This window comes from Musa acuminata, chromosome BXJ1-10 (assembly GCF_036884655.1).
Source record: "Musa acuminata AAA Group cultivar baxijiao chromosome BXJ1-10, Cavendish_Baxijiao_AAA, whole genome shotgun sequence".
Classification (NCBI taxonomy): domain Eukaryota; kingdom Viridiplantae; phylum Streptophyta; class Magnoliopsida; order Zingiberales; family Musaceae; genus Musa; species Musa acuminata.
Genome location: NC_088336.1, coordinates 15,357,337 through 15,426,320, shown reverse-complemented (window position 1 = coordinate 15,426,320; position 68,984 = coordinate 15,357,337). Strand labels below are relative to the sequence as shown.

Genomic DNA, 68,984 nt, shown 5'->3' with positions numbered 1-68,984 from the left:
TTATGAGAAAAAGCTATTTAATCTATTTTATTATAAAAAATAATTATTTATTCTTTGTTACAAAACTTGCTTTCAGTACCATCGTGTCAAACCAATCAACAAGTGCGACAGAAACAGGGCGGGTGGTGTGCAGGAGGCTGACAACTCCCTGTTTCCCATCGGAACCAAAGCGATCGCCATCATCATCATCGGCCTCAAAAGTCAGAGTGGGTGCATTTGATTGGTGCAGGACATACCAAGGAACAGCTGTGAGCAAGAGAACAAGACATGGTGTTGCCAAGAATAAAGCGGCTGCACCGTGACATGCTTGCGGTCCTAAACGACGCAGCGGGCACATCAGAAAACCCCAAGTGTGGTGGAGTGGAACAAAGCCCTCGCTTTCTTGCACAAAAGACCGCGGCATCTCCGCCAAAAGGAAGTGGATGGGTGTGTCAATCATCTCCCTCGCAAAAAAAGGCTTGCTTGATCAGACAATACACTCGCGCATCGTTGTCTTAATCCATTTTTCTCGATTCGGCTATCAACTAACTATTTGGCTCTTTTAATTTATTTTAATAATGTGTAATTATTCTTTCATTTTTTTATTTTTTTTTCATTTGATATGAGTATTTTTTTAATAATTATGATCATCGAATCAAATATCAACAACAACTACTTCTTCTTCTTCTTCTTCGACAATAATAATAACAACAACAATACTCGAAGAATCGATTCGACAACATGGAGGAATCATTTAGTTGTAGTAGTAGACTGTAGGCCATTTGCCTGCTTCTCCATTGTTAATTTAGGTTACTTATGTTCTTCGTATCGACTTGACTCCATAAAGAGGTGGAGCAAATCCATTCTTCGTATGGAGCAGTCACCAGGGCTGATTGTTACTCTATCGTTCTTCTTCTTTTTGAGATTCCAAATTGAAGTTAATGCAGGAAACTGACTCCAACTTAAAATCTATGTATGATGACAAAGACGACTTTTGTCTGAATCCGATAAACGAAGCATCTGTCCTTACATAGTCAACCTACAAAGTAGACCAGGAAGAGAACCTACAAAAGAAGAGAGGAGAGGGGATGGTGGAATGCAGACTCAGCCCCAACCAACCACAGTCAAGTGGCAGAGATGAGACACGAACAGGCAATAAGGGACTCTCAATAAGAGTTAAGTAATGAAAGATGATGACCGCAGCAGAATCAAAGTTGCAGAATGAATTAATGCCCTGTGACTCAGCCACATTAATGTTAAGAGATATAGTTGAATCTTCTGCGTTGGCTTTGCATGAATCAATCAACAATAATATCATGTAGCGATTTCTCACCACACTCTCCCATCCTCTTCACTTTACACCAGCCTCGATTCATCAGCAATTGAAAAGCCATGCTGTTTATTGCAATCGGATTACTCCCCTATTAATTTGAACAAACAACCTCGTATTACTAGTACATGTAGCTCTGATACAATCTCTCCTTCATGTCTGATTTGGTCGATGGAAGGATCTTGAATCCATGCCTGCTTCTTGACCTTTGTGCTGTTCTGATCGTTTGGTAGTTTCTTTGGAGCAGGGGAAAACAAAGAAAGGATTCATCCGTGCTTCTCGCCGTGCGGACCTCATGAGAATTAAAGCGCATAACCTTGGGACGAATGCCTCGTTGCAGGTGCGACTACTATTTCTAAGATAGTAGAAGCAGACGAAGAAGATGGTTTGACCGACAGAATCTCATCCATGAGGGTGATGATGACTTGCTTGCATCTGAAACAGCAAGTTGCGGTCGCGAAACATAGGATCATGAGCTTCTAGCTTCGGCCCATAAGCTGTCACTCCATGGCGTGGTTGCACGAATTGGCTCCCCTGTGCTAATGAGCTTGGCAGTGCGGTTGCTTCGTTGGGTCGATTTGAATCGAGGATCGACGAGAACGAGACCGACGGAGGAGGAGCTGAAGCCGAGCTTGATGACCGAGACGGCAAGGGAGGCTCGTTTTCCGGCAAATTGGCGGTGGTGATGTCATGGATGCTGGACCTCCTCTTATCTTTGCCACCTGAATTGAGTCTGATGAAGTACTTCTGTGCATGACTGGCCACCTGAGTGGGGTTTCTGGTGATCACAAAGTTCCGAGATATGTTTCTCCAGTCTCCTTTGCCATGCTTTTGGAGCCCAAGCAGAAATCTCCTGCGAAAATGATACAAACGACAGGCTAAGATGCACGGCAACCACCACCAAGATCAGATTTTTAGCAGGTAGAATTCACAGATGAACGAAGGACTTGGATGTTCCGGCAGTCGATTCCAACGTCGATTGTGTAAAAGATGGCGAGGAGGATGCGCACGGATGACTTACTTGTGCTCGTCTTCGGTCCACGGGACTCCCTTCTTCCTCTCTTGATCCGGTGCTCGCGGCCCTGACCTCTTACCGGCGACGCAGTAAGGGTGCTTCAACGCTTCGAGGCCGTAGTTGCTCTCCCACTCCACTGTAAAGGGAGGGTCGTAGCCAGGGCACGGGATTCTTCCGGCTTCTATCTCGCTCACGTCGTCCAGTAGATCCCGGTAATGGCTCTCCACGTCGCTCGGGGTCTTGCCGGGAATAGACGCCGCCACCTTTAGCCAGCGGTCAGGGGTGTCCTTGTCGAACGTCGCCAGGGCGTACTCGAAGCGCTTGTTCTCTTCGGGGGTCCAGCGGCCGGTTCCCACGCCGCCCCCGCTCCACCACTCGCCAGGGAACGACCTCGAGCTGGGGTAACACGGCATCGTCGCCGGAGGTAGGACTTCCATCGACGATCTTGCCATGATCCCGTAAATGTCGCCCGCCCTTCCCGCGAACTCAAGCTACTGAAACCTGAGCTCGATTCTACTGGAGACAGAATAGAGTAGAATCGGAGCGATCTCGATGACGGAAATCGATCGACAGAGCGTGGAGATTCCGGGTAAGATTGGCAAGCCCATCTATAAGTGTGGAACTCGAAACCTCGTGCAGGTCAATTGAGTAAGAATCGGAGCAAGAGGAAGCCAATACGAGGAAGAAAAGAATAAGATGGAGAGGCAAAGATGGGGCCTTTCATCGCTTTCGCTGCCGTCGGGTGGGAGGAAGAGCTGAAGGAGGAAGAAGAGAGGGGAGGAGGGAGAAATGGATCTATAAGCGGATCGATTCCTTCTTCCGACGTCTCGAATTGGTTTCCTTTAGGCACTGTCGCGTGAGATCTGAAAGCGAGGTGGGAAAACCACCCACGGTTGGGGGTGTGATTGGCTTTTGGTGGACTTTGTGGTCGCTCGACGCGTTCAGGTCTCTTCTGTTTCTCTGGTGAGATTCGATTGGGTAATATATTACTTAATAAAATGATATAGATCTTATGTTATTTAATATAATAAAAAAATATCTTTATTTTTATTTTTATTTTTTTAAAAAAAATCTCATTTGTTTCTAAACACAACAACACAGCAATCTTCGCATCCAACATTAATATCTCTTTTTTTATTCTTTTTCAAGAAACGTTTTCATTTTTAAAATTTTCAAATGACATCCTCTTTTTTTCTAATACCTAAAATATTCCTAATAATCTATCTTTTTTTCTTTTTTTTTTCTATGGATCGATCCATAGATACCATTTTTTAATATTTTGATCAATACTATTTCATCTAAAAGTTTAAATCAATTGACATGATATGATATATTGACTTTTTAGAATATGCTCTATAGTTTTGGGCCTTAAACAAAGGTGGGCCGAACTAAGCCCATCCATCCCTCCATTCGTCTGATGAATTGGGAGACCCAAAAACTTAGGAGACAAAAGACTTAATTTTGAGCCATTTATAATTAGTTCCAAAATGCAGTTTTTATTTAAGCTAAAGTTTAGATGAAAATAAATCATTTATAACAAAATAAATCCTTTTCATAATAAAATAAGAAAACCCTTAAGAAATAATTGTGACGAATAAACATTAGAAGAACAAATTTAAATGACTCCGAAAAGGACCACGAGACATTAAGTAGTAGATCTTGGGGCAGGGTCTCGGACCTTGTCGATCGCCCAATGACCCCTTCCAGGCCAATAAGAAACGACGAAAGGAAGACCTCTCTTTTAAGCACCTCCAAAGCCTTCCCTCTCCCCGAATCTACTCAATGTGGGACTAAAGCCTCGTCAATTCTTTTACCGGCTCAGCTGTGGTAAGAAACATGGGATATCATTGTTGTTGGTGAACTAATGTGTCGTGGTCGATGAGTCAGCATGGCTTGGTCCACAGGTCAATGTGGGGAGTTTACGATCGATTGGGCAAGGCGCCGAGGGTGGCTTCGTCCGCAAATCGGGATGTCGACGCCGTCTGAGGGGAAGAGCTTCACGATCGGGGTACTAGGGTCGTCTTCGGGGAAGGCGTCTCTCGATCAAGGTAGTTGCACTTCCGGGGGCGACAGCACTCCTGCATAGAAGGCCCTTGTCAAAGAGTTTCTAATTTTGGCCCCTCGATGACTAAGTTAGTGGTTGATTCTCCTTTTTCTTTTTTCTTTTTTCCTCTCCTGGTCAGATGTTGGTTAGAGACTTTTATACTACTATGCAAGGATCGATCGTACGCATGTTTGGAGCGGTGACCGATCCCCGAGGTGTGAGGTGGTACCTTTGTGCAGTCGCCGTCCCGGAATGTGCAGAACGGCACTAGGCGACGCCGTCTCGAGCTTCAAAATATACCTTATAACTTCTCCCCCCCCCCCTCCCCCACCGAGGCATGCCATAGGGTCCTTGCAGGAGGGTGAGGGGCACACCTAGTTGTAGGAGTGTTGCGTATGTATCACTCGCTTACGAGGGACGACCGGGCTGATTTGCTGTGGGGCTGCTTGGCGGGCCGTGCTTCACAATTCAGGCGGAGACTGAACCTGCTGGCCAAGCGACCAACCTTGTGCCCAGGTTTGGGACTGACAAATCACTGGTCGGGAGACTGAAATGCGCGACTCGGGCAAAGACTGAACCTGTCGGCCGAGCGATTGACCTCGAGCCCAAGTTTGGGACTGACGAGTTGCTGGTCAGGGGACCGAACCATGCAACTTGGGCAAAGACTAAACCTATTGGCCGGGCGACTAACCTCAGGCTCAGGTTTGGGACTGACGAGTCGCTGGCCAGGGGACCGAACTGCGTGACTCAGACAAAGATTGAACCTGTTGGCCGAGCGATTGACCTCGGGCCCAGGTTTGGGACTGACGAGTCGCTGGTCGGGGGATCAAACTATGTGACTCGGGTAAAGACTGAATATGTTGGTAGAGTGATTGACCTCGAGCTCAGGTTTGGGATTGACGAATCGCTGGCCGAGGGATCGAACTGCGCGACTCGAGCAAAGACTGAACCTGTTGGCCAAGCGATTAACCTCAGGCCCAGGTTTGGGACTAACGAGTTGCTGGTCGGGGGACCGAACCATGCGACTCGAGCAAAGACTGAACCTATTGGTCGGGCGACTGACCTCGGGCTCAGGTTTGGGACTGACGAATCGCTAGCCGGGGGATCGAACTGCGTGACTTGGGTAAAGACTGAACCTGTTGGTCAAGCAATTGACCTCGGGCCTAGGTTTGGGACTGAAGAGTCACTGGTCGGGGGACTGAACTGTGCGACTTGGGCAAAGATTGAACCTGTTGGCCAAGTGATTGACCTCGGGCCCAGGTTTGGGACTGACAAGTCACTAGCCGGGGGACCGAACTACGTAACTCAGGTTAAGACTAAACCCGTTGGCCAAGCGATTGACTTTGGGCCTAGGTTTGGGACTGACGAGTCATTGGTCGGGGGATTGAACTACACGACTCGGGCAAAGTCTGAACCTATTGGTCGAGCGATTGACCTTGGGCCCAAGTTTGGGACTGACGAGTCACTGGTCGGGGATCGAACTGCGTAAATCGGGCAACGATTGAACCTGTTGGTCGAGCGATTGACATTGGGCCCAAGTTTGGGACTAACGAGTCGTTGGTCAGGGGACTAAACTGTGCGACTTGGGTTAAGACTGAACCCATTGGCCGATCGATTGACCTTGGGCCCAGGTTTGGGACTGATGAGTTGCTGGTCGGGGGATCAAACTATACGACTTGGGCAAAGACTGAACCTGTTGGCCGAGCGATTGACCTTGGGCCCTGGTTTGGGACTAACGAGTCGCTAGTCGAGGGACTGAACTGCACGACTAGAGTAAAGACTGAACTTGTTGGCCTAGTGATTGACCTTGGGCCTAGGTTTAGGACTGACGAGTCGTTGGTTGGGGGATCGTACTGCATGACTCGGGTTAAGACTGAACCCGTTGGCTGATCGATTTACCTTGGGCCCAGGTTTGGGACTGATGAGTCGCTGGTCGGGGGATCGAACTATGCGACTCGGGTAAAGACTGAATATGTTGGCCAAGCGATTAACCTCGGGCCTAGGTTTGGGAATAATGAGTCACTGGTCTGGGGATGGAATGCGCGACTCGGGCAAAGATCAAACCTGTTGGCCGAGCAATTGACCTCGGGCCCAGGTTTGGGACTAATAAGTCATTGGTCGGGGGACTGAACCACGTGACTCGGGCAAAGACTAAACCTATTGGGCAAGCGATTCACCTTGGGCCTAGGTTTAGGACTGATGAGTCACTAGTCGAGGGACCGAACTATGTGACTCGGGCAAAGACTGAACTTGTTGGCCGAGTAATTGACCTTAGGCCCAGGTTTAGGACTAACGAGTCATTGGCCGGGGGACCAAACTACGTAACTCGGGTTAAGACTGAACTTGTTGGCCAAGCGATTGACCTCAGTCCCAGGTTTGGGATTGACGAATCATTGGTCACGGGACCGAACTGCACGACTCAGGCAAAGACTGAACCTATTGGCCGAGTGATTGACCTTGGGCCTAGGTTTGGGACTGACAAGTTGCTGGTCGAGGACCGAACTGCACACCTCAGGCAAAGACTGAAGCGTCGTATCGAAACACGCGTGTGATAGCATGCATGTGTGTCCAGGTGAGTGATGCAGGTATTGGCGGGAAACTTCCTGTCTTGGTGGGAAACTTCCTATCACGAGCGGCTTTCGATGGGAGATTTCTTGTCACGAGTGGATTCTGGCGGGAGATTTCTTATCATGAGTAGATTCTGGCAGGGGCTTTCAAGACTGGGGAATCTAAGGGTATCCAAGGAGTTATGGTGCCACGTCTTTAAATGCTATGATCATCTCTTCCCTCGGGGAGCCCAAATGTCGCCTCAAGGTGGATTCGTCCCTCCTTTATAAGTTCCCCCTAGAGTAGTCGCCGCGACATTGTGTAGTCTTATGTTCCTTGCCTCGGCTTCTTCCTCCTAACCTTGAGGTCGGGATGTCTCCGTTTTCCTCTTCTTCTTTATCGTCTTCTTCTTCTTCTTCTTCAAGTCGATCGAATCGGTTGGTTGCCGGGGCATGTGAGTCATCCTCTAGGAGCCCAAGGGTAGAGGTTATTAGTTTGTCCTTGGGCTATGTGCCCTTGGGAGTCATGAAGGCCTCTACTGCCCTTGAATTAATGCAGTCATGGCATGACGTGGACTCGGTGGTGACTGAGGAACTTTTGGGTCTGATTCGGGATCGCTACTGCATCCCGAGTGGTTATGGGCTTTATGCCCATGACTTGATCAGCGATCGTATGATCCATTTCCTGACAGGTTTGGGTTGACCGTGGATGCCCTCAAGGTGGGACTACGGTTTTCGTTGAATCCTGTTATCGAGGAATGCCTTCGTAAGTAGGGGATTTCACCGTCTCAGATGGCGCCGAACTCTTGGCGCTATATGGTAGCTTTTCTCGGGGAGTGTCGGGATTGTCGGGGAACAGGAATTGAGCCGACCCGGACACTCTTCTTGGCATGCTTCCGTTTGTGCAAGGGGCGAGGAGGGTATCACCTGACCGCCCATGGCGGGTTCAAAATCAACGGTGCTCCTTCCAACAACAAGGGTTGGAAAAGTCACTATTTTTTTATGAGTTACAGTCGGGGGTGAGGTTTCAACATTTGATGGACTTCCCAAACCATCAATAATATTTCTCCATTTCTTTCTGATGGAGAGACTGCGGTCGTGAATCGTTTGAGGTGGATTTTGTCCTTCTCTCGGGCAATTAAGGGAATGACCGAGGAGTGGCTGGTCAAGGCAGGGCTAAGCCCAACCATTAGGGGTATGGTCATTCTTATGTCATGGATAGTTTACTTTGTCGCGGGTGTAGCCACTGATTTGCCCCCTTTTTTTTTGTAGAGATGGTGAACCTCTAGTCGCCAAAAGGGATACCTCGCACCAAGGTTGTCATGCCACCGTCTCGGGATGGTGAGGGTTTCGGCCCTAGAGATGCCTCGAAGAAGGGCACGCCAAGGAAGAAGTCGGGATCTCTGGAGGCAGGTCACCCAAAGAAGAGGGTGAAAATGGGGATTCAAAAGGTGTATGATAGCTCAGTGACTCGTGAAAGGGCTGCCCCGGGGTCGTCCGAAGCGGGTCGACAAGCACGAGGGGAAAAGAGGTGGTCGGTTCGTCCGGCGGTGGCTCCTCGAGGAAACCCTCGACCCACCCGAAGGTGAGCCATTCTTATGTGGGACTTGTGTCACGTCCGACCTCATGCCAAAGGCGAGCCATTCCAGGCCCTAAGCATGGCCGACCTCCCGATGGGGGAGCCGTGGGCTCCCTACGCCTCGCGGTGGGCGACCCTCAAGGCCGATAGTCGGATCTGGGCCAATGGATCAGTCACTCAAGAGTTCAGTCGGGGGGCGCTCCATCCAGTGCTAGTGAAGGAGCTCTAATATTCCTCCTCTATGGTGCTAATAGACCGGGCAGCCAGATCCCTTGTCTGGGTAAGTAGAGGTGTTCCTCTCTCGTTTGGCTTTCCCTTTTGCTCACGGATCCTAATGCTATCTTCATGCAGGGCCAACACTACACTATGGCGCTGATCGACCGCGTGTACGACACCGGCAGGGTGATTGAGCATCTATCGGATGCCAATTCCGATCTTCATTGATAGGTCGAAGAACTGAAGAGCGGACCTGGCCCAGAAGCCATCCCTGTGGCCGAGCTATGTGCCTCAGACCTGGAGGAAGAGGTGAACCGTTTGAAGGCCGAGCTGAAGGAAAACCGAGCCCGCATTCGGACGCTTGATGATGAGCTACTGACCCTCTCTCGAGACGTCGAGTCTGCCCGGTCTGCCTCTTGGGTCGCTGAGGAGGCTCTGAAGGAGGAGCGCCTCGGGTTGCCAGGAAGGATCGAAGGAGCGATCGCCGAGTATAAGAAGTCTCTTAGGTTCAAGCGCGGTCTGCAGAGGTCGGGGCGGGTGACTATGAGTTCGGATATCAGGTCGCCTTCGCTCACTTCCATGCGAGGTATTCGGACCTGGAGCTGGAGCCGGACCCGTTCACCAACCTATTGGAGGATCAAAGCATCTTGACTCTTTACTTTCATGGGTAAAATCTTTTCAAGTTTGCTGCATTCCAAGTCCTTGGCAGGGGACTCCCCCCCATGGTCTCGAAGTAGTAAGTTCCTTCTCGGACCATGTCATAGACTTGGTAGGGGCCTTCCCAGTTCAGTGCAAGCTTCCCTCTTGCTCGGGTTGGGTCGCTCACTTCAGTCTTTCGAAGGACGAGGTCTCTGACCTTGATCAATCAAGGGCGAACCTTACGGTTGTAAAGTCGGGTTGTAGCTTTCTTGTAGACCAGGGTGCGTAGGTGCGCCTCGGCCCTTTTCTCTTCAAGGAGGTTTAGGTTAGCCCTGAGGCCCTCCTCGAAGTTGTTTTGCTCGAAGGTGGCGGTGCACAAGGTCAGGAATACCACCTCGGGTGGAAGGACTGCTTCGGTTCCGAACGCCAGGCTGAGCGGGGATTCCCCCGAGGCGGACTTGGGGGTCGTTCGTAGCACCCACAGGACACTAGAGAGTTTGTCCACCCTGGACCCAAGCGCGCTCGAGACCCTCTTCTTGAGTCCTTCTAGGATTGCCCGATTCATCACTTCAGCCTGGTCGTTGGTTTGGGGGTGTGAGACCAAGCTGAACTTTAATTATATTCCGTATGATTGGCAGTAGGCCTTGAACTTTAGTGTTATTGAACTGAGTTCCATTATTGGTGATGATAGCCCTTGGGATCCTGAACCAGGTGATGATGTTCCTCTATGTGAAACCCTGAACTTGTTTCTCCGTAATGGATGCTAGAGGTTCGGTTCGACCGACTTCGTGAAATAGTCAACCCCAACTATGAGGAAGCGTCGATGTCCCAAAGCTGGAGGAAAGGGCACGCGGAGGTCAAGACCCCATTGGGCGTAGGGCTAGAGCGCATCCATCGGGGTGAGAGGGAATGCTGGCTGGTGATGCAATCGGGCGTGCTTTTGGCACTGTTGGCACCACTGTACATATGATTGGGCGTCTTGGCGCATGGTCGGCCAATAATATCCATGTATGAGGATCTTGAAGGCCAATGTCTGGCCGCCGTTGTGCTCCCTGCAGATTCCCTCGTGGAGCTCGGCGAGAACCGTCTCGGCCTCAGGCAGCGCGAGGCAGCGTAGGAGGGGTTGAGAGAAAGCTCTTTAGTACAACTTTCTGCTAATCTCACAGTACCAAGCATGGGTTTGCCTTAATCGATGTGAGGCCGTCGGGTCATCAACTTGTGTCCCGTCCTTCTTGAACCGGAGGATTTCCTCCATCTAGCTTGGCGAGACCTCGGTCCCGGCGATGTCGTGGGTCGGCACTATCGGGGCCATGAGGAATTCGGGTGCCGGGGCTCCTCCCAGGTCATTAGTAGAGGCCAGTCTAGCCAAGGCATCGGCTCGCACATTCTGCACCCGAGGTATCCTTTTAACCGAGAGGTGATTGAAGCGGTGAGCAAGTCGTCTTACTTCCGCCCGTTACAATGCCATGGTTGGGTCTCGGGCTTTGTAGCTTCCGTTGACATGTCCTGCCACCAGCTGAGAGTCGCTGAAGGCCTCGAGGTCATCCACATGCATTTCCAGGGTGAGGCGCAGTCCGTGGAGTAACGCCTCATACTCGGCTTCGTTATTAGTGGCCTTGAATCGTAGCTGAAGCGATCATTCGTTGGTTTCTCTGGTCGGGCTCCTGAGGATGCGTCCGGCCCCTGCTCCCTCAGTGATCGTCGACCTGTCCACATGCAGGGTCCGCGTGCACTCACCGTGTCCCTGTCCAACGGCATGATCCATGGGGGTTAGTTCGGAGATGAAGTCGGCCAATACTTGAGCTTTTATGGCCGTCCTGGGGGCATATTGGATATCGAACTCGCTTAGCTTGACTGACCACTATAGCATCCAACCTGATACATCGAACTTCGAGAGGATTTGTTGCAGGGGTTGGTCGGTTATCACCTTGATTGTGTGGGCTTAGAAGTACGGTCACATCTTTCATGCCGTCTTTATCAGTGCGAGGATTAGTCTCTCGATCGGGGGGTATCGTACCTTGGGTCTGATGAGAATGTGGCTGACATAATGGACGGGTTGCTGTGCCGATGATGCCTCTCGGGTTAACACCGAGCTGACCGCCCATTCCGAGGTCACCAAGTAGAGACTGAGGACTTCGCCCAGCTCTAGTGACGCAAGTCGGGGCAGTTGAGCGAGATGCACCTTGAGTTTCTGGAAGGCCCCCTCGCATTCCTAGTTCCATGTAAAGGTGTTGGTTTGTCGGAGCGCTCGAAATAAGGGGAGGTACTTGTCTCCTGATCATGATACAAATCTATTGAGTGCTGCCAGCCTCCTGGCGAGGCGTTATACTTCCTTGATAGAGCGTGGAGGCTGCATCTCTATTATGGCCCGAACCTTCTCTGGATTTGCATCTATTCCTCTCTAGTGGATGACGAACCCAAGGAATTTTCTCAAACGAACCCCGAAGACACACTTTGATGGATTTAAGCGCATGCTGAACCTCTTGAGTGTCCGGAAAGTCTCCACTAGATCGGCCAGGTTTGTGCTTGCCGACTTGCTTTTTACGATCATATCATCGATGTACACCTCCATGTTTCTCCCGAGTTGTTGTTTGAATAACTCATTGACCATTCTTTGATATGTTGCCCTGGCATTCTTCAGATCGAAGGGCATTACTTTATAGCAATATACTCCCATGTTGGTATTGAAGGCGGTGTGCTCCTGGTCTTGCAATGTCATTCGGATCTAGTTATATCCCAAGAACGTATCCATGAACGTTAGAAGTTCGTACCTGCTGTGGCATCCACCAGTTGATCTACTATCGAGAGTGGATAGCAATCTTTGGGGTATGCTTGGTTGAGATCGGTGTAGTCAACACACATCCTCCAGCTCTCATTGTGTTTCTTAACAAGGACTACATTTGACAACCACCGGGGGTATTTCACCTTGGTTATGAATCCAGCCTCTCTAAGGTGATCTACCTCATCGCTGATTGCCTTCTGTCGATCGGGGGCGAACTTCCTTGGATTCTGCTTCACCGTTCGAGCCTCGGGGTGGATGTTCAAGTGGTGCTAGGTCACTCTCGGGTCGATCCCTGGCATGTCTTTTGAGGACCATGCGAACATATCAACATTTCTCTTCAGGAAGTCGATGAGCTGGAGCTGGTTTGCTTCTAGGAGTGTCATCTCAACTTTCACGATCATGTCGGGTTTGTCCCTCTTCAAGTGTACCTTGGCGAGTTATTCAGGGCGCTCTAGGTGCGTCGGTGTCCTAGCTTCCTCACGGGGATCCGAGGCTTGATGAGGGCATGACTTCTCCGAAAGAGTGACCGCTGTAAGGTAGCACCGCCTTGATTCTCTTGGATCGCTTCGGGATTCCCCGACCCTTGCTGAAGTCAAAAATTTGATGGCCTAGTGGTAAGTGGAAACCACTGCTTTCAGTTTGTTGAGTGTCGGGCGGCCGAGGATGACGTTGTAGGCCGAGGGCAGGTCGACTACCATGAAGGTAGTCATTGTCATCTTGGCTCTCGGTTCTTCCCCGATGGTAATGGGGAGGATGGTGGTTTCGAGTGGGGAGATAGAATCTCTCGTGAATCCGGTGAGCGCCAACGCCATGGGAGTGAGGTCCTCATTAGTTAGGCTGAGCTTCTTGAAGGCATCGAGGTACAGCATGTCGACAGAGCTCCCGGTGTTGACCATCACTCTCTTTACCCGAGTGTTGGCGATCCGGATGGAGATCACCAAAGTGTTGTTGTGGTGGGAGCGTTTGACCTCCTTGGTTCCAAAGGTGATTTTGGTCTCGAACTCGGGTCTGGGGTGTTTTCCCACCATGCTGCAGGCGTAGGCCTTCCTTGTCGTCGAGCTACTACCGCCAGTCGTCGGTCCATCGGCAATGACATTGATTTGTTTCTCGATTGGACCCCTGAGACGCTGTCATGGACAAAGTTCTAAACAGGATATTTAATGCAATACTTATGTATATCTGTGCCTTTCTGTTTATTCATGCTTTGCACAACATGTAGAGGAACGGTCGAAGGCTTAACAGCCCCATATTAGTTAGGTTTGGTAGCCTTCTTAGGCTTGTAAATAAATGTTATGTCATATGGACACTTGTAAGAGATATTTGGTCTGTAGTGGACCATTTTGACCCTTTGTCGTGCAACCGTTCAGAGTTTGTAAAGTCTGTTTGTAAGTTGCAATGTCTATGAAGTGTTTTCGAAATGTTTGCTTATGGATCCCGAGTGAAGCACTTTCTCTAACCCATTTTCTCTTTTATAGGTCCTAAGAGACCATGAGAGGTTTCGGGGAAGCTGACCTTTACGGACGGACACGCAAGGGTATCGCACGACTTGGGCAAAACTAGTTATGTTCATGACAGATGGTATCAAAGTGGGACAAGCACTCATAGAAACACTTGACATACAAATGTGGGGGACTTAGCGGGGCTGCGTTGAGGGCAGTCAGCACATGCGTGACTGTTTGGGGGAAAACGAGCATAGAGATATAGGGAAAATGAGTCACTCGGAGGAGCGGGCATCTAAGATTGGCATTCAGAAGAATGGCCAACCCTTCGTGCAAGAGGCACCACGAGAACAAGCAAGCTTGGAAGAATGCGAAGCGCACAAAGGTTGGGATGGCTGAGTTCGAGCTACGGCTCGACGTTGACAACTATACTTAATGGTACTCAAGGCAAGCGAGGTGCTTAGTAAAGGATGAGACCATGCAAGGTAAAATGAGTTACTCAACGACTGAAAGAGTTGTGCAAAGCTCACGGAAGTGAGGGGAATTGCTAACTCAAAGAATTCGATACTCATGCAATGGCTTGTATGCGAATGATGGAGTGTTCGTGGCTATCCCAAGGCGACTGAAACTTGGTGCCATGGAGTATTGAAACCTTCTCTTCAGCATAAGAAGGATATGTCCATAGGAGGTTGAAGTGTGCAGTGAGTTCAGCATGTTGCTAGGCCTTGAGGGGTGCAGCGCGGGCTATATTGACGTAGAGTCACAATCTAGTAAGTGCATTTGCAGGAGGCAGAACAATGTATAGTTTGTTCAGCAAGGTGAAGTAGTCCAAGGGGATGGTGGTCTCCGAAACTTTCAAAGAGAAGGAAACGAAGAGAGATGTTGCTCCAACGAGATAGATATCTAGGAGAGATAAGTATCGACTCTATAGAGGGAGAATCGTGTGCAACAAACCACACATGTTGAGGAGTAGTACCTAAAATACAATAACTCCACGAAGCTCAATGGATCGAGCAAGCGGCAAGGAGTCGTCGCATGATCTCGCTTGAGAGAATGCATTGGTGGATGCATTGCGAGATCAAGTCGGGGAGCAAGCCAAAGCAACACAAATGAAGGCATACTTGGAGTCGATATGGAGATCATACTCAAGGGAGGACTGACCCATGGAATGGTGGGCGCGAGGGCCACCATCAACTCAATGCAAAACGAGGAGCGGAGCAACTTGGGTGTAACTTGGCGAAGTACCCAAGCCGCATGAAGTGAGCTGGCATAGAAGACGAAACATGGAGCGGAGGCATAGAGCTTTCCTTGAACAGAGGTCAAGGACATGAACTCTTGTAGAGGCAAGAGCAGGATCATGTTGTTCCATGGGTCCTTCATTCTGATGGAGCGGACTCATCTTGTATGGTGCCAAAGATAAAGGGAGCTTTTGGGCACATGCACCTTATCTCGGAGAAGCATTTGATTGATGAAATAAGACAACTCAATTTGCGGAGGCGAAGTTCGGTTTAGAAGGCCTTGGCACGGGGCAAGAGGATGCAGAGGCAAGTACTCTTGAATCTGATTTTCGAGGTCATGGCAGTCTTCTGTATCATGGTCGTAGTCCCGATAGAACCTGCAATATTTAGATCGGTCTTTGTGAGTAGCCTTCAAGGGGTTGGGTTGTCGCAAGAGGCCTTTCTCCTTGATCTAGAGAAAGATCTTGGTACGAGAAGTGTTCAGAGTCAGAGGCGGGGGCCTCGGGAGTAGCTGCTCGGGTCAGTCGGGCTTCCTGCGGGGCTGCACCGGTGGCGTCGACGTCATTCCTCGGGCTGGCTCCACTCTTGGCCTCTTGTGATCCTCACGCCTTCTTGCCATTAGGGCTTCGGAGGCAATATACTGATTGGCACGTTGAAGTATCTCGGGGATGGTTGCGGGCAGATTCTCAATCAATGACTAGAAGAACCTCGAGGGTCTCAGGCCCATCAAAAACACCTACATGATCAAAGAGGGACGGGCGTCCGGGAACCCCCGGATTTCGACAACAAAGCACACCATAAATTGTGAAAGTGATTCGTCTTCGCGTTGGGATAACATGAGTAGCGTGGCCATGGAAGGCCGGGGTCGTACGCTAGCCATGAAGTTTTGCTCGAACTCTCTTGCGAGCTGATCAAAGGAAAAGATCAAGGACGACCATAATCGGCTGAACCATGCTCGTGCCGACCCTCTGAAGGTGGTTGGGAATGCCCGACACATCAGGGCATTGGAGGTGTCGTAAAGGACCATTTGTGCTCGAAACACGATGACATGTTCCATAGGTTTGGAGCCGCCGTCATATGTTTCCAATGCTGGGAGTCTGAAGTTGAGTGGCACAGGTTTGTCCTGGATTTCCTAAGCAAATGGGGATCCACCCGAGTTGCCTTCGCCCGACTTGCTGCGCGACTTCTGGAACTTGTGCTAGAACTCGTCTAGGCGTCAGTTAACCATGGACAGCTGGACCCTGAATGAGCCATCCGCCGAGTCCGATGATAAGGTATCGGGATCGGGGGGCGTGGAGCGACTCGGAAAGGTGTGGGCACGCTCTGCTCGGGGAGGCTTCTTAGGTTTACTGTCTGCTCTTAGGATTCTCCTATCTCGACTTGTTCCCTATTCGGCCTTTGTTATGTCGGGTCGGTCGAGGGAGCTGCTAGCTGCATAATCTGCGGGATGAGCAACACAATTGTTTGCATCATTCATGCCAAGGTTTGTACCTACTTGGCTAGGACAAGGAATGCCTCGGGCGAAACAATCGAGGGTCCTGCAGCATATCTGAGGGGAGAGAGCCCTGGATCGTTAAACAGACGCCAGTAGCGATCCGACATCAGAGTCGGAATCCCCCCGTCCCTAAGGATAGGGAGGGGCTGATCGCCGAGTCCGAAATGGGGGCAATCATGTGGTAGCTCTCCCTTGGGGGGGAACTCTTGCGAAGTGCTCCTGCGACATCGACCCTCCTTCTAGCGTGAAAAATATTGGTGAACTAATGCGTCGTGGCCGATGAGTCAGCACGGCTTGGTCCACAGTCGATGTCGAGAGTTCTCGATCAGTTGGGCGAGGCGCCGAGGGTGGCTTCATCCGCAAGTCGGGATGCCGACGTCGTCTGAGGAAAAGCGCTTCACGGTCGGGGCACTAGCGTCGTCTTCGGGGAAGGCGTCTCTCGGTCAGGGTAGTCGCACTTCCGGGGGCGATAGCGCTCCTGCATAGAAGGCCCTCGTTGGGGAGTTCCCGATTTTGATCCCTCGATGACTAAGTTAGTGGTTGATTCTCCTTTTTCCTTTTCTTTATTCTTCTCCTGGTCAGATGTCGGTCAGGGGCTTTTATACTACTATGCAAGGTTCGACCGTACGCAAGTTTGGTGCGATGACCGATCCCCGAGGAGCGAGGTGATACTTTTGTGCGGTTGCCATCTCGGAATGCGCGGAACGATGCCAGGCAGCGCCGTCCCAAGCCTTCCGGGACGAGACGTACCGAGGAGCATGACTTCTGACTCGACGCGTGGGGAACCCCCCTCGTGCCGAAGTGGCAGAGGCGCGAGTGATGACATGGCTGGAGTCCAAAATAAATCTTATCACTTATTAAGCATCAAAAAGAGAAGTCGGGGATGATAGTTACAATGGTGTATGAAACCGGAACAACAGCATCAAACTTCAGGGTAGAACTAATGTGAGAATCCGTGGAGAGATTCGCCGGAAAACCGTGCTGTGAGACTCGTTTTAAGCTTTTCCGCTTTGAAGATATTATGTAACATTACCATTAAGCTTAAAACAATTTACAAGCAACATAAAATTTGAAATTTCTTTGGGTGGGGGCCGCGCGAATGCGTACCGAGCCTTCCCTCTCCCCGAATCTACTCGATGCGGGACGAAAGCCTCGTCAATTCATTTACCGGTAGCTATGGAAAGAAACGTGGGATCAGTGATCCTTGTTAAGCGTCAAGAAGAGAAGTCGGGGTGAAAAAGAGTGCCGTAAAACCGTGCTGTTAGACTGGTTTTATGCTTTTCCGCTTTGACGTTATTATATATAATATTAAGCTTAAAATTTGAAATTTTTTTGGGTGGGGGCCGCGCGAACGCGTACCCCCGCTGCCACAAATTTCGACGTCCACTCTCCCGCTTGGGGAGATGGTAGACCAGCGCCCCTCCCACGTGCAATGGAGGTCGCGGGCCCAGACTATGAGCCTTCTTGATCGCCCATCAACCCCGTCCAGGTAAGTATGGAAAAAAAGTGGGCGAAGACTCTCTTTTAAGCACCGCTCACCTCTCTCCTCTTCGTGTTCCAATCGATGTGGGACTAATCCTCCCTGTTTACGTAGGGGCAGTGAGTTATTACGGCTTTTTTTTCTTTTGTGATGGAATGCATAGTTGTCATTTCTCGATACAGTCCAAATCTCTGGGACGGAGAGTTGAGAGCCACAAAGGACGGGCTGACGATCCGAGCATTACCGTCCTCACATCCTGCAACTATCCTATCCACACTTCTGCGGTCACGCAAACCCTATCAATGGCCAACCAATCCGAAGAAGAAGAAGAAGAGGAAGAAGCAAAGCAGCAGGGAGGAACACCGGAGAGCCACTGACATGGCGTCGGCCACATTAATCCCGGCCGCCTCTAAGCTTATCCTCTCCAGTTCTTCAACCACCCGTTCCTTTCCCCGCCTCTCACCCTTCAGCAATGTAAGCTTACCTGGCCGCCACCGCAGTGTCCTTTTCGCAGCCAAAAGAGCCGCGGGCGACGGCGGCAATAGGTCGAGCGCTTCGTGCGCCGCCGTCGGCACCGCGGCTTCCGAGGTCGAGACCAAGAGGAAGAGTAGCTTCGAGCTCCAAACGCTGACCACCTGGTTGCTGAAGCAAGAGCAAGCTGGGGGCATCGACGCCGAGCTTACCATTGTGCTCTCCAGCATCTCCATGGCCTGCAAGCAGATCGCCTCCCTGGTGCAGCGAGCCGGCATCTCCAACCTGACCGGAGTCCAGGGCGCCGTCAATGTCCAGGGCGAGGACCAGAAGAAGCTCGACGTCGTCTCCAACGAGGTCAGTCCATCATCACCTATTCAACCGTGGCTTCTTTGCTCCGACGGTGAGACCACTTACGGACCATGCATGTAACAGGTGTTCTCCAATTGCCTGAGGTCGAGTGGCCGAACGGGCATCATAGCGTCAGAGGAAGAAGACGTACCCGTGGCCGTGGAAGAGAGCTACTCCGGCAACTACATCGTCGTCTTCGACCCGCTCGACGGGTCGTCCAACATCGACGCCGCCGTCTCTACCGGTTCCATCTTCGGAATCTACAGCCCCAACGACGAGTGCCTCGCCGACATCGGCGACGACGAGACAGTATGACCACCGATTGATTCCCCAGCTCATCTCACTCGACACCGTTCTAACCCTTGGACTTGGCAATGGCAGCTGGGCCAAGTGGAGCAGAAGTGCGTGGTGAACGTGTGCCAGCCGGGGAACAACCTTCTGGCCGCCGGCTACTGCATGTACTCCAGCTCCGTCATCTTCGTGCTGACGGTGGGCAAGGGCGTGTACGTGTTCACGCTCGACCCCATGTACGGGGAGTTCGTGCTGACGCAGGAGGACGTGAAGATCCCGCCGGCGGGGAAGATCTACGCCTTCAACGAGGGCAACTACCTGCTGTGGGACGACAAGTTGCGGGCGTACATGGACTCCCTCAAGGATCCCGGGCCCAACGGGAAGCCCTACTCCGCGCGCTACATCGGGAGCTTGGTGGGCGACTTCCACCGCACGCTGCTCTACGGGGGCATATACGGGTACCCCCGGGACAAGAAGAGCAAGAACGGGAAGCTACGGCTGCTGTACGAGTGCGCACCCATGAGCTTCATCGTCGAGCAGGCCGGCGGCAAGGGTTCCGATGGCTACCAGAGGATCCTCGACATCGAACCTCAAGAAGTAAGTACACACGAATGCTGCACGTCCATCATCATCATCATCATCATCATCATCATGCTCTGCTGATGCTCTATGCTATCATGTGGCAGATCCATCAAAGAGTTCCTCTGTTCATTGGGAGCGTCGAAGAAGTGGAGAAGTTGGAGAAGTTCTTGGCGTGATGACTGCGAACTCAAACAAGAATCATCCGCCATTGTTGTTGTTGTTGTTGTTGTTGTTGTTGGTCCGAAGGACTTTGTTCTGAGAAAGGAGAACCTGTAACACCTACCATTGTTGGAAGTTGCACTGTGAAGCACAAATTGTTGGATGGATATACAGCTTCAATTTCTTGTTTTTGTCCTCGAATCTCTAATTACAATTTGGTCTTGTATCTCTAAATCTGGCTCAAGCACTCCTCCTACATAGGATTCGAATCCAAGAAGGATTGGCTAGCTAATCCGGGCAGCATCTGACAAGGACAGAAACAAAGAATCCATCTCCTTCCACAGAAAAGCAAAGAGAGAGGTCCACCCGAGCAGCACGATGTTGAGGTGACTACTGCAGAACTTAGATTGCACTCGCGAGAGACGATTGGTGGCGGCCGATGTTGCTGGAGCTGATTTGAAATGATCGATTCAGAGCAGCAACGAAACCAAAAAAGAAGATGAAATCGATTGATGAAGAATGCTGCAGACAGATTAATGTTGATTTGATGGTGCAAGGAACCAAAACTGTATTATGATAGCTACTATATCTCTATGCCAACTGCTAGCATTTGCAGGAGGTAAAAAGAAGCAATATGGATATGTGTATCATGGGCTGCAAGATAACCACAAGAAAACACCAGATTGTGAATGAAGTGCAGCACCTGCAGTTTCAAGTTGCAATATCTCAGGTACTGACTTAGAACTGACATCATTTCAAGAGTAATACAACATGCAAATCTAGTGAAGAAACACACTTTTGGCAGAATTTATACTTGTGATTCAGAGTTACAAATCTGAGATATGAACTTTTGTTACAGTCTGTGCTTCTTTTTTTCCTTGTGGTCAAATGGAAGTTGTTTCCTTTGTATTGCCCTTCCAACACCTTTTGTCAAATATAACTTGGTTCTTGCAGACATGACATACTACAAAGGAATCAAACTCCTTCCACCCTTGAAGACTATCGTTAACGAGAGAAAGGTAGAAAAGCAAACCTGATTGTAAAAAAAATAAAAAAAAGGGAAATAGGTACAGAATACGATAAAAAGAAATCATATGAAATTTATGTATATTAGTTTCTGCTTTTCCTCTTGGATTCTAGCTTAGTACCATTTTTAATCATTTCTTCGGCATCACTATCCATTCCAAGACTGAGAAGGGCGACGGCTTGAAGGTAGTAAGCAGTAGGCCACTCTGGTGAGACTACCTGTGCCTGCATAGCATCTCCAAGAGCTTCTTGCAGCATATTATTCATGAGGTATGATACACAACGTCGTGCCAAGACAGTTGGAGAAATCATTGACCCACCGTCCATAAACTGCAAGACCACAAAACAATAGAGCATTTTCAGCAAAAGTCCGTATTATCAAAATGAAAAAATATATATAAAAAATCACAAAAATTTCCTACCAAAATAGCATAAAATATTAATCATTCATGGAAAATTCGAGAGGAGAAAGACATCAAGACATAGATACTTGGGAAAACACCACCCTGTACCATCATTTGATTATATCCTATCAGAGTTTGACTGCTCTTCATTCCCCAGATATGAACTGAACCTTCAACATCATACACTTACTATCAATTTAAACCTATTCTCATTATTGCTAGTCGGCTCTTTAACTGAAACTCCTACCGGCTCCAAACCTTCAAGTAGATCTACAAAGTTGAATAGTTTACTGACAAAACCATTATAACAAGCACAGATATGTATCGGATATTGGAGTATAATGACCAGGAAGGAATCATATTTTATCAATGAGCCATAACAGTATTTGTTGATCTAGTAGTCATTTTTACCATAAAATCATGATCAATATTTTTTTAACCAGTCTTGCTGACAACATAATAATTGTTCACTTAAACAAAGCCAATTAACAAAAGAAAAAAAAAATTAACTAGCATTCACATCTTGGCTCAATAACTAGGACCTGGGTGTAGCAATCAATTGCAGTTCCAAAATCTTTAGCTCGAAAAGCATTGTCCCCATGCTTCTTAGTGTTCAGAGTTTCCTGAATTTGGCTGGTCCAGACTTGGAAAGACAACTGCAAAAGAAAAAAGTAAGCCCATGTATCAGAAAAGATTAACAGAAAATAAGTGGCAACTGAGAAGTTCAAATGCAAAAAGACACATCATACGAAAGGCCAATCACACATTGCATGTATACCAAATGATAACTAGCACCAATACACAAGTCCAACTTCAAAGAGATCTGCAAGCAACAAATGTGCAACACCAAAAAGTACACTTCTCATACAAAAGGTGCAAAAGTTTTGATTGGCTAGTAAAAACCTTTTAGACTTTCAGTAATATAATTTGAGAACTTTAGTAAACACCAACTTTGTTGAGAGATGAGATCAAGTAATCAATTGCTAATCAATCTTTGTCTCAAAAAGTTTCCCAGTTTCAATTACAAAAGATTATATCTGCAAAGATATCATCATTAGCAAGTTGTTTCTAGAGCAGCATATTGATCCAAAAAGTGGCATAAGTAAGATAAGTTTATGACAGGAACATCATAACCAGTTTATAGAATTTCAATTAGTTAAAGTTCATATATAATATGACTTCTAATGAATTTCAATAAAAGGAATAAAAACTTATACTTTGCAATGTGCATTAGTTGAGCAATTCTAAACTTTCTTACCCTAACTTAAAAAGCAAGCAGACATTTACATGCATGGACATAATATTTTATCTCAACTGTATCTACAATGATGATAACATAGACAACTCATCATTAAGATTTATTAGATGCAAGTTGAAGAGATGAGAAAGGTAGCAGCATGATACATATTTGAGCTCCAAAATGATTAGCATGTTCTCCATCAGCAGCAAAAGGATCCTTAATAAAAGAGAAAGGCGAACAAGAACTGTTTGCTTACATCGTTGGCTATTCCCTCATCATCCTTGTATCCAACTTTCTCCAGTATCTCATATATAGCTATTAAGTCCAACCTTGCACAAGCTTCGCCAAATGGTGATAATTTAAGCGTTTGCTTGGAAGTCACGGGACCACTCAGAATGCCCATCAGTGTATATGATGGCACCTGTGATATTGAGTTTCTTATATTTAGGCCAGGAATTTTGGAAGTAAAATAAATAAACTACTAAAATGATATGCATACAGAGGTAGTGTCAAACTGAACCCTGATATATGGACCATGTGGCATACCACATGATGCCTATGTATCGGAAGTGGCACTTGATGGATCATATTAGACAATAAATTATATGAATTTTTTGTTGTGCAAAGTCTACATGCATGAGACAGGTTCAACTTGGACACCACATAAGCGCCACTCATCAGGAATTTGGGCTGAACATTTTGTGCCTGAGTGCAGCAGCAATGCAGGAAATAGAATTTACTTCTACCCATATTTGATAATAATTTAGTACAGTTTACGCAAGTGATAGTTCATATTTCTGGTGCCAAAGCAGACTTTTGTTATCAATGTCAAAAATGATAATTTTGTTGGAAGTTGCATATGATAATTTTTTAAACAATAAAAGGCACATTAAGCACAAATTTAGGATCATTAATAACATGATCTAATATTGAAAGATTATTTGGACAGATTTTGAAAAAGGAAGCACCAAGGTTCTTCTAAAATATTAAACGAACAAGTGCATGCCTCCATATAAGATGGTATCCTATATGCATTGACCTTTCCCAGTCCATTTAAAAAATTGCCTTTTTCACAATCAGCCTATGCAACAACAGAATGACCTTAGTTCATGAAATAATGTGTGTCTTAGATGCCTTGCCTCTGCATCCTTTTCAAGAGATTCCAGATAAGTCACCAGTGACTTAACATTTGGCCTCTCACGAGGTTCGTATTGCAAACAACGAGAAGCTAATCGAACCAACTCAGTTCCATCAGAATTTGAGAAATGCCCCTCTAAACAAGAGTCCATCAGTGTCCGAAAATTCTTGCCACGAATCAGGTCAAGTGCCTGGAATAACAATTTCAAAGTTAACAATTAAAAGAAGGGATAGCAGAAGTGCAGTTGCATCATCACAGTATTGTACAGGAGAAAGCAAGTTATGAACCAAGGAAACACAATGAATCCTCCATTGCCGCTTGAAGAAGCCACAAACTATACTAAAGTCATCAACATGTGACCAACAAGAGTTTCCAGGGAGTTAAATCCGATAAAATAAAAAAGAACTAAAATCATGATAAAATAAAGACCTTTTCTTCGAAGAGTAAATTGACCAAGTTTTTGAAGCTTCAAAGGTTCAGTCGGTAAAGCGTATAAGAATAATATGGTCATTGTATCTGGTCTAAATTACTGAGAAGCATAAGATGGAAAGAACCTACATGGCTTGGAGGAATATGCTTTCCACTAAGAAGGTCGAGCAGAAGTGTCCCAAAGCTGTACACTACACTTTCTGGTGTCACTCTCCCTGCCAAAGAATTCCAAGAATAGTAGTAACTTAAGAAAATAAAATCCTTCTTTTTAATGCCTATTGCATGGCCTATCATGTTCAATAGCTAAAAGGAGGAAAAGGTGAAATTAGATACGCCTAGACTCTAGCATTTTCATTAAAAATCCAAGGTGCACTGAGAAACTAAGTACAATGATCTGCATCTATTCTTAAACAAAAAATTACGTTTAAGTCTTTAACTGGACGTCACAGACCATCCATGGTCGTGCTATCACACAACCCAAAACTAATATTCAGGTACGGGCTTGATGCATCATGCCCCAATGCTGACATTGTACAAGCATTGAACAAACTGCATGGCTGGTACAGACAGCAAGCTTGTATATGCAATTAGTTGTTGATATGTTGTGGTGATTCTTTTCAAGTTCATCTTAGTCAAATATGCAAGATCTATCAGCATTATAGATGCCTCAAGGAACTATGCAATCACAACATAAATAACAACCAGAATCAAACAACTCCAAGTTATCAAGATGCTAAAACAGGAATGTTCAGTATAAGCACTGATTATTCTAAAGTCAAAAACATTTTCAAGAACCGGAATCATATAAATCAATCACTTCTTTTAAGAATTTTATACCTGTCCTGAGGTACTCTGGTGGTGTGAAGGCCAAGTTTGTACTGTAGCTCTTCCCATCTCTACTATTCTTCATGAGACCAAAACAGGACAACCTGGGATTACCATCCTGTCAAACGCCAATCTTCAGTGAGTTAAACAACAAGTGAATACAGTGGAAGAACCTAAAGAAGGTGGCGGAAAGAAACATTGGAGATGGTAATAATATCACCTCATCAAAGAGAACTCTGTAAGCATTGAGATCATGATACAGTGCACGCCCTCTGCTGCTGCAATATTCTAATGCCTGGGCAAGATACAGCGCCACTCTTATCCTCATCGACCAACTCAAAGGTTGTGTATCCCCTGTCAATATGGACTTTTAATTAAGGGACTTGGCCATGAATGATGGAAATTAAGCCCTGAATTGATGGTTATGAGAGAGAAAATGCTAAGAGTGGCGCTGAATGATGGCTTAATTAAAATGCTAGAAATAGCACAAGTAGTTTGTCTACGTATCCACAAAGTAGATGCTTTGTCATGCAAAATTCAGGAACAACATCTACTAGTCATCCAAAATAAGACTGCTAGAATTATATGGAATTGGATCAGACCATCACATAATCCTATAACGTAGTTGATGATTAGAAAAAACGGATATCAGACTTTGGAAAGGGGGAAACAAGAGGGCTTCTTGTGATCAAGAAAATGGCATTCATAGAAGTAATGAGAGGAATGATGATTGAAGAAAGAAACATCAATGTCAGTGAAATCAGATTCATTTTTCCCTGAATGACATCATAAATTAACCAAAGGGAGGTCTCAGTGCTGCTTATTTACATACAGTGGAACAGGTGCTTGGCCAGGGTCTCGTGGGGCATGAACTCGGCCACCAGCAGCCTCTCGTCGCCCTCGCAGCAGCACCCGATGAGATTGGCCAGCCGGTCGCTCCGGAGCTGCCCCACCGCCCTCGCCTCCTCCTGCGACACCACGACCAGTTCCAGATCAGAGATCATCAGCAAGAGGAGGAAGAGAAATCAAGACAAGGGGCGGCCGGGACGGACGAGGAATTGTCGGGCGTCGGGCCAGGCGAACTTGTTGAAGCGCTTGATGGCGACGTCGCGGTCGCCGGGGAGGAGGCGGCCCTGGTAGACCACATTGGGGGCCTTCTGCCCGTGCTCGGAGACGATGTAGTCGGGGGCGAATCCGTCCGTGGCGGCCCGCAGCTCATCCAAGCTGTACTCCGTGAAGCCGCCGCCGTCGCTGTCGTCTCCCCCGTTCTCTGCACGCCCTCAACACCGACCCGAAAACCATCACACGAGCACACCGAACAACAAACAACAACACCAGTAGTAACACAAAAACACAATACCGAGCTCATCGGGTTCGAGCACAGAGGACTTGAAATGGGACGGCCACCAACAAAGGGACAATCTGGAGCATCGAGCTCCCATACTCGAGCCAATCTCTCAAACAGCTACACCTCCCACCTCCTGCCGTTCCTTGTACTCCGAATGAGAGGAGGAAGCAGAGAGGGAATAGTAGAATAGGAGAGACGGTGGTGGCAGTGATGGAAGTGGATCTCAGGACGCGTTCGCTGGCATACTTGTTCAGATCCAAGCCACTGTGCCAAGATAGTGTGCGTATATTTTAGACAGCAGTGGTGACTTTTGGCCACCGTGTTCCTCTCTCTCTCTCTCTCTCTCTATCTCTCTCTCCAAAGTATCCTCTGAGACAAAGCCGCCCTTCCCAGCGCTGACCTGACCGCTCCCTGTTTAAATATACGCTTTGCACGCGATCCCTGCCTTCGCGTCCGCCCTTCCGCTGCCTCCCATGTCTCGAGGCCGTCGATTGCATCCCGCTGCAGTGTGCGGACTGCATCACTGACCCAAATCGGCTAATACAAACTATATATAAATATAAATATATATATATATATATATAAATATAAAGAGAGAGAGAGAGAGAGGCTGCGAGGAAGACGATAAGCCATTTCTAACAGTGTGCGGATTCAAATTCCTCGTGAGCTCCATAATGGACAGTCACAGGAAACATCCTGTGGTTCCATATGTATTATACGTATCATTCGATGCGCATGCGGCCAGTCTCGTGTGGCTGCCCAGTGGAGGAAATGCCGATCGATGTCAGGGTCTTAATGCGTCCATGCTTTTGCTGTGGCCTTCGCTCCACCAACCTTTTTGTGATGATTGGCGAAGCTACGATTAGGGAGAAGACATTAACGGGAGGCAAGAAACAGTGATGATCATCATCATCCAGTCCACTAGTGGATATATTATAGCTCTCTGCCACCTCACAGCCTGGAAATGGGGCAACCTTTCTCTCCTAAAGGCCATTAAAGAGGGACCATTGTGTCCACCTGGTTTACGGTGCGAGAGTGACGGAGGAGCCTATCTTCTTGCTTTAGTGTGGTGCAGGAGAGAGAAAGGAGACAACTGCGGCTTGACCCAGGAAAACTTCATGGCAGAGTATTCCAAGACATCTGACCCAGGTGCACGAAGAGAGAAAGAGCAACGGAAATGGACGGCACGCGGACGTCGACACCGTGATGCCGGACGACATGCTTTGCCATCAAAAGCTCCAGAAAGAGAACTGCTCGATCGTATGCTAGAGGCGGTGGATGTTGCCAAGCCAAGTCTCCTCTCCCCGCCTCGTGGAGCTTCGGTGGTGATGACCAAAACTGAATGGTAGCTCACCGAACCTTGGACATGAGGTCGGGTGAGGACGAGAGAGAGCGGGGATCGGCAGCTGCGATCACCCAACATGTAGGAACCGTAAAGGGAGTAGAGCCAACTGTCCAAATAAAAATAATAATAATAATAATAATAATAAATTTATTATTATTAATTACATTAAATTAAATATTTTAATTTAATAATTTAATTAAATAATTAAATAAATAATTATCTCAGCAAAATCAAATCATAACACCGTATCGAAAGCCCAACTCGCTTGCGATGCTTCCCATCTGGAACACAAAAGACACTAACCGTCTATAAATGAAGTAGCACAAAGAATTCCTACTTATTTCTTAGCCACACAAGTGTTTGTTTTAAGGTAGATAAAAAGACCAAATTACATACAAAAACAATCCAAGAAAACATCACGACTGCAACTTATTCTTCGTACCCTAGCTTTAGCTCTGCCGTACTGTTGTGCCTTAGGGATTCCATCATAAGTTTCTTATTACTACTGCTGTCCTACGCCCAATCCTAAATACTACAGTAAGCACTACACTGATGTCAGTAGCTCCAGTCACGAGGGAGTCTAATCTCGTCGGCGGCTGCTTCTGCCACAGCGGTCGGCGGCTGGCAATTCAAGTGGCGGTTCTTTTTCTGATGTGATAGCGCAGCGCTGCTTCGCCCGAGAAGAGCTTCTGTCGAAGACAACACTTCAGCAAGGCAAACACTTTTGGCAAGCTGATACGATCGCACAGAGAAAGCAGTTACCGTGAGTGAGAACGAAGCCGCCGGGGAAGCGTGGCTGCGCTGCGAAGTCTTCCAACCTCAGGTTCAGCACCCGAACCACTCGATCAGGAACCAGCACGGTCGAACAACCTGTGGAGGAACCATGAGTTGGGAAGAGCACACGGTCGACAAGAGCGACGCGAGTGAGGACAATGTCGAATCCTCAAGTTGGGAAAGAAATGAACGCCGACCGCCGACAAAATATTAGCGGACCTAGTGACCAACATGTTGACTGCTTGCTAGATACGACAGAAGAGGAATACAGAGGCACGACGACAAGAGAATCCGAGAGGAGATTCTTGTCGTGAGGCGCATTTACCGGTCTTTTTCCGCGGCGCCAGCTTGTTGCTGGCGGTCCCGGGCAGGAACACGCCGGTGCCGGCGGACTCCTTCCGGGAGCCAGAGCTGTTGAGGAACACGGCGCGCATCCCGGATCCCGGCGGCGGATGCTGCGGCTTTCGAAGCGGAGGACACGCGGTGGCGGACGGATCCGGAGGCCGACCGCACCGGCTTTCGGCGTACCCCACGCTGCTATCTCTGGCTTTGCACTGCCTTCCCCACGCCGCCGACAGTCGTTGCTTCGCTGCTTGCTGCCGCTTCAGGTGATGAAACTGGCGGACAACAACAGAGGTCAGAGATCATAGGAGCAAAAATCACATGAGAAGACCAACGGAAGAAGAGACTGAGACTAACATGAGCTGCTTGTAGTTGACGATGGGTGAGAACAGGACCGAGGTCATAGTACCCGGCATTGGCGCTTTTGCAAGCCGTGGACATCGCCGGAGACTGCTTCATGAGCGGGCCAAGGATCCGACGGTCGCAGAGGGCAAGATCGCCAAAACGCCTCAGCCGCATCATCTGCCCCGGGGCCTCGTCGAGAAGGTCGCAGGTCTCCTCGCTTCGCTGCTCCAGAGGAGGCGACGAGACCAACGTGGGGCCGTTGACGCTGCCTCCCTTGTTCGAGGAAGACCGCGTGCACGGCGCGGACTGTGGCGATCGCGCCATAGCCTGAGCCGTCAAGAAAACCCCACCACCCCAATGTCAGCACATTCGAGGCGGAAAGCCCCAGTGGCTGATTCGTCGCTAACGACCAGCCACATATTCTTTACCTTTGCGCGGCTCGGAGCCGTGACGGAGGCGTCCTTGTCGTCGTTCCGGAGGAAGAAGCGAGCCATCTGCTGGGTGATGGCTTTCATATAGACCTCCTCGTCGCTCTCCGTTCCGGTGGTCGCCGACTCCACAGGTGACTCCGGGTTCGAGCCAAGCCCGAACTCGCATGGGATGCAAGCCCCAGCGAAGCCCGCCTCACACCTCTCTCCGCCCTCGCGGAAGAAGTCGGCGCAGAGGAACTCCGGAGGCAGCCAAATGTCTCCATCTCCGTACGATTTCGCCATCGAGGACAACGACCACAACGACAGCGACCGCGACTAATAGTCAGAAAAGCGACTCGACCGAGCGCTTCTTGTTGCTGGCGTCGTCGGAAGGGCTAAAAATAGCAGGGGAGGGGAGATGGGGTGGGTTTTGCGGATGACGGAAGGAACAGCAACGAGACAAAGTAGGGAGGAGAAATGGGGGTTTAGGTTTAGGTTTCGTCTCCCCGTGAGATTTTTTTGAACCGAGTCTCAGAGGAAGAATGTCCAGGGACGGTGGGCAATAAAGGGTGGTGGGTCGATGGGTCCGCAGCTCTCGCTCCTTCTCCCTCTTTTATGGGGGAGGGGGAAGAGGGACATTGTGATCAGAAACCCTAAATGGTCTCTCACCGAACAGTCCGATCCGGTTGGAGTCGGCTGGTTCTATGAGTATAAGATTGATAATACGTATCTCGTCTTAATAATTCCGGACGTCTTAAATCTTTTATTCAATCGATCAGTTGGAAACCTCTTACCATATTAGAATGATTCATCCTAAGCCTTTATTAGGATAGCACAATTCAAAGTCTAAGACACCGACATGCATCAATGGGATTTACAGTTGTCCAGAAGTTGGTAATGAAGCTGATTTGTTTAGATTTTATGACGTGTATAACTGCATCTGAATGGTAAAAATCAAATGCTAGATTTTTCTCCTGGACACCAATAATGATTGTCCGGTAGGGCTTTCTATAGCTCCCTCAGATTCCCAATCCGACAAAGGAATCGTCCTGCAAATGATTCGATCATGTCAAGTCAACATCAAACAAAAACCTCCCAAAGAGTTGCTCACCAAAACAACCGATCGATTCCTGTATGTCAACCTAAAACCAAAAGATAAGCTAAGGACCCTCTAGTGGAGTAGGTGAAGGTTGTTAGCTAAGCAAAGAACTCAATTGTTGATAGCAAACTCCTGACTATTTATCCTTACCCAATTTTTTAAGATCAACAACAGGGAAAAAACATTTACTGATATCAGCCATCTTACCGTTTAAAACTAAGATGCAAAACCTCTATGATATTTGTTGTATAACTCCTGAATATTTATCCTTACCCAATTTTTGAAGATCAACAAAAGGGAAAAAACATTTACTGCTCTCGGTTATCTTACCGTTTAAAACTAAGATGCAAAACCTCCATGATATTTGTTGTACAACTTCTGAGACAACACATCAGGTGACTGCACATTGTTGATTGAAAGAGAACATAAACTTCCTACATGACCGAAATCATCGCAGGAAGTGGTTATAACGTGTAAAAGTGAGATGCAAGCTGGACAGTGAACGGACAAAGAAATGCTAGAGAGATTCTTTAGAACTTGGAACATGAAGCTTTTATTAGCTAAGACATCTAACCTGTGACTTGAATAAAGATGGCCAGTTAATTCCAATCAAAAAAGTCTGACCAGTAAGCACAGGCTGTAGAAAATTTGCAGTCCAGAATATTCCTGTGCAAGAAAATAAATTCGGTTGAAGAAAATTTGCAATCCAGAAATTTCCTGATGAAAGAAAAGAATAGTGTTAGCAACTAGGCAAAGTTCAGCAGCAAGACTGATGCTCCTGATTGCCATAAAACCTACAGATTAAAGTTCTGCTCCAGGCACATGTTTCCTAGCTTAGGATTATTTAGATTCAACATGAGCATTCCCAATCAACTACGATTCATGGGTAGCATCAACTACAATTTCTGTAACTGATTGAATAAGGAATTAGCAACTGGTAAGAACAAAAAATAAAAACAGGACTTACCTCGCGAGGCAATACTTGTCCTTCTCTTATAAGCCTATAAATATCAGATTCACTAAAAAAAAAGGATGAACTGTCATGACAACCAATAAAAACAAATTATGAGCTTCGGAGCAACACTATTTCTTTCGTGGGCTCATTTCTATTTTAGATTAAATTCAGGCCAGTAAACAATTATTTTACCAGTTTGGCAGAATTGTCCACAAAGTTGAATAAGAAATGAAGGACATCCCATCAAGTTTTCCTTCTTTCAAGATCCATATTTGTTTTTCATATGACTTTGCTTTACACATTTACCAGCAAATATACAAACAATAAAATGAAAATAGAGGGCAGCTATTGGAGGTGAAAATAGAAACCTAGCCAGTCTTGCAAAGAATCATTCTTCTCATTTGGGACATTAGGACTTATCATTGTCATTGTTGTTCTTATTGTTGTTATGTGTTATAAAATGATGCAGATCCAATCTTAACATTCAAATCTTGCTGCTACATAGTTTAATTAAATAAATTATTTGTGCCTCTTTTCGGCATGTGGAGTAGTGACATCAAACGCACTGCAGCAAAGTAGAAATTATACAACAATGTTGTGCAATTCAAGTTTGTTTAGCCCAAAGAGGCATTCTTCAGAGTTCTGGGAGCATTTTCAATTCAAGGGTCTTCTTGTAAACTATTGATAATCCATAAATCCAGATACCAACTTTGATAGGAGGAATGCTGAAAACAGAAAAACCAGGACATGCTCATCGGCAATTATGAAGTCCAGCACCAAATCATACTGTCAATCAAAAGTCCGCCGTTTCCATATTCAGCTGGATGTCCAGAATTTACTGATCCATCTAATCTACAGCAAATGGCTTTAACAAGAAGAAACAAATATTGGGTCAATAAGCTGTTACAGGTAACAATTATAATATTGTCAGAAAATGTCAAGTATTATCTATTAAACAGAGAGATCATCACAACATGAGAAATAACTCTGTACAGTGACTAATCTCAAGAAAGCTTTTTCGTTTTAAATAGCTTAGAAGACAATGGAAGCACGTCATGAAATAAAAAACCCTATTTGTCTCCAGAGAAAAGAATTACAAAGAATTACAACCGGGGGGTAAAGAGAAAAAACAAATGAACTCAAATGAAGAGGTCAAAACATGTTGGCTACACTATAACTTTTATCAGCCTGTTTAGTAACCTTGTGCTCATCCTCACTTTCTAATCAGGCCAACGACCCAGTCGAGCCAAGCTAAATATTCAATAGGTGTGTCATGACCCAGGTCTGATGAGCTAACTGGCCTATAATTCTGTTTGGTTCAAACCACTGACCAAAATGCTTCAGCTAGAATTAGATCGAACCCTAGCATAGCGCATATGAGGCGTAGCCCAATGGTGGCTCCAAACCATGACGAGTTTTTTGACTCCATCAACAAGTAGTCTTTTCGTACTCGAGCCTCCTCACCATGCCCAAATACTAGGTCGGTTCTGATACCAAACATCACAACCCGAGTTTGATGAGCTAACTGACCTATAACTCCATTTAGTCCAAACCACTTAAAAAAATGCTTAAACTAAAATTATTGTAGTATATTTATCATACATTTAGAAGCCAATCTTAGTCTTTGCCCACTTCTGATGTGGGATTAATTGAGAGTCTTGCAAGTTGACTCTGATTAGCTACTGAGTATTTAGTGCCAAAACTATTTTGAGGTCAATCCATGCTCTAAGATGTTATTCAAGATTGGCTCAACATGGATTCCTCAAGCAAATTTTGCATAATAACTCAAAACATTAAAGAAGATTTATGTCTAATGCATATTCAGATTAATATAATGTAAACTCAATAAAAGAAAGCTTGAAGAGAAGACATCTGTGCAAATTTATAGTTATATTAAGAAATGATTCAGAATACCAAAATTTCTGGCTGAACTCACTCAGTAAGCTGCTAAGAATGCTACGAAAAAGTCCAGATGATCAGGACCACTGTAGCACACTTCTTTCCTGAGGTGCAGTCAATGTAATTTGTTGTTTGAATGTTACTATGATTTCTAATTTGGATCCTTATCCCAAAAAGCTGCTCTAACTTCACTCTTCTAAAGAGGTTCGTATCCTTGTTTGTAACATAAAAAGGCCATAGATTTTAGCTAAAAGGCCCGAGTTCACAAGAGTCTAACATGTCCAGTAAGCTTGATTAACACACTCTGTCCCACATGAATTCCTTGGAGAATATGGATCTTAAACGGTATATCTAGTTAGACTTAAACTCCTAATTTTCTTTCAAAACTTAATTCTGTTGTAGTTCAACAATCAATTCCTTCTCATGTTTTCATCAATATTTACCCATTAGGAAAAAAGAAAAAGGAGGTAGAAGATTGTAATTTACCAACCACACTCACAAATCTAAAATCTAACACTAATATGGAACATAACTGACCTGGCAGATAACACCTTGGTTGTTGAAGGCTATTTTAAATAACATTAGACTGTTGGGCTTATCCTTCTCTATTATCAATATTTGTTTTATACCTACATCTACTAATAACAATAATGTACATCAGTTAGCTTTCTTGGGGAGAACCACTTGGTCGGTCTATCACCTTTCTATGATTAATGGAAATCATCTTTTCGTTTCAATAAAATAAAAAAGGAAAACCATCCTGGCAGATCAGTTGGATGCGTAGGCTAGATCTAAGCATGTATGACAAGCAAACAAACTGCTGTGGAAATCATGATCTGCCAAATTTTGCTTGGGTGATTTCAAACATTGTAAGAACCCATGAAATCGTCGAAACTAGAAATGATGGAAGCAGCAACAGCTCCAAGAAAGAAGATAGTGGCAGTCTAATGTATAGAGATGCAGTTCAATGTCCAGACAATCTGATCTACATCCTCTAGCATGAAATGTTTTACACACATTAAGATATCAATCCAGTTCAATGTCCAACCAATCTGTTATATACTCTCTTGTATGGAAATGTTTTTGCAGACATTAGGGCTAATTAAAACTAAAACATGTTCAAATCTCGGAGTACTGAGGAGGCACCTTTGGCAAAACTCACCAACTTCGTCGTCTTCCCACCTTCCCTGAATTCGATGCCAACCAATTCATGGATCGATATTTTCGTACGCAATGTCACACACTCTATAGAAGAAACGGCGACATGGCCGAACTGGCAAGAACAAAAAGAAAGAGCGGGCGCATCGCTCACCGTGGTGCGTCTCTTCCATCCTTGCGGTCCTCAGGACCATCAACACGCAAACGCGGCCTCGGTCCCACTCGATTCGCAGACGGCAGATGAGGACCTAAAAAGACGCATTGTGATCATCGAAAAACAGGTGATCAAGAAGAGGAAGGAACCACTTGGAGATCAGAGTTAAGAGACAAAGTGAAACATTCGAGACGATGATCGATCTTCCTTCTGCTTCCCCTCCTCACCGCCATTTTTCGATCCTCTTCCTCCGATCCTCTTCCTACGGCAGTTACAATCGTATAATGAACCGAGTTCTTATATAAGAGGGAGATCCATCCGATATAGCGTTACTATTTAATGTAATTAAAATTTCTTTTTTTTATTTCTAAAATAATATCAAAAAATTGAAAGAATATACGATAATAGAATTAATTTTCTTTTTTCTTTATTTTCCTTGTATTTATCGCTAAGACATAATATCCATCAATTTTAATCAATTCAGTTTCACATATGATTAACTACACATCCAAACTCGTCATTGCTTGAGTAATTATTTATATTCGGTTCATAAACCGACGGAATAAGCACGGATACTGAAAATAACCGATTCTTCATCATCTCTTTGCAAATTAGGACGAACTATCAGGAATTGACTTTTTAACAAAAGACCTGCTTATATGTTATTCCTGTGTATTAAGGATACATTTCTGAGCAAACTTACAACCTCACTACAATAAAAGCTGGAGGTGAAAGGCCAGAAACACCACATATAGAATATACTTCTATAAAGACACTAGTATCTTTGTAATCTGCCAACCTAGACACCAAGAAACAAATCAAAACCAGACTTCCTCTGATGCTTAAGAGGACTCCTGTAGGAAGAAACCAGATGCGACCCGATCACTGGAATGGCAGTAGCTCTCCCAACAACCTGCCAGAAAAGGAATGCACAGTGAAAATTAGAGTAGCTGAAGCAACAAATCTCATACAATCAGATGTATTTTTTGAGCTAGATGTTTTTTTTTTTACATTTTATTATTCAGTGTTATGATTCTAGGGTTTATACAACCAGGAAGAAGACGGTGGGCACACGAAATTTTTTTGGGGTATGACAATAGCACACTTTCTGGGAGATGCCATATCAAGAAAATGTGATCGCCTAATATGGTTCTGTTTAATACTACAAATCTGATGAATGAAGGCTTATCAACTTGTAGTACTCTAATTCATATCTCACTTTGTTTCTTAGTTCATCACATCTGAATTAGTACTCTATTCAGATCTCATGTTGCTTCTTTGTTCATCTGTTGTGGAACTTGTAGCTTCAGAAACAACATTAGGACAGAAGACAAGCCATCATTGACATTGAGCTAATAAGATCACCATGTCATCCATGGTTCAAGCCAGAGTACAGTAAATGGTATGCACGAGTGAAGAAAAATGCTGTACACTTTTTTTTTCCCTTAAATGAGACGAGAAAATATTATGCATTCCACATGTATAATTCAGTCCTCCACAATCAATGGAACATAAGACAAAAACCATGTTTGGTTTTTAAGCTTGTATAGGCTATCAGCTAGCTTGTCATTATGGTTCAAAAAGGTTGCACAAAAGATTCAGCAAATGCATCAACCCTCTGAAACATTGTTATACAAATGGACTCAAAAAATAAGTTTTTATAATAATGTACAACAAAATGCAGTTTCAGAATAGTCAAACAGTAAGTAATGTACTCCAAAAAGATGGTGAAACTTCAGAGGTTCTTATGGCTATCTTTTGCAAGTTACAAATTCAAAACTCTTCCAACGACGAAGCAACAGCAAATAAGACACTCGGTGTTTTCAGATAATTACAAGATTTATCTAATAAGTCTTCAATCATATCAAGTCTATAGGATTCCACATTAAGAGAAGATGTTCTGGTTTGTTCAATCATTTGAGAAACATACAAAGCTCAGTTAACCAATATCACCTAAGAAAGAAAGCAATCATGTCTTTGAGGATTTTTTATTTTTTTGATAGATTCACATCTGCCATATATGAAGAACACGTAAATAATAAAAAGAAAGAGGGGCACTACTTTTAAAGACCAACAAAAAAATATTTTGAAGTTTGAACAAGGAAGAATAGTTATTAATGGCGATTATGCTCTATCCCTGAATAAAGTACTAATGCATTACATAATTCAATGCCCTACACCTAAAACAGAGGCAAACCATGTAGGTTCAAAATTAAGTGTCCCTCACGAGTCGCTAGGACAGACTTGTTGTGTCCATAATGTGCTGGAATTCTATATGATCACTTGTCCAATGAAGAAAAAATGATACTATTCATCAATAGCTCGAGACAGTCCAATGAATATTAGTCAAATTTATATAAACAAAGGGAAATTTGTATAACTAGAGCCCATGGCTTCAGAAATACCTTCTTCCTTAATAATGGAAAGCACACTGACATAATTAGTCTTCAATAGTACAGGGAACCTGAGTGAGAAATAGGAGAAAATAAACAGAGAAAAAAATTATTGAATTGCTCTTCTCTTGAATGCATGGTACATTAGCCAATAAATCTCTGTCATACCTTGCCACCATTCACCTCTGTTGGCAATGTTTGTGTCACCCGAACCATCCCCTTCATCAGCTTTATACTGATAGCATTAGAAAGTAAATTTGCCTATAACAGTTAGACACCGTGGCTTCCAATTTAATTTTGTTATTTTTTTCTGTTTCGCTTACAATTTTTGGAGCTCCAGAGACTTGGTTGGATGGAGAAGTGACATAGAAATCACGACCCCCATAGTGCACAGATGAACCGAAATAGGCTGATTCTTCAGATTGACCGGGATCAACTGGTTTACCATCCTTGCCCCGTGCTGTTTGCCTTTTGGTTGGACTTCCCTGTGATTTGCCATCTGCACATGGACATTTAGCTTTTCCAGGTCAAATTGAATGAAAAAGTTGGGAAAACCTAACATTGAGATTTCAGCCATGCTCGAAGATGATGCAGTCAGCTATGAGTTGCATAAGTGGACACAAAACGTTTGGTCCGTTTTCTTTCCGGTAATGGAAAAGGAGAATAATGGAGTACTCGGGTGAAAGTGAATGTTATGGCCGTCATATGACTACCTCGAACACCATAGTTAATCGGAACCACATCCATCTGAGCTTACATATGTCGATTAAATCTGTTGATTTTTGTTGGAGAAGAAGAAGAAGTTATGCAATGACAACACAACAAACAAGAGACGGCTAATCGAACATTAAACACAAAGCATTAAAACCCTAATCGGCATGAGCAATGGGAACGAGTTGGTTTATGTTAAGGGACCTGTTGCCGCGCCCTGAGCGTTCCCGATCGAACCATCCGCCCTTTGCTTGCTCAAGGTCCAGTACAAGTCACTCTGCGATGAATCCTTAGCCATCACCTGCAACGACGTAGATCGAACTCATTCGTTTAGGGTTCGTCTTTACGAGCACGATTGATTCAATCACAGAGAACGATTGATTCAATTTCCACAAAAAAAAAAATTTTGATTAATTAGGAGTCGATCGACGCACGAGCTGCAAAAAAAGCACGCACTCGATCCACAACCCTAGCATAATCCCAAGCCTCGAGATCCACAAACAAACCCCAACACAGGTCGTGAAACCCATCACCGAAGAGCCGGAATCGAAGAAGGACAGCTCATAATAACAAGGGGATCGCTCATCGAGAACAACCACCACGTACCGTGGAAGGAGGAGGGAAGACACTGCTGAAGAAGCCGGAGGGCGAGGAAGAAGAAGTGGAGGAGGACGACGAATTGGCGGGGGCACCGGCGTCCTGCTTCTTTCCTCCCTCCATGACGCCCTTTTCCCTCTTCCGCTGCCTGCGCACTTCGATGGGCTCTCTCTGGCGAACCACCCCCAGGAGACGATGAGGTATTAATAGGCGAGAGGAAGGCGGGGGGGAGGAACACGTGAAGGGCGATTAGGGCTCCAAGCGAGGACAGCCGGCCCCGATCCCACACCATGTGCTCGCATTTAAACCCCCCTTCTCTCTCTTTCGCTCTCTCTCTCTCTCTCAGAGTCTCTTACTACATCTTTCGAGATCCCCTCCTAAATATATCTACAATTTCTTCTTCTTTTTTTTACTTATCTCAAGTCTTAAATTTTAAATAATCCGAAAGAAATTCGTGAAAATATATTTTTATCTTGTAATTTTTTTAAACAATAATTAAGGGTTAATTAATCATCCGAAGTGCTCTTAATTTTCATTATATTACATAGCATATTTTTTTAATAATACCATAATGTCTCTCTGTTTACAGATTAAATCTACTTTTTTCAGTCCTAAAAATGAAAGATATTTTTCTATAACCAAAAAAATTAATATATTTTTTTTTGTAAAATGTTATATTAAATAGTGTACAAGATGCTTACTTATGAATTTGAACTTCAGATCTATCACTTATATAACAATATATTAAATACTAAAATATCTAAAAGTATAGATGTAGAAGTTTATGTTCAAAAAAAAAGGAAGAATTTTTATTCAATAATCTATCCATCATTAAAATGTATTTTTGTCTTGCAATTTTTTAAAAATACCAATAATCTATCCTTAAGAAAATTTCTCTCTTTTTATGTTTTTTCACTTTTTTTATAAATACCAATGTAATCAGCAACAATATCTTTTTTTCTTTTTTAGGAAAAATGGTGCGAAATTTATAATTAAAAATACTTTTATAATTATCATCTATTAGTTTTTAAAAACTTAATATTTATGTACTATGTTACAGTATATTTTTAAATATTACCAAAAACACTATAGTACAATGTAAAAACATTGTAACAGGACAAGTTCATATCTGGACTCGTTTATAAGAAAAATAAAGAAAAAATGATTAAAAGTAAAAAAAAAAGTTTCATTTAAATTAGCTATCATATATATATATATAATATAATATAATATAATATAATATAAAGAGTGGATAAGAGCGAAATGGGCGCTCGGTCAAAGCGCCCAAGACAGGATGTGGCCGACAAGTAGAAGTTCTTGGTGGTGTGCAAATGGATAAAAGGGGTGTGACCGCAGGATCTCTCTCTCTCTCTCTAATAATATCTACTCGATGACATGGACATGGTAGGTGTGCTCATGCATGAATAATACACATATGGGACATGATGGAAGAGTTGATGTACTTCCATCTTCCACAACGCCGTCATTGCGCTAGTCGTCGTCGACGGAATAGGAAGCTTTGTCATTTATGTGGTTGTTGATGGATGTTGTGCTCCATTCGTCATCAGTTCTCAGATCGGATTAGTGTTATCCACTTTGTTAACATAAATGAATATTTTAGTTGTGGATTAGGTCCAATTGTAATCAAGCAAATCAATATGCATTTCGATTGTAAATTTGCTCCCATTTCGATCCTATGCTTTGTAAGATGAGGTATTCAAGACAATGAAAGAGAATTGGATCGTAACCCTAATTTGATACTCAAAATTAGAAGATGTTGTATAGTAGAAGAGCAAGAGAATATTTTTCTTATTCTTCATTTTTATAGAAACAATAATCTTTTTAGCATTGTTGGAAAGAGATTTCTTTTGTCCCCTCTTCTTCGATGAGCAGAAGTCCATCGAAAGAGTTAGAGATAAATTATTTATTTTTTATGTGTGAAAATATTTTTTTTTAAGGATGCAAACGTAGAAATCGTGATGGAGATAAAAGTTAGAGAATATTTTTCTTATTCTTTATTTTTATATAAATAATAATATTTTTATAATTATTGAAAAGAGTTTTTTTTCTTTGTAAATAATGTCTCTCTACCTGATCGTATTATGAACCACATGACCACAATCTTCCATAATATCTCCAAACGAAAGAAACCCACGATGAAGTCAATATAGAATCGTTCAGCGTCGCTGTCGTCCGCGTCAGCCGTGGGGCCTCGAGGAATCAAAGCACCGAAACGCATAACAATAATGTTCGTGTGCCATCGCCTGGAATATGACGTCAAGAAAACAGAAAAAAAGAGGGTCATCGTTTCTTGGAATATGCCATGCGTGAGTGATTGCTAGTGTGTGACCCACAGCAAATGTTTTACCTTGTTTTCATGAAGAAAAACCGATGACATGTTTGATTTTTTGTAGATGTATGGTTCCATCGACTTGGATCACGTTTGGATAAGATATAAATGTATTCAAATTGGATCGACATCCTATTGAGATATCATATTATTGTAAATCCCAAATTCAAACACCCATATAAACGTAATATGATGTGATAATTTTTTTTTTTAAATTGTAATGATCTTCTTCTTCGACCACCAAAAACCATGCAATCATAAGCGTAATTATATTTTGAGGTATATAAATAATATTTATCCATTACATTTAAATATATCTTATAAATATTAATGGATAAATTATTAACAAAAGCTTGAAAATTTTTCGTGTAATACTCTAATTTAAAAAAAAATTCAAATAATATTATTTTTTAAATTATCATCCTATTTTTATCGCATATCGCCCTTCACCTCGTCTATTGCTCCCCTGCACTTTATTGACTATCCTCTTCTAATTATTTTATGCCTTGAGTTGATCGACCCCTTTTATGCATGTGATACCCATAGGTCTAACAATGATGACTAGGGTGCTCACACCCCGTAGATACCCTTAGGTCCAATGAGAGTGCAAGGAGGATGAGATAATTATTAATATAAAATAATTTTTTTAAAAAAATTAGGGTCGTCTTAAATTTTCTTTTCCGAGAATTCACCTAAAATTAAATAAAAAATTATTTTTTTCATATTATATTATCATAATTTACACTTTGGCTACCTTTCACTTGATTGGAGATGATAATGGCCCAAAAGAAGGATCCTACGTGGTCCGTCATTTTATACGGGTAAATAACTCGGGTAAATAAGTCAAAGTAGCTAGGGAAAAAACCAAGGCAAATAGGCCACGATAAAACGAAGAAGGAAAAGGAGAAATAATAATAATAATAAAAGAAATTATTGATTCGGCTCTTCGACGTGGTAATGAAGCGACGACGTGCGAGGAATTCTGTTCTAGGGTTTCAGTAGGATTCGGGCGGGGTCGCAGATGAACGCCGGAGCTACTCCGCCATCAGTCGAGGGTTCGCGAGCCGCGCTTACAGGGTAGCTGAGGAGGAGGAGAAGCTGCCGTCGGAGATGCAGACCGAGGCGCCGGTGGGGGTTGTGTTGGATGGCGGTGGCCTGATGGCTCTTTCTTGTGGGCATGACGGCGGCGTAGGTGCCGTCGACGGTGGAGTTCGGAGGTATGCCACGCACGACCCGCGGCAGAATCACCAGCGGCGGCAGCATCGGCAGTTGCAACATCAGCCGCAGATCGGGACGGTTGCGCACCTTATTGCTGGAGGGGTCGCCGCGGCCGTCAGCAAGACGTGCACCGCCCCTCTTGCTTCTCTCACTATCCTCTTCCAGGTAACTCGCTGCTATTATTCCTCATCTCTGGCGACTGAAAAGTCGAAACCTTTAGCTCTTGTCTATGTTGTTATGTTCCGTGAATCTAGAAATATAGACGTGAGTTGATGTTACGTATGGATGTTCAGAAAAATTATTATAGCAAAATAATTTCCCTCTTTGTATATCAAATTGAGATTTTCACTAAAATACCAAATTGTTACCAAAAGCAAATATTAACCACAGTAGAACAATGAATCAATCACAACGTGAGACACCGAATTTTTTACGTGAAAAACCTAATACGAGAAAAATCATGAGACCGTAGTCCACTTTAAACTTCCACTATCACCAATAATGATAACAGGTTTGCAATAAATCTTCTCCAGAATAATTAGAGGACTATAATAACATCAAAAACATAAATCTTGACTTAATAATAGTATATCATCCAGTGATTGAAAAAGGCACTCGGGCGCTCGCCTAGGCGCTCGGGCGAGGCGAGGCGAGGCCCGAGCGCCTCGCTAATGTCCCAGGCGGCGCGCTTCAAACAGGCGCCGCCTGGGCGCTCGCCCGAGCCCAGGCACTGGGCGCTTCGGGCGAGCGCCTGGGTAAACCAAGGCGACCGAACCAGAATTTTAGGTCTGGTTCGGTCTTGGTTCGGTTGTTAGTTGGTTCAATCGAACCAACTAAACCGATATAACCCCAACCCTAACCCTTACCCAACCCTAACCTGCTGCCGATCCCGATCCCGATCGCGATCTCGCTGCTCGTCGCTCCTGCTCCCGCTGCCGCTGCTCGCCGCTGTCGCTGCTCGCGCCTCCCGCGAGCCTTCCCGTTGCTCGCGCCTCCCTTGAGCCCTCCCGCTGCTCGCGCCTCCCGCGAGCCCTCCCGCTGCTCGCACCTCCCGCGAGCCCTCTCGCTGCTCGCGCCTCCTGCGAGCCCTCCCGCGAGCCTTCCCGCTGCTCGCGCCTCCCTCGAGCCCTCCCGCTGCTTGTGCCTCCCGCGAGCCCTCCCGCTGCTCGTGCCTTCCGCTCCCTTTCCCTTTCCCGCTGCCGCTGCCGCCGCTCGCCGCTGCTGTTGCCGTCGCTCGCCGCTACTGCTGCCGCCGCTTGCCGCTACTGTTGCCGCCGCTCTGTCACGGACAAACTTTGAAACATGATGTTTGATGTAATGCTTATATCTGTCCGTGTCTGTTGGCATGTTCATGCCTTGTACAGCGTGTTGAGGGGCAGCCGAAGGCTTATAAGTCCCATTTTAGTTGGATTGGTGGCCTCTTTAGGCTTGTAAATAAAGGTTGTGTCATGTGGACACGTGAGAGAGCTTCTCGGTCTGTAATGGACCATTTTACCCTTTGTTGTGCCACTGTTCAGAGCTTGTAAAGTCTGTTTGTAATTTGCATTGTCTATGAAGTGTTTTTCGGAGATGTTTGCTTGTGGATCCCGATTGAGGCGTTCTCTCTTGCCCGTTCTCTCTTTTGGTTGTCCTAAGGGACAATGGGAGGCTTCGGGGAGGCTGACCTTTGCGGACGGACTCGCAAGGGTGCCGCACGACTTAGGCAAAAACAGCTAAGTCCGTGTTATATGGTATCAGAGCGGGACAAGCACTCATAGAAACACTTAGCATGCAAACGTGGGGGACCTAGCGGGGCTGCGTTGAGGGCAGTCAGCACACGCGCGACCGTTTGAGGGAAAACGGGCATGGAGATGTAGGGAAAAGAGTCGCTCAGAGGAGCGGGCATCTGAGATTGGCATTCAGAGGAATGGCCAACCCTTCGCGCAAGAGGCACCACGAGAACAGGCAAGCTTGGAAGAATTTGGAGCGCACAAAGGTTGGGATGGCTGAGTTTGAGCTACGGCTCAACGTTGACAACTATACTTGATGGTGCTCTAGGCAAGCGAGGCGCTTGGCAAGAATGAGACCATTCAAGGTGGAATGAGTTGCTCAACGACCAAAAGAGTTATGCAAAGCTCACAGAGGTGAGGGGAATTGCTAACTCGAAGAATTTGGTACTCATGCATGGGCTTGTATGCGGACGACGGAATGTTCGTGGCCATCCCAAGGCGATCGAGACTCGGCGCCATGGAGCATTGAAACTTTCTCTTCGGCATGTGAAGGATACGTCCGTCGTAGGCTAAAGTGTGCAACGAGTTCAGCATGTTGCTAGGCCTTGAGGGGTGCAGTGGGGGCTGTATTGACATGAAGTCGCAATCTAGCAAGTGTGTTTGCAGGAGGCAGAACAATGCACAGTTTGTTTAGCAGATCGGAGTAGTCCAAGGGGATGGTGGTCTCCGAAACGAAGAGAGATGTTGCTCCAACGGGATAGTTATCCAGGAGGGATAAGTCCCGGCTCTCCAGAGGGAGAATCATGTGAGACGGACCTCACAAGTTGAGGAGGAGTACCTCAACAAACAACAACTCCACGAAGCTCGATGGACTGAGCAAGCGGCGAGGAGTCGTCGCATGATCTCGCTCGAGAGAATGCATTTGTGGATGCATTGCGAGATCAAGTGGGGGAGCGACCTGAAGCAACTTAAATGAAGGCACACTTGGAGTCGATGTGGAGATCAGACTCAAGGGAGGGCTGACCCGTGGAATGGTGGGCGCGAGGGCCACCATCGACTCAATGCAGAAACGAGGAGCGGAGCAACTTGGGTGTAACTTGGCGAAGTACCCAAGCCGCATGAAGGGAGCCAGCATAGAAGTTGGAACATGAAGCAGAGGCACAGTGCTTTCCTTAGACAGAGGTCAAGGACATGAACTCTTGCAGAGGCAAGAGTAGGATCATGTTGTTCCATGGGTCTTTCTTTCTGACGGAGCGGACTCATCTTGCATGGTGCCAAAGACGAAGGGAGCTTCGGGGCACATGCACCTTATCTCGGAGGAGCATTTGATGAAGGAACTAAGGCGACTCAATTTGCGGAGACGAAGTTGAGTTCAGAAGGCCTTAGCACGGGGCAAGAGGACGCAGAGGCGGGTACTCTTGAAGAATATGCCACAGTGTTGTCATTCGAAGTTGCCGTGAAGGAAGCGGTGCGCAGCGGAGATTGTGCTGGTAGGGGCAGAGGCCCAGGATCCAGACAATGGTGCACAAATTATAGTGAAGTCGGTGGACTTCGGGAGCTACTAGGCGACGGACTGTCCTAGAGCGGTGCTTCATCTAGGTGTGACCCAAGAGTGGGAGGATGAATGTCGATTGCTAAAGGAGCGAACAAAATCGAAGGTGGAGGAGACCCTGCGATGTATTGGCAGAGGCCACACATGGAGGGTTCACAATTCGAGTTTATTCCACAAGGATCAGAATGCAATGGAGATGTCACCAGGAGGCGACATGGTGCAGCGGATCGTGGTGGAACAGTTCGTGGCAATGCGATACACACAATCGGTCCCGTGAGGGATGAGATCATATGGAGGTATGATCGGGAGCTACTGGGAGCTCCGCTTTGGTGAACAACACGACGGCAAGAAGGGCTATGGATTCAAGGAGTGAAGGCCATGGTACCGCAGAGGCGGGTCTTCCGGGCGTGCACTGAATTTTGCATCGGATGAAAACCTTGGTCATCAGCATATGGGGGCTGGGTTCCACCAAGGGAAAAGTTCGAATGCAAGTACCAGTGAGTTCCATGGGAGGGACTCGATCATGCAGAGGTATGATCGAAGCAGCTGGAGAGTTGGACTGCTCTAGAGCTCATATTCGCTTAAGGGAGCCCGACAAGTCAGAGGACAAGGTCGAGTAAGCGAACGTTGCTACCAAGGAAGCTAAGGAGAACAGAATTGGTGCAAACCCTACAACGTGATGGCAGAGGCCATGCATGGGAGTTGCAGTCTGTCTTTCCATCGACCAAACATACTGCTTGGAGAACACAGAGGTGTTAAAGTAGGGGGTCGAAAGGGGCGAGGAAGCGACGACGAGTCCAGAGGGACTTAGCTACCCAAAATCAAGCATCAGTTAGAATGGAGGTGGACTCAGAGGAGTGCCACGGAGACATATCTACTGATTGTGAAGAAAGGGGATACAGAGGCGAGGCGACGGATAGTAGTGCCATGGGCATGGCAGCGCCATGGTACCGCAGAGGCGGGACTTCCGTGAAAGTCACTGATCCCTTGCTCTCACGGAGGGAGAGCGTTTGGTCGTGAAAGGGGCCGAGGAGGTGGAGCATGCAGAGGCAATCTCCAAGTACTGAGACAAGGCTGAAGGGCAGAGGCCAAGAAACTTCGTAAGACCGGTGTCAACAAGTTTCTCATCAAGATAGCCGTAAGTGAAGGACTTCGGGTCATGCAAGAGTGCACGACCAAGGAACGAAGCAGGCAGTACGCGGTGCTGTACCTTCGCTACTCAGTGGAGTAGGCGGCAGGGTTGATGGAGAAGACGGTACAATCCCAGAGGCGACCTCATCTATCAGAGAATTACTCCAAGTTGGGGTGAAAACTTCCTGCATTCCAGAAGTTCAATGGCATTGAGAAGGTGAATCACAGTAGCTAACTCAACGCAAGGAGTGCAAACACTTCAAGTGCTTCAGAAGTGTGAGCAAAGAGCAAGCGAAGGCCAGTAACCAGCTCGATGCGTGAAGTACAACCTCGAGGAGGCGGGCGAAGTCAAGTAACCTTTGCCTTATCAACTCTTAAGAGAATGGGCGAAACCGAGTACCCCAGTTCTCTTATCTATCCAGCAGAGGAGCTCTGCACAAGTTCAAAGACCCTTCGAAGATAATGGAAGACAATAGTTGTCAAATCCTCACCAACGGTGATCAGTGCTACTGAGAGTAGATTGTCCGCTTCATTTCCCAACGAAATGCCAATCGAAAGCGGAAGTGATGCGAACCTACTTGGATGTGACAACTAACTGAAAGAAGAGTCAATGAGCAGATTTTGTGGAGGAAGGACCCAAAACTTCAGAAGTTTGCGAGGCGATGCTCGTTAAAGCTCCAACAAGCATCCACCCAGTTCAAGCAGCATGTGGAGATTTTGAGAGACTGGCGCAGTAAGGATGGTCTTTTCCTTCATTTGGTGGATCCGCAGGAATCAACGAGGATCAACACAACTCAGCCAACCCCACACCAGAGTCAGAGTCATTGGCGAGTTGAAGCAGCATGGCGGATCAAAGGTTCGACTACTCAAAAACAGCAGCGGAGAGCAGTTGGGAGCCAGGAGGCGCATTGCAGCTGGAGCGGAAGATTGAAGACTCAGCAAAGGCGAACAGTTGCAGTGTTCACAAAGGCTTCGACGAGGACGTCGAAGGGATAAGTGGGGGAGAATGTCATGGACAAACTTTGAAACAGGATGTTTGATGTAATGCTTATATCTGCCCGTGTCTGTTGGCATGTTCATGCCTTGTACAGCGTGTTGAGGGGCAGCCGAAGGCTTATAAGTCCCATTTTAGTTGGATTGGTGGCCTCTTTAGGCTTGTAAATAAAGGTTGTGTCATGTGGACACGTGAGAGAGCTTCTCGGTCTGTAATGGACCATTTTACCCTTTGTTGTGCCACTGTTCAGAGCTTGTAAAGTTTGTTTGTAATTTGCATTGTCTATGAAGTGTTTTTCGGAGATGTTTGCTTGTGGATCCCGATTGAGGCGTTCTCTCTTGCCCGTTCTCTCTTTTGGTTGTCCTAAGGGACAATGGGAGGCTGACCTTTGCGGACGGACTCGCAAGGGTGCCGCATGACTTAGGCAAAAACAGCTAAGTCCGTGTCAGCTCGCTGCTGTTGCTGCCGACGCTCGCCGCTGCTTCCTCGTTTCTCCATCAGGCTCAGTATACAGTATACTCTTAATATTAAGTTTATTAAAATTTTGAAATGATTAATTTTTCTGTTAATAGATTAATAATATATTATTTTGATTTTAATGTTGTTAATTTTTATTTATTTGAAATTATTAATTATATTATATATTTTTATATTTTAGCACCTCGCTTCGCTCGGGCGAGCGCCTAGCGCCTCGGGCGTTTGTGGACCTTGGCGCCTTTTGGCGCCTAGCGCTTTTTAAATCACTGATATCATCATCACCATAGATGAATTTCATAAAAAGAAAATTTTATGTCTCACCAAATGAGTCAAGCAGAAAAGCATCTCAAAGAGGATAAATTGTAGATCGGTACTGTTAAGATTGTAGAGCTTGTTGTAAGGATTCTTCACATAAAATTTGGGCCAAAACCGATGAAGTTTAGCCATTTGATCGTTTAGCAAAAGCCGCAAAACCTTAACTTTCTCTGTTCTTTTTTCTTCACTGCCACAGTTTCATAGTTTGCACGCCTCTTCCACCTGCGCACGTCTCTCTTTCTCTTTTTCTTTCTTTTCTTTTTCTTTTAATAAATCAAATTTGGGCTTAATGCCCAAATCAATCGGTCGAAGCCCACCTATGGGTTGGACCCAACAATTGGGTTGTCAACTCATGCAGTTGGAGTTGTCAGCTGATTTTTCTCTAATCTTAGTAAGGAACATTGGGCAACAGTGAAATGAATATTAAGATATCTAAGAGGTACTTCCAGGTTGTGTTTATGTTTTGGAAGTTGTGAACCTGTGCTAGAGGGGTACTGATTCCAGATGCAGACATGGCAGGTGATACTGATTCCAGGAACTTCACTTCGGGGTTCTTGATGACGTTTGCAGGGGAAGCAGTCTCTTGACAGTTTAAGTTGTAGAATTGTGTTACTAACCACAGAAGCGGAATATATAGCAATTACTGAAGTCTGCAAGGAAGCTTTGTGGATGAAAATGTTTCTACAGGAATTGAGCTTGAAACAGAAAGGATATATTATTTACTGTGACAGTTAGAATGTCATTCACCTCCCCAAGAATTCAACATACCATTCTAGATCTAAGCATATTGACGTAAGATATCACTGGATTCGTGATGTGCTTGAGATGAAAGAATTGCACTGGAAAATGTGTATACCGATGAGAATGGATCAGACATGTTGACAAAGTCTTTGTCTAAGGAGAAGCTTGAAGCATGTAGGCGAAGAGCGGGCTTAGTACAACCCACTATATGAGCTGAATGAGAAGAATTGTTGGGTCCAGCCCGTAAGTGTGCTTGGACTGGTTGATTTGGGCATTGACCCCAAATCTGATTTATTAAAAAAAAGGAAAAAATGAAGAAAAAGGGAAACAGTGGCGTGCGCAACGTGAGAAGGGTGCGAACAGAGCCATGCGAAGGGGAAACTGTGGCGGCGTAAAAAAAGAACAAAGAGAGAAGAGGAGAGAGAAAATTAAGGTTTTGAGGCTTTTGCTAGATGATCAAGCAGCTAAACTTTATCGGTTTTAGTCTAAATTTTATGTGAAGAATCCTTGCAAAAAGCTCTATAATCTTAACGTTACCGATTTGCAGTTTATTCTCTCTGAGATGCTTTTCTGCTATACCTACTTGGTGAGATCTAAATCTTTCCTTCGCTGAAATCCATCTATTATGATGATGATATGTTATTGTTGAGCCAAGATTTGTGTTCTTAATGTTATTATAATCTTTAATTATTCTAGAGAAGACTTATTGTAAACCTATTATCATTATTGGTGATAGTGGAAGTTTGAAGTGGCTTACGATCCTGTGGTTTTTTCCACATTGGGTTTGCCACGTAAAAAATTCGGTATCTCACTTTGTGATTGATTCATTGTTCTACTGTTTATGCTACTCTGGTTAATATTTGCTTTTGGTAACAAGTTGATATTTTAGTGAGGAACCCCATTTTGATACACAGAGAGGAAAAAAAATTATGCCGCTATAATAGCTTTTCCTAACAATGGAGGCTATAACTACTAGGGTGATCTTGTTACACCTAAAATTTTGGCAGAGGATAATGTGTGAGAGTTCGTCCGTACTATCACTTAGTTGCTGCTTCAATGATTTCACCTTTGTCTTATTATAAATCATTTGGACGCTTATGACCACCTATTAATATCTAACCGATGCTTTAGGACAAATGGGGTTAGTAAACATGCAAATTCTGCACATGCAGAACAGGACAGTTATGGTAGATACCAGATTGGGAAAAAAATCTCCATCTTGGTTGGAATCAAAATTTTATTTTGCTTTTCTTTTTTGTTGGACCAGAGAGTGGTATTACTTATATCAGCAAACTTGTGACATGAATTGGTTGTTTGTTCCAGACATGTAGTCATTGCATTTTTGTGTATACTGGTTATGTAAAAATTTTATGTTTGACAATATACAGCAATGTCCAGAAGATCTTAAATATGGAGAATTTGGTCAAAATATCACCAGACTTGAAGGTTGTATAAAGCTACTTACGAGGCTTAATACATAACTTGATGACCCAACTTTTAAGAACTCATCCGACTTACTGGATGTCATTTCCTACACAGTTTTTGAAGTTTTAAGTGTTTCAGTGGGTTTTAATTCGCTCCCTTGAAGTATTCTTTTCTTTTGTCTCTAGTAGTATCACATGGCTTCTTTTAAAAATTTTTATAGCTACTTCCCTGTATTTTCCAAGTCAAAAGTACTTATCATTTTTAACATTGAAACTCATCCAGTTTTTCCTTAACTTTTATAAAAAAGAATCTCATTGTTGTTTCTTGTGGCATCCAAAATATAGCTGCAAGGAATGCACCTCTGATGTTACAATCTAAGGAAATCTAGCATATGACGTTAGGCTTCTCGTATTGTTTATGAAGAAGGTTTTAGTGCATTTTGGAAAGGAAATTTGGTGACAATTGCTCCTCGCTTACCTTATTCTTCCATAAGTTTCTGTGCTTATGAACGGTACAAGAATGTAAGTATGAAAGTTTAGTAGCATGATATATCTTAAGTTTTTCATTCACATCTGATCTTTCTCTCTCCCTCTCTCTCTCTCTCTCTATCTCTTTGTGCTTATCTAGGTATTGCAATTGATTCCTGGACTAGATAAGCATAGAGAATGTGTGGGTGCAGATGTCTGCCTGTGATTGTTTGGTGGAGGTTGGCTAGAATAACATTCTTGTACCGGACACGTCCATTGGATCTTGTCCGTTGGCTAGAATGTGTGGGTGCAGATATCTGCCTGTGAATGTGTGGGTGCAGACGACATATCCATTGGATCTTGTCGGACACGTCCTTCAGCTCAGGTAATTGTATCACTAGATTATATGATAGTAGGATTCCACTTTTAATCTCACATAGGTGGTGAAATTTCAATTCCAGGTGTTTTTTTAAAGATAAAAAACTTTTTATCATGTTGGCCTTCTGGAGTCCAAGAATTATTTATTTGAATTGCACTTTTAATTTATCTGAAGTACACTTTTTAATCTTTATGGTTTTAAATTGTCTTTTAGTATATGTTTTCCTGTCTGATCATGCTACATTTCACTTTGCACCTACTTTTTTCTCTGTCTAATTATTTGTCACATTATACTTTTTGCCACTAGGTAAGCATAGTTATTTTTTCGTGTATACCATCTATCTTTTCATCCCTGTATCACAGAATTTTTGTATTTTTCATAATAATATCGTTTGGAACAGTTTAAACTTTTATTTTGATGATTTACTGTTGGGGTTGAGGATGTCCTACCCATTAATTTTAAGGTTTGGAGTTGAGGATGCTGAACCCATTAGGTTTAGTAACCTTGGAATGTTAAGGTTTTTTGAGTTGAAACATACATCATTGTGTCTGTCTGTCAAGGCAAGTTGACTTTCTGCCTAAAAATGACGATGAGAATTGAAAGAGAGAAGTCACTTTTAGGTTTACATTGAATGATGCAAAAGCCAACCCCAAGTAGTTAAGACTTACAGCTTTGTTGTTGTTGTTATTGTTATTTATTGAATTAGGCAAAAATCAAAATAAGAAATTTCATCTTCATTCACAATTAAGGATATGGGGGATAATTCTCCTCTTTTTCAAAATTTGCTTGAGCTTTGATATATCGCAACTCTAGTTTTATATTTAGTTTTGGTCAGTGGGTCTACTCAGTTACTGTAATAGCTGTTGTAACCGATAAGAGATTCTGCTCATTACATTGAGCGTTCTTCTGTAAATTGTAATGCTATGACTTGCAAATGATTTTTGGAGTTGGGAGTTGCAGGATTTCAAGTATATAACAAATTTGTCTCTAGAAAACGTGCAGACAAATGCTATGTACTACAGGGGCATTTCACATGCTCTGTATGCCATCTGCAGGGGTGAGGGCATGAGAGGATTATACAAGGGACTTGGACCAACGTTGTTGGTAAAATTAATTGGTTGATTAATTTTGATTTTTGTAATACATTAGTCATGTTTTGGTTGCTATTGACCAGTATTGTGCTGCAGGTGTCGGACCTATTCTAGCAATCAGCTTTTCTGTTTATGAAACTTTGAGATCTCATTGGCAAATTTAGAGGTGATTGAGTTTCTGTGATATTAATAAGATGCAAACTTTAAATTATGTTGGTAGTATCTTTCCATTTGATTGCTAGTATTAACATGATTTTTTTGGGTATACTGTTCTTTTTTCTGCCACCAGGCCATGTGATTCTCCTGTCTTGGTTAGTTTGTCTTGTGGAAGTCTTACTGGTATAGCATCGTCAACAGGTATACTGCCAACAAACGTATAATGCAGCATAGAGGCCACCTTGACATTAGAATAGTTCAAAAAGAAATAAGATAAATTTATTACTACAACCTGTCATGATTATGAATGGAAGATTAATTCATGTTGATGCAAAATGCCAGTGCCTAAGTGCATAGCTTTGAGGATTTCAAAGCAACTAATTATAGATCTATGTAGTCTATCTGGGCATATGATCATTTGAAACAAATACATGTTACGGCTGAATATTATTTCTTATTAACTGCCATTATCTTCATATGAGGATACATCAATAAGTTTATGCTTGTAGTTTATACATCAATAACTTCATATTATTTCTTATGTTATGATTGTTGATTCGTAACATAAGAATGCATTCTTATAAGTTCTTGTGTTATTTTTGAAATATACTTGTAAGGCTGAGGTAAGTCTGAGAACAGGGTCTTGGTTCAACGATAAGGTTGCTCTTTTATAACCTATAAAATCATGGTTTGAGTTACAAAAACAACTTATCTATCTAGAGATATGTTGATTCTCCCCAAATGTCGCATTAGCGGGAGTCTCGTGCAGTGGGTATACCCTTTTCCTTTAGCTGTAAGGCTGAGGGTGCTTGTGGCACTTGTTTTTACTGGGATGAAGTTATGCACCTATTTTCTCATTTAATCATGGACTTGAAAAATTACCTTTGATTTTGCTATGGATTGACTTATATGTTACATAATGGTTTAACTCACATGGTGATGTGGTACAACTAATTTCTTGTCATTCTGTTGACCATGTCTCATCAATGTGTATGTGTCAAATATTATCAACTGAGTTTGATGTCAGAGTGACCAGATAAGTGATCTAGTGTGACCAAATAAAGCTATATAGTCTAGCAAATTATTTGGTGCAGCCAGATGACATGCCTGATCATTTTTTTAAGAAGTTGAGGTTTATTTTCTTCAGATTTCAGATTGTATTTGGTTATTCTGTATATTTTCTCTTTGTGGCAAACATTGAATCATTTATGTGCCTATAATTGATGAAGGAAAAATGGTTTAATTAAGATGACTAGTCAGATGTAATCAACAGTAAGAGATTTGGGTTGTTGAAATTTGGAATGTGTTTATGCATGGTTTTCCTAGGCATATGCATGATGGCTGAACTGTAGGCAGGAAAAAGATCTGTAGTAGACTGAAAGGCCTGCCACATGATTTAGGGCTTTTGTCAAAGGCAGCCAGGACAGTGCTGCTGTTAAAAACTGCAAGACTATATTGCTGTTCAAGAAGATAGCAATGGTAGTATTCAAATGCAACTAAATCAGATCCGGTAGTTATCTGATTGTGGCTAATGTTTTATAGCATAGTTAGCTGACATAGGAAAAACAAGTTTTATGTAGAAATAGATAGAGAGCAAGAGACAGAGAAACCGATGAGGATAAATTTAACCTTTGACTATAAGGGCTAACTTTTTTTTTTTGTAAAAAATAATTGACATCTGTTTTTTCAAGTCTGCAACTCTGCATAGAGATTCTAAACTTGAATGGTCTTTGTGAATTGGTAGCATGATAGTTGGGTCTCCTTTTATTATGTTGTTTATTATATGGATAGAGTTATGATAACGTATAGCAATTTTTTCTGTTCTATTGAAACATGTTTTGTTTATTCCAATTAATTTATTTTTATTTTATCTTCCCTATCCTTCCTCTCTGGGTTACAAGTGTCCTGTAAATTCATTATATCTCCATCAATGAAAATATGAGGATAAGCTTTCTCAATTTCCTTCTCTAGCTCCCAGATAGTTTCATGAATAGAATGATGCTTTCAAATCATTTTAACTAAAGGAATGATCTTATTTCTTAGGATCTTTTCTTTCTTATCAATGATTTGAGTGGGCCTATAACCCACAGGTCCCAAAATCGAAACTTGGCTTTGACACCACTTTTGTCACACCCCCCAAATTTACACATTCAAGAGGCATGAACCTATCTTAAATCAAGAATATTATAGTTCATTCACAATCTAAAATCCAAAATCCAAACTAACTTTTAAGGACATTGAAATAGCATTTAAACATTATTCGCATCTATAAAACTTGTGCAATATAATCATATATCACATCACTTAAACATTTATTAAAACCCAAGTTTAACTAAAAAAAAAAAAAAATCATCGACCACCACTTATAAATCCACAAGCATAAGAATCTATATAATCGCAAAACCAACCATTTACCACAAGTTCATATCGTCGTAAACTAAACATAATATTCCAAAATTCCAAACGGGAGAGGCCTTTTAAAGCTTTTACATGATACATCAATTCAGATTCCTCGACAACATTTTATTATATACAAAATAGGCTTATACAACAATCACAATATATCAACCAACAAGACTTGCCCAAAATCTGAATAGCTTTCTATTGCCTCAGCCCAGTTCTAACATTTTACGAGTGATAAGCTAATCTGAAAAATTTATATAGCAACAGAGTGAGTTACAAAACTCAGCAAGCGATTAACATATCTATGGCGCGAGAGGATAGCTTCAAACAAACATCGTATCAAAATGCAAGGCAGGGATACAAGAGTTCATAGATATCATCTCATTGGATATAGAATCGCAAATATCATTTCATCTAAAATATATTTGGTTCATAACAAGTGGAGTAAAAAGTAATTAGAGCATATCAATGACGTAAGAAGTATTTCGGAGCATATCAATGGCGCATGGAATATTTCGGAACATATCAATAGCGTATGAAATATTTCGGAGTATATCAACGGCGTATGAAATATTTCAGAGCATATCAATGGTGTTTAAAATATTTCGAAGTATATTAATAACATATGAAACATTTTTGAGCATATTAATATCATATGAAATATTTTGGAGCATATCAATGATATATAAAATATTTTGGAGCATATGCTATTGATATGCTCCGAAATATTTCGGAGCATATCGAAAGAACAAATAAGAAACATAAGCTCAAATGTCATATTTGATGTTGCATTCATTTTTATCCAAAGCGTATATAAAAACTCATAAGCAATGCTTTGGATATCATATCAAAAACACAAAGGGTGAAGTGGGATCATAACATAATATGATCCATCCATTTCTAAATGACCACCAAACATAAGTCTCCCACGTTTGAATGAAGTTAAAGGGGGCCGATAGAGCATCGCGGGCTCTAAACATAACTCCCTTTCCTATTTTTGGAAAGAGGTTCATATTATCCCATAAACACCAGAGTACAAAAGGACATTGTGAGCAATAAAATTGGCGCATATCGGAAGCATATGCGAAACAACGAAAACATACATGTCTATATGAAACAATACGATGCAAACATAAACTTTCGCATAATGCATTTAGATATGAAAAGAATTAAAGACGAGTATGCAAGAGTTCAAGGCACTCACATAAGACTCAATTGAAGGAAGAATTCTAGATAAATTTAAATTCAAAGAGATGGAACGAGAATAGGCAAAATTGGTGAAAATTCTGTTCTGGTAGAATCTATGAGGCACATTGCATGAATTATTTGGACAATCAATTATGCTCCAAATTACTCAAGAAAGTCATCAATAGAAAACTATATCAGTCTATTTTTAGATGAATCCAGATTTGTAAAGTTTTGAGTTTCTAACAAGGAGTTATAAGCAATTTAGTATAGAAAGGTAAAAATTTATCATCCCTGTTTTGCAGAATCAGTAGGATCAATTGAAATAAATGTTTCAGTAGGCATATGTACTTCAAATCTTTCAAATCAGGTATGAAAAGAAAGATTTACGAGTTTAGTTTCCATTGAAGGAAGCTTTTCATTAATTGAAGTTTCAACAGAGAGTTACAAGCAATTTAGTAACTAAAGGTCAGAAATTACGGTATCTGTCAAGGTCTGCCGTACCGAAGCGTACCGCCCATACCGGGCGGTACGTACCGGTCCGACAGGTTACCGGTACACGGATCGCCCGGTACTGCTACAGTGCTACAGTACTATACTGTAGCACTGCTACAGTATGAAAAAAATAAAAAAATTATTCGGTACACCAGGGCATACCACTCGGTACGTCCTGATGTACCGCCCGGTACCGTACCGTATCGAGCTCGGGTCGAAACGTCAGTACGGTACGGTACAACGAACCTTGGTATCTGTTTTATCAAATTCATAAGGCCGATTCAATTAGATGTTTGGGTAGACAAATCTACTCCAAATCCTTCAAGTAAGCTATCAAGAGAAACGTTTACAAGTCTACATTCAGATAAAACAAGTTTTGTCCAAATTGAAAGTCGGTACAGAGAGTTATAGCTAAAACAAGGCAGAAAGGTCAGAATCTCGAAAAATTTTGGGTTTACAGTTTCATATCTAAATGAGATAGGTATAATGTGCAAGACCATAATCTCTCAAATTATCCATAATTAAGATGAAAGCAGAGATTAAAAATCACTGTAAGAAAGAGTTAGAACCAAGGTTCGCCGTACCGTACCGTACCGATGTTTCGACCCGGGCTCGGTACGGTATGGTACCGATGTACCGGGCGGTACATCAGGGCGTACCGAGCGGTACACCCTGGTGTACCGAACAATTTTATTTTATTTTTTCATACTGTAGCAGTGCTACAGTATAGTACTGTAGCACTATAGCAATGCCGGTAACCTGTCGGATCGGTACGTACCGCCCAGCACGGGCGGTATGCTTCGGTATGGCAGACCTTGGTTAGAACACTTGAATTTGAAAGATTGGATCCCAAATAAGAGAATTTTGAGCAAAAACCCTAAGCCCTAAATCCTTCTTCTCTTCTTCTCCTCTTCTCCCCTTTTTTACTTTCTTCTCCATCAATTGCTACCTTCTCAGGTTCCTTAAGGATGAAGGGAAAGATAAGAGGCGATGAAAGATATTGTCTTTTTATGTTTTTTGTAAATCTTTATATCATTTATATTTACAAATAGGTCCTCGGATTTTACAAATAGATCCTCAGATTTATAAATAGGTCCTTAAATTTTATAATTAGGTCCTTATAATCATTTCAAAACATTTTATAATTTTGTCCTCTAAATTTATTATATCTAGAGGAATAATTCTAAATCAATGAAAAGATGAGGATAAGCTTTTTTATTTCCTCCTCTAGCTCCCAGATAATTTCATCAATAGAATGATGCTTCCAAATCACGTTAACTAGAGGGATGATTCTATTTCTTAGGATATTTTTTTATTAATGATCTGAGTGGGCTCAAAGAACCTATTTGTAAAATCTGATGATCTATTTGTAAATATAAATGATATAAGGAGTGAATTGCAAAAAGCACAAAAACAAAAATATCTTCCATCGCCTTTTATCTCTACCTTCATTCTTAAGGAACCTGAGAAGACAACAATCGGTGGAGAAGAGAGGAAAAGAAAGGGAAGAAGGGGAAGTGATTTGGGCATAGGGTTTTGGAGCAATTTCTTTCATTTGGGATCTAATCTTTCAAAGACAAGTGTTTTAACCCTTTCCTATAACAATTCTAATCTCTGCTTTGACCTTGATTATGAGAAATTTGAAGAGTTCTAGCCTTTGCATCTGATATCCCTCTCGTTTAGATGTAAAGTTTTGAATATAAAATTTTCGAGATTTATGACCTATCTTCCTTGATCTTGCTATAACTCTTTGTACCGAATACTGATTTGAGCAAAACTTGCTTTATTTGAAAATAGACTCGTAGATCTTTCATTCTATACCTTGATCGAAAGATTCAGAGTTCAAATGACTGCCCAAACTTTTGTTTTATTTGACCCTACTGATTCTGCAAAATAGGGACAGTAATTTTTGATATTTCGATACTAAACTGTTTATAACTCCTTGTTGGAAAATTTGATTTGTGCAAAACATACTTCGTTGGAAACTAGACTGACAGATCTATCTTTTAGTGCCTTGATTGAAAGTTTTGGAGTACAAACGCGTAACCAAACTTCTATTTGAATCGACCCTATGGATTCCATGGTTTCATGATTTTTTATTGTTGAAGATTCTTTGCATCGTAACTCTAATGTTTACATATCAGTAAGAATCCGTTTTGCTTACATATGCAATATGATTTTGCAGTGACATTCACCATTGCATCTCATGAGACAAAGAATGCATTCGGAAGGGGCAACCGGAAGGGTTTGTGCATATAATTCTGGCCTCTTGGGAAAACATTCAAGCACATAATTAGGACCGAAGGATACGGAGGCTCGTATCGTGGTATTCTCCCTGAGTACTTCAGAGTTGTTCCCAGCGCGGGCATTGTTTTCATGACCAACGAGACACATCAGTTTTTCAAGGCATATCAACAGAAAATTAATGCTCTGAGCTCAATTAGTATTGATCTTACACATTCGCCCTCGACATATTGGTGAGTTTCTATGAGATGGAATAGTTTGCAGTTCTCAGGAGTGGCATGGTGGTGAGTTCTGCTGTTTCTTTCAGGAAATTTTGTTTTCTTTGTATAGATTAAAGACCTCAAGTGCATGTAGCAAGAAGAAATGCAACTGACTGCAATTTTTTCTATCATCGGCCATCATTTTGATACCAACAAGAATCTGTTTTAATCATTAGAGAGGAATTAGCGGTCGATTCTTTTGTTCCTTCTCGTTGTTGAGTGTATAAAGTAGGTAAAAAGGAGTGAGAGAAAAATTTCCAGTATATGTAGGATTTTTGCCATTAATGTCAATATTCTGATAAACAGTGTCATTATTTGTATTTAGATAACTTGTAAATCTTTAATTGCTTTGTTTTAAAAATTTTTTTTTTTCTCAAGCTAACATAGACTATGACTGGATAATTTTGTTTTACAGCATGACTTTTGATGTTAAATCATCTGATGATTTGAGATATATCTGTTATACGTCGTAGTCAACAAAAATTACATTGTGATGTATTTATTAGTGATCATTAGAAGTGACTGAGTGCTAAGTGGATGCCTTTTACTATCGTTGTTTTGAGGCACCTCCTCGAAAGTTTGGAGGTTCGAGGAGGACTCATGCGATGTGACGAGGTTGCCTTATTCGAGTGATGGGAGAGAGAAGTCAATATGATGAGTCGCAGATGCAACAGAAGAATGAGAATACCCCCCTGAATGCCGTCGACTTTTAGGTAGTCCAGCGTACATAAGATCGAAACCGGTCGAACCAGTTGGACGCGTGCGCTGGGTGATGAGATGAGAAGGAGTTGGGAGTTCCATCGGTCGTTTCTTGGATCTGATGTGGGAGAGATGATGATGGCGTCTTGGCGACGACGACGACGACGGCAGTCCGATGATGCCGCAAAGGAAAAGGATTGGAGCCTAACGAACCACCACCGCGGTTAGACCGAGGCGAGCGCAGACTGGATCAGCCAGCCCTGGAGAACATACAAAGGGCCCCATCGCCCTGAAAAGTCGTCAGGGCTGATTCAGTCGGCCGAAACATTTGCGAGTAGCAACTGCAGGTGAGCTTAGTTATAGTGAGCGAAATTAAAATGGATTACACCGTATATTGTTCGCATCCGAGCGAACCGAAAAAGAAAGTTTATTAGGCAAAGCCTCCTCCCATATACAATTACGTTGGCTGGACCTATCAAAATTTATCACCCTATTCCCTTCATGATATGCATGGAAACATGAAAAGCAAAAACAAACTACCCAAATGCAAGTGATGACTCACTCAGCATGCTTAATTGTTCATTTACAGCATCTTGCAACAGTTCTGTAATGAGAGACTTGAGACCAAAAATAAGAAGCACAGCAATCCAGATGAGTCGAGCTAAGGTGTAAGTAAGAAACAACATGTTGCGTTTTAGCAACTCCGTGATAATTTGCAAGAGTGATGATACATCCAGAGTGCAAGAATGCTAGGCCGTGTTACAATTTGCACACAAGTAATTTGGACACAAGTGTAAGAAGAACCAGCAGATTTAATGTCTGAAAAACATCTTATGTTCCGGGAAATCCAAGCCGAGCTCCTTGCAGAGTTGCTCATCAGGTTGCAGAGTCTCCGGTATCGCACCAAAGGCACAGCGTGCGACCTCAATCCCGGAAATGGTATTGTGCAAGAATGCAGATGCTTCCTCTACACTCTTCCTCCAGTCATCAGACGGCATTTGCATTGAAGGCTTGGGAGAGAGAAGCGTTTTCTCTCGGATGACCTCATTTAGCTCTGCGGCCTCGACAAATCTCTCTGTGGCTGCCTCCCAGGATAGTGCATGCCTAAGATCATCTGTAAGGGGAAGAGGCTCTTCGACTAGAGCTCTAAGAGTTAATTGCACAAACTCATTGCTGGTATTGTACATGTGGCAATTTGGAAACTGCCTGAAGAATTCATTCGAAGGGTGGTTGGCGCAGATGACAATCTTTCCCATCGCAAGAGCTTCTGCTGTTGTCGTGCAAACCACATCTGTGGTGCTCGGATTAATAAACACCTTGTAGCTGAAACAACAGGAATACAAATGTAAGATCAACAAATACATAGAGAACTGGGTATTTTCGATAAGCTTATTTCTCAACTTATTGGAGGATATATAAAATAACAACCGAATAAAATTAACACGTTCACTCAAAAATTTACTCGCAAAGTTTAATATATTCAGTCTGGACGAACACAAATAAGTAGCCAAGAAGAGGCAACATGCGATGCAAATAAGGTTTTGAGGGCTTACTCATGAAATAGAGAATCCACATGATCACGGCCAGGATAAATTCTTACACCCAGAGTCAATTTACTGAAAGATTTTTTAATGTCATCAAAGTCTTCTCCGTTTCCATACAAGTCTACTCGTAAATCAGAAAGCTCGTTTTGGTGCTGTGAGAGTAGTTGGAGGAGTTCAGTATAGGCTTTACTCCAAACCATCTTCCCAATAAAGTAGGAACCCTTGGAAAAGGCCTTTTGACCTCCCTCTACTATTAACCCATGCTTCATTTGTCCAACCTCGAGGAATTTGGGGTTTACACCGTGGACATTACAGATGATGGACCTTGGGAGATCTTGGGTGGCAGCTGATAATCTCACAACCTGTAATAACATAAATGTTAGGTAAGCGGATGGTTTGTAAGAGGAAAATTTTGAGTATGATAAATCAGCAATTTAATTAGGACAAATGTCTGCATACAGAATTCTATATAAGTTGATGTGGTGACAACATGCAGAAACCCAGAAAAACAACTAGCCATGTCACAGGAAGTTCCCACTTAACCTTGTCCCATGATATTAATTTGTCTTAGTAAGTGCTAGTTTTTTCCTTCTGTGCACTCGGAAACTCCCCCTGAGTTTTAATCCCAATTATCTATTAACATAAAACCTATGCATACTTCAAGCCATCATCCACTCTTTGGTTCTTCCTATGTTCAATAATATAAAATGATCAAAGATCATTTAGATAATGCTGTCGGCATGGATAATGCTGACAAAGAACAAAAATGGACAAACCACTAGCAAAGATAAGAAGCATGTACTAGCATGAAGAACAATTCTAGAGTCCAGATATCTTCTGATATGGGAGAAGCACGTATCCAGCTTGCAATATGCCATACAAATAAATGCCAAGAACAAGCCTATAACATCATGACTTCGAGAAAGACAGCATTCTTCCGATTCTACTAGTTATATGATTATATCGACCTATGACCAAATTCCCTCCATCCAGATCGATTATGTAATTATATTTATGACATCTGGTACAAGGTTACATGACCATTTAAGCACACAGAAATAGTTGCCTATCCACCATGGCTATATTTTTATGACTGCCTATCCTAGAAATTTTCATTAGTCTAAATTCGGTAAGGTTCCACAAAAACTGATAAGTTTAACATGAACAACCTGTATAATGCTTCTTGGGTACATGACAGATACTTCAGATAGTAAATGGTTTTAAATTCAGGAAATGTTTATGATTTCCTGTTAGATACTTGGATACTTTTGGGATGCTCTTTGGCAAACAGTGATTTATAATGAACAGTGTTTAGGTTTGTCACTATAACCATCATTTAAGACACTCAGCAACATGGTTTGCTTTATTAGTCCTTACCGATGTATCTGTAATCAAATCAAATATTTAAGTTAGGAATTAAATTTTTTTCTTTACTTGTCATTGTAATTTAGGAAATCTTAATCTATTTCCTTGTTTGCTAATAACTATTAAGCATTCCAAATAGGGTGATATCATATTTGTTAGTATATTAAATAGAAATAATTTATATTAAATAAATATGAAAATAAAAATATATTTCTTTTAATGGAGGCTCACCTCCTCCTATTTAAGGGGAGGGATTTCTCGCCTTCGTTCCTCACCTAGCCGAGCCTAGCAGCGGGAGGAACGAGGAGTTACACCATGCTGACGAAAGTGAATATATATGTTATGGTATGAAATTGGATTGAAATTACTCACAGGCTAGGCCCAGCCCGTAGGCCAGGCCCAACCCACGGGTCAAGCCTTGGCCCATAGGCTAACCCAGCCCAACCATCATAGGCGGTCACATGCGACGCACCTGACCAGTCCATGGGCCAGGGCTGGGCCAGCTTTGTATGATGCATGCCTAGTTATGTGTAATGTACATGACCAGTAGATGGGCTGACCCAATCTAGCCCAATATTATTGTTGGATTTAGGCCTAAATATTGATTGAACTAAACTAGGCTTGATTAGTCTAGATCGATTCAAGGTGATTCCGAATTGATTGACTTATTCAAGTCAGTTTAACCTAAATTGAACCTAATCTAGTCCAAATTATACTAGTCTAGGATGGTTCTAGACAAGTTAAATGAGGATTAGAGATCGGTTCAGTTAGGTTCTAGTAAATCGAGTTCAATTAGATTAATTGAACTAGAGTTCAAGTCAATTGATGGCTAATTTGTATTATTTGATATTGATGATATTTGAAAAAGATATTTTAAATGTGTTATTTCATCCCAATATGGACATGACCAGTGTGAGATTATGTTATTTTCTTGTTGAGAGCAGATAGGAAGATTCTCTTCAGGGATTAACGGGCCGTCAGACATGGTGACTGGACGGTTCCTCCATCTGCTATTTGGAGGAACGTGTCCCCACTTTGGCGGGTGAGGGACACCACTCTATCCGCTGTTGGGAGTGCGATATGAGTTTGCCTCCATCCGCTGTGGGGAGAACACAAACTCATCCCGTAGGATAAAGCCTCTCCATCCGCTATTGGGAGAGTGCTCCTTCGGGTATTTGATATACGCCAATGGGATGATTGATTGAATTTTGATCATGTATTCATTTTGAGTTTATGTTTGGGGTTCCTACTCAGCGTTGCTGAATTTTCTTTGTTTTTGATTTTTAGAGCAGCCTCCCTTTAGTACTAAATCAGATTCCAGTGGAGAGCGGACCTTCCTCTACCGCTAGGTAGAGCCACTTGGATGATTCTTGAAGTTAACATCACTATGTTTATTTTTCTATTTGTGATCTGATGAATAAATGAATTGTAATAAATGTTTATGAATGATGAATAAAGTGATGTTTATCTACTTGGGCTGAATGTGTAGAAAGATATGAAAAAAAAAAAAATTTCAGGATGTGACAGTATCGATAAATTATTCATACGATACGAACCGAACTATACCGAGCCATACCGACACATGGTACATGGGGGCACACCGATGTACCGCCTATATCGGTCTCTTGTCGGATCGATATGTACTGCCCATACCGAGCAATACACTACGGTATGACGAACCTTGCTTAGCAAAATATCTTGATATTACTCTCTTATTGTTAGTTTCATTATTTTAGTTTCTTGTATGTTATTAGTGAATTTTATCATGGCAACGAATACACTTCTTGTTATGGTAAATTTAAGGATGCTCATGAAGTTTCATGTCATCACATGTCATTAGGTTCTAATTTTTTAATTTTAAATTATTTTCCCAGCAAAATATGATCCCACAGATGTCACTCGGTCAAAATGACTGATATCGACCTAATTGCCGCTGATCAATCCAAAACCCGATTCCAGTTTTATGACCAGCAGATAGGTGTCAAAGCTCAACAAGGTCTAGTGAACAAAGTTTTCTTCTTGTTTGCAAGTAATAGTTATTGCCAAAAGAGTATGTTGAAAAAGGGCTGACATCAAATCCATTAAACTGTTTCTGTAACTTGAGAAATTTGTGTGTTTGAACTAGGCTTAACCAAAACTTGATGATGACTGACTTCTCAGCTTTTGGTGATATAAATCATGATCAGTATTATGGTAGTAAATGCCACTGATTTTAGACTACCATCCATAGCTAGCATAGCTCTGTATGCCACAGCTTACAATCATTTGTTTGTGATAGGATTCACTTTTTCAGTTAGTCAAAGGAAAAATTGCCATGCAACAGTTAAATGGACATGCATGATTCTAGCAATGTATTGAAAGTTCTAACGGAAATAACAAGAACTTGAAGGATAGGCATAACTCTTGCAACACGCTAACCTTGTGGCAATAGATCTGAATAACCCAACTGTTGACATATTTCAAGAGAAAAGCTTGTATCTGTCCATTTTTCTCTCTCTTCACATATTCCAAGTAATTGGTATGAACAACACCTATCACTTTCCGGAACTTGGTTTTCCATCTCCGTCCATGATGGTACCATGTAAGATGTTCTGGCTCCTCAAGGATAGCAATATCTGCCACTTCATCAGGAATTGTCTCGGTGATGTCCCCAACAGGTAGAATGCTCCTTTTCTCCTTTGAGAACTGCAATTTTAGATAAATAACATGCAAGTTCTTAATTAAGTAAAAAGAGTAATGTACTACTATTTGTATACCACGGCTGAAACTTAGATCGAGCCACTCAATCAGCATTTGACAGCTTAAATTGGAAACATGAAGTACAGTGAAAAGAAGGCCTGTAGGGTACGTTTAATATTTTCAATAACAACAACCCTTAAATTATTGTAGTTGATGACAATTATGCAATCCACCAAAATATATATAATGAAAGTAAAGGTTCATGATTTTCTTCTGCGTATCTTACCTTTCCAGGATAAAATGTGATCTTAAATCCTGAAATAACATCAGCCTTCTCTTTGAGCCACCAATGAACATAGGCTTCGTGCTCCACCAGTGAACTAAATGTGGTTTTATTTGGATATACCAATGCTTGGTCCTTCAATGACAGCCAAGGAATTACCAGAGTGACGTCCCAGTCAGAATCCTTTGCCAGATAAGCAGCACGAAACAAAGGGTTGACAGCAGTTCCAGTCATCCATGGTAGACTTGCAGTTGTGAAAATCGCAATATGCTGCTTCTGAGCCATCAAATCGCTAGATATCACTTAATGAATGTCATGTCAGTCATTCAAACACTGTTGCCAATGCAGCCAAGTAAAAACCCAATGCCCAAGCTGCATTTCAACAAGAGAAAGAAGCATTGTTACAAAAAGAGAACCCACGTACACCAAAACCCATTTGCACCATAAGAAGATGTCTAAAGAATAATCCCCTGGATTTTATTTAAAAAACAAAAGAATAAAAAAATAAACAAGAAAAAGAGAAACATAGGAGAGAAGGGGGAGCAAACAGAGTGAAGAAGAAGATCACAACAGGAGGTAATATTAAGCCCTTTCGGATTATCGATACAGGAAAGCTTAGAAAATCAGAAGCTCAATCACAAAAGTCTTGATCTCAAAGATACACTTTTCAGTCCAACTAAATAAAATCTTGTGACATGCAGCAGTACCATTCCATCTTATTCTTAACTTGCAAGAAACATTGTCCAACCCAATTGTCAAGATGTCAAGGGTAAACACCAAGCATTGTTTAGCTGGATTGGGTTGGCAACAGATCTGGCCCTCCTTGCCTATCTATCTATGTGTTACAGAGAACACAGAGTTCACCGACGGTGATGCCTCTTTTGGTAAGAATATCTTCAGTATATGTTCGACCACAGTGAACCAACCATGCCAAAATCTTAAATCTGAGAGGGATCTTCAGCTTTTCCCCCAGAAGAAGTTTCAAGGGCAGGGATTTGAATAAATAAAAACCAGTTAAATTCCATATCCATAGAATTATATAACCGGAGTTGTTGAATTGCCAGCTAGGAAGCAAGCTGATCAAATTTTCATGGCTAAGAAACAAGACCAGTTACCAAGGCAACAAAGTCCTCGAGCTTGTTCACCCCTTCACCATAAAAAAGTCTAATATGATCGATTCGATATAACACCAATATTGGAAGCTGAAGGAAGTTTTATATACTAGTTGAGGCACGACATGTAATCTTTTATGGTAATCCAAAGCAGCAATTCAGAATGAGAGAACAAAATGAGGGTTTACACACATCATCATTAGGGTGCCATAAGATCTGGCAACAAAGATAAGAAAAGGAACAATCATGGAATGATTGATCTCCTATATAAAAAATCAAGGGACGCATCAAAATCATTGTTTTCGCACACACTTAACATCTTTTCCGGCCCCAAATTAATGGGAATAGCAATTTTCTCAGGAAACTAAATCTCATTTCGTAGTACCAAACTTGCGTGAACATTCCTATACCTGCCACGACCAATGCCAAAAAAGAGTTCTTACAAGTCGACTCGAAAAGGCATCAACGACGACAAATCAAACAAAAACCACAGATGGAACTGCTCGATTCTTCAGATCGGCGCAGCAAAGGAACGAATTAGGGTTCCAAAGATTCAAACTCAATCCTAGAATCTGATAAGGATACAACCTCGAAGGGCATCGAAACGCTTGAAAAAAGGCAACGGATCAAAAGCGGAGAGATTACCTCTCCTACATCTGCTTCTGACAGAGAGAGAAAGAGGGATCGTACATGGAGTTGCTCGATTCTTCATACCGGCGCAGCAAAGAAACGAATCAAAGGGTTCCAAAGATTCAATACGCTACGGATTTGACCTCGAAGTATTAGAAGAGAATATACGAAGAATTAAAAGGGAAGAGATTACCTCTGCTGCATCTGCTTCTGACACAGCGAGAGAGAGAGAGAGGGGGGGGGTGCGGAGGAAGTCGCCGAACGATAGGGAAAACGGAGCGGAACGAAGGATGAGGAAGCAGACGACGGAAACCAGAAACATACCGGTACGATACGCTCCCATACAAAGTTAAGAAAGATAGGGCCCTGCCCAACGTTTGTGTCGCCGTATCCGTACCTCAACCCTAGCCTTCGATCGAGAGGCGAGTTCAAGTATTCCCCAATCAAAAGGCAGGTATATTATTCGGGTGAAAGAAACTGATATATGAACCTAATTTTGGCGTTGATCTCGTGTTGCTTTGCTGTCATGACGAGGACGAGGGACCCAAGGTCGACATCTGGGCCCGCTAGTTCAGTTGGTTTGTGTGGTAACACATGAGGGTCTATTCCAAGGTAAACGTAGACGCCGAGAGGTTTAGCCCACGTGGATGGATGCTCTTCCACAATTAACCCTTTTTAAAAAATAATTTAATGGTAAAAATTTAAAATTTAAGATATGTATTTTCAAAAATAATAACTTAGCTAGTAAAGATCTTAATAGCTTATCGTAAAATCTTATCTTCATCATTTATTCTTTGTAAAAAAAAAATTCATGCATAATTTACTTAAAAAATCTATATAATACTAATCCCAGAACTTTCCTCTCATAGGAATTTACTTATGGGCACCTTAATATGATTAAGTGATGTTTCATAATCGATTCATATTTTGTTAATTTTTATTCATTTTTTTCTAAAATAATGAAATAATTATTTATATTTGATGGGATAATTATCCGACTAACTTCATTGGATCTCAGTGATTAAACTTAAAATACTTAAATCCAAGTTTATAATAATATATTTATCATCAAACTCTTATAAGTTAATTCAAATCTTAAGCCAAGATTAATAATAGTAGATTCATCTATCAAGTCAATCTAAGCTTTAACTTGTTGAATCTCGAATTTTGATATGAAATCAATTGATAAATTGTTTGATCAAATCTATATATTGATAAAAGTGTACATAATTAACTACGATAGCAATCAAGGCATAAAGCAAAATGAAGTGTCGGAATCAAGATCGAGAATTCGTTAGGAGTCTGAGAGTTCGTCGGAAGTCCGAAGGTTCGTTGAAAGTACCACTGAAATTGGTTGAGAAGTCAAGGAGCTTGCCAAAGAAGCTCGTCAAAAATCGTCAAGAAGATCATTGTAAAGTCCAGGAGCTTGTCGGGAGTCCACTAGAAGATTACCGAGAGATCATCGGAAGTTCGTTGGAAGAAACTTAGACTTACCGGACTTGTTTTGTTTAGTGTATACCTTAAAAATCGAAGTTAGCACATAATTATAGTTAGGATTGGGAGGTAATCCCACTAGCTTAGTTAGGGGCCAATTGGACTTAAAACAGGGCTGAGTTGGGTCGGATAGAAAGCCCACTCAGCCACTTGGAGTCTTACCAGGTAGTGGCACCGCCTAGGGTGGGCGATGGAACCACATGAGGCTCAGCCTCCAAGGAGGTTTGGGCGGTGGTATCGCCAACCATAAAGGTTGTTAAGCAGTGGTACCGCCCTGTCAGGCGGTGGTACCGCCAGGCCTAGTCTCCGAGGCTCTATCAAGCGGTAGTATCATCGGACTAGATGGTGGTACCGCCCA

At 43.2% G+C, this 68,984-nt stretch overlaps 7 protein-coding genes, 1 non-coding gene and 1 pseudogene across 19 annotated transcripts; 2 read left to right on the top strand and 7 right to left on the bottom strand.

Annotated features, from left to right (window-relative positions):
• Positions 1-1,361: 1,361 nt before the first annotated feature.
• Positions 1,362-3,261, bottom strand: LOC135595223 (transcription factor DIVARICATA-like). Its single transcript, XM_065085857.1, has 2 exons — positions 2,331-3,261; positions 1,362-2,162 (listed from the first exon to the last, which is right to left on the bottom strand). Exons 1-2 carry the CDS (start codon positions 2,774-2,776, stop codon positions 1,712-1,714), a joined length of 897 nt encoding a protein of 298 aa, XP_064941929.1. The 5' UTR covers positions 2,777-3,261; the 3' UTR covers positions 1,362-1,711.
• A 6,313-nt stretch (positions 3,262-9,574) lies between these two features.
• LOC135595114 (uncharacterized) lies at positions 9,575-9,913 on the bottom strand. Its single transcript, XM_065085632.1, has one exon. It carries the CDS (start codon positions 9,911-9,913, stop codon positions 9,575-9,577), a length of 339 nt encoding a protein of 112 aa, XP_064941704.1.
• Positions 9,914-17,638: 7,725 nt separating this feature from the next.
• LOC135596295 (U1 spliceosomal RNA) lies at positions 17,639-17,799 on the bottom strand. Its single transcript, XR_010480917.1, has one exon. It is a non-coding gene; the product is annotated as a U1 spliceosomal RNA (small nuclear RNA).
• Positions 17,800-17,882: 83 nt separating this feature from the next.
• On the top strand, positions 17,883-19,827 carry LOC135595222 (fructose-1,6-bisphosphatase, chloroplastic-like). The gene is made up of 4 exons (XM_065085856.1): positions 17,883-18,610; positions 18,689-18,913; positions 18,986-19,492; positions 19,582-19,827. The coding sequence occupies exons 1-4, from the start codon at positions 17,933-17,935 to the stop codon at positions 19,651-19,653; spliced, it is 1,482 nt and encodes a 493-aa protein (XP_064941928.1). The 5' UTR covers positions 17,883-17,932; the 3' UTR covers positions 19,654-19,827.
• A 592-nt stretch (positions 19,828-20,419) lies between these two features.
• LOC103999645 (serine/threonine-protein kinase BSK5) lies at positions 20,420-26,363 on the bottom strand. Of its 2 annotated transcripts, XM_009421449.3 has the most exons (11): positions 26,059-26,363; positions 25,751-25,968; positions 25,531-25,666; positions 24,919-25,052; positions 24,711-24,816; positions 24,003-24,088; positions 23,446-23,634; positions 22,563-22,727; positions 21,609-21,722; positions 20,785-20,992; positions 20,420-20,669 (listed from the first exon to the last, which is right to left on the bottom strand). In XM_009421449.3, exons 1-11 carry the CDS (start codon positions 26,138-26,140, stop codon positions 20,521-20,523), a joined length of 1,587 nt encoding a protein of 528 aa, XP_009419724.2. In that variant the 5' UTR covers positions 26,141-26,363; the 3' UTR covers positions 20,420-20,520. The 2 variants fall into 2 exon arrangements, with proteins under 2 accessions (XP_009419724.2, XP_009419726.2); XM_009421451.3 differs by having other exon boundaries at positions 20,603-20,992.
• A 1,317-nt stretch (positions 26,364-27,680) lies between these two features.
• Positions 27,681-34,807, bottom strand: LOC103999643 (uncharacterized). Of its 7 annotated transcripts, none has more exons than XM_065085854.1 (8): positions 34,702-34,807; positions 34,528-34,621; positions 34,362-34,402; positions 29,281-32,181; positions 28,865-29,179; positions 28,491-28,782; positions 28,154-28,261; positions 27,681-28,080 (listed from the first exon to the last, which is right to left on the bottom strand). In XM_065085854.1, exons 4-8 carry the CDS (start codon positions 29,563-29,565, stop codon positions 27,947-27,949), a joined length of 1,134 nt encoding a protein of 377 aa, XP_064941926.1. In that variant the 5' UTR covers positions 29,566-32,181; positions 34,362-34,402; positions 34,528-34,621; positions 34,702-34,807; the 3' UTR covers positions 27,681-27,946. The 7 variants fall into 7 exon arrangements, with proteins under 7 accessions (XP_064941926.1, XP_064941922.1, XP_064941925.1 ...); XM_065085850.1 differs by having other exon boundaries at positions 34,712-34,790; XM_065085853.1 differs by lacking the exon at positions 34,362-34,402.
• Positions 34,808-35,138: 331 nt separating this feature from the next.
• LOC103999642 (uncharacterized) lies at positions 35,139-38,562 on the bottom strand. Of its 3 annotated transcripts, XM_018818750.2 has the most exons (7): positions 38,238-38,558; positions 37,836-37,932; positions 37,634-37,692; positions 37,244-37,419; positions 37,089-37,155; positions 36,933-36,991; positions 35,139-35,440 (listed from the first exon to the last, which is right to left on the bottom strand). In XM_018818750.2, exons 1-6 carry the CDS (start codon positions 38,349-38,351, stop codon positions 36,968-36,970), a joined length of 537 nt encoding a protein of 178 aa, XP_018674295.2. In that variant the 5' UTR covers positions 38,352-38,558; the 3' UTR covers positions 35,139-35,440; positions 36,933-36,967. The 3 variants fall into 3 exon arrangements, with proteins under 3 accessions (XP_018674295.2, XP_018674294.2, XP_009419720.2); XM_018818749.2 differs by lacking the exon at positions 36,933-36,991 and having other exon boundaries at positions 38,238-38,562; XM_009421445.3 differs by lacking the exon at positions 37,634-37,692 and having other exon boundaries at positions 38,238-38,548.
• Positions 38,563-41,396: 2,834 nt separating this feature from the next.
• LOC135595220 (uncharacterized) lies at positions 41,397-58,948 on the top strand (annotated as a pseudogene).
• Positions 58,949-60,188: 1,240 nt separating this feature from the next.
• On the bottom strand, positions 60,189-67,483 carry LOC103999640 (digalactosyldiacylglycerol synthase 2, chloroplastic). 3 transcript variants are annotated; one of them, XM_009421443.3, is made up of 6 exons: positions 67,326-67,404; positions 67,148-67,208; positions 65,394-65,762; positions 64,847-65,113; positions 61,073-61,425; positions 60,189-60,842 (listed from the first exon to the last, which is right to left on the bottom strand). In XM_009421443.3, the coding sequence occupies exons 3-6, from the start codon at positions 65,673-65,675 to the stop codon at positions 60,332-60,334; spliced, it is 1,413 nt and encodes a 470-aa protein (XP_009419718.2). In that variant the 5' UTR covers positions 65,676-65,762; positions 67,148-67,208; positions 67,326-67,404; the 3' UTR covers positions 60,189-60,331. The 3 variants fall into 3 exon arrangements, with proteins under 3 accessions (XP_009419718.2, XP_009419717.2, XP_018675554.2); XM_009421442.3 differs by lacking the exon at positions 67,148-67,208 and having other exon boundaries at positions 67,326-67,483; XM_018820009.2 differs by lacking the exon at positions 67,326-67,404 and having other exon boundaries at positions 67,148-67,224.
• Positions 67,484-68,984: the final 1,501 nt, after the last annotated feature.

Coding starts and splice junctions, on each gene's coding strand:
- LOC103999640 (XM_009421442.3), bottom strand. CDS start 65,675: ATGGCTCAGAAGCAGCATATTGCGATTTTCACAACTGCAAGTCTACCA. Junction 65,114..65,393: donor TCACATTTTATCCTGGAAAG/GTAAGATACGCA, acceptor CTAAAATTGCAG/TTCTCAAAGGAGAAAAGGAG. Junction 61,426..64,846: donor TTCAGATCTATTGCCACAAG/GTTAGCGTGTTG, acceptor ATGTTATTACAG/GTTGTGAGATTATCAGCTGC.
- LOC135595223 (XM_065085857.1), bottom strand. CDS start 2,776: ATGGCAAGATCGTCGATGGAAGTCCTACCTCCGGCGACGATGCCGTGT. Junction 2,163..2,330: donor TGGACCGAAGACGAGCACAA/GTAAGTCATCCG, acceptor TCATTTTCGCAG/GAGATTTCTGCTTGGGCTCC.
- LOC103999642 (XM_018818749.2), bottom strand. CDS start 38,351: ATGGAGGGAGGAAAGAAGCAGGACGCCGGTGCCCCCGCCAATTCGTCG. Junction 37,420..37,633: donor GATTAACTATGGTGTTCGAG/GTAGTCATATGA, acceptor GTCCATGTGCAG/ATGGCAAATCACAGGGAAGT. Junction 37,156..37,243: donor TCTCTGGAGCTCCAAAAATT/GTAAGCGAAACA, acceptor TAATGCTATCAG/TATAAAGCTGATGAAGGGGA.
- LOC135595114 (XM_065085632.1), bottom strand. CDS start 9,913: ATGAATCGGGCAATCCTAGAAGGACTCAAGAAGAGGGTCTCGAGCGCG.
- LOC135595222 (XM_065085856.1), top strand. CDS start 17,933: ATGGAATGCATAGTTGTCATTTCTCGATACAGTCCAAATCTCTGGGAC. Junction 18,914..18,985: donor ACATCGGCGACGACGAGACA/GTATGACCACCG, acceptor TGGCAATGGCAG/CTGGGCCAAGTGGAGCAGAA. Junction 19,493..19,581: donor TCGACATCGAACCTCAAGAA/GTAAGTACACAC, acceptor ATCATGTGGCAG/ATCCATCAAAGAGTTCCTCT.
- LOC103999643 (XM_065085854.1), bottom strand. CDS start 29,565: ATGGCGAAATCGTACGGAGATGGAGACATTTGGCTGCCTCCGGAGTTC. Junction 29,180..29,280: donor CGGCTCCGAGCCGCGCAAAG/GTAAAGAATATG, acceptor TTGACGGCTCAG/GCTATGGCGCGATCGCCACA. Junction 28,262..28,490: donor GGCGCCGCGGAAAAAGACCG/GTAAATGCGCCT, acceptor GTTCCTCCACAG/GTTGTTCGACCGTGCTGGTT.
- LOC103999645 (XM_009421449.3), bottom strand. CDS start 26,140: ATGGGAGCTCGATGCTCCAGATTGTCCCTTTGTTGGTGGCCGTCCCAT. Junction 25,667..25,750: donor CCGACGCCCGACAATTCCTC/GTCCGTCCCGGC, acceptor GTGGTGTCGCAG/GAGGAGGCGAGGGCGGTGGG. Junction 23,635..24,002: donor AGCATATTCCTCCAAGCCAT/GTAGGTTCTTTC, acceptor TTGTTATTCCAG/GCACTTGACCTGATTCGTGG.